General features: G+C 41.8%; 3 protein-coding genes and 5 non-coding genes across 8 annotated transcripts; 6 read left to right on the top strand and 2 right to left on the bottom strand.

Annotated features, from left to right (window-relative positions):
* Positions 1–4,969: 4,969 nt before the first annotated feature.
* Positions 4,970–5,160, top strand: LOC140992355 (U2 spliceosomal RNA). Its single transcript, XR_012178028.1, has one exon. It is a non-coding gene; the product is annotated as a U2 spliceosomal RNA (small nuclear RNA).
* Positions 5,161–6,897: 1,737 nt separating this feature from the next.
* On the top strand, positions 6,898–7,061 carry LOC140992401 (U1 spliceosomal RNA). The gene has a single exon (XR_012178044.1). It is a non-coding gene; the product is annotated as a U1 spliceosomal RNA (small nuclear RNA).
* A 1,441-nt stretch (positions 7,062–8,502) lies between these two features.
* Positions 8,503–8,693, top strand: LOC140992346 (U2 spliceosomal RNA). Its single transcript, XR_012178024.1, has one exon. It is a non-coding gene; the product is annotated as a U2 spliceosomal RNA (small nuclear RNA).
* Positions 8,694–10,615: 1,922 nt separating this feature from the next.
* LOC140992331 (U1 spliceosomal RNA) lies at positions 10,616–10,779 on the top strand. The gene has a single exon (XR_012178020.1). It is a non-coding gene; the product is annotated as a U1 spliceosomal RNA (small nuclear RNA).
* A 2,691-nt stretch (positions 10,780–13,470) lies between these two features.
* On the top strand, positions 13,471–13,661 carry LOC140992339 (U2 spliceosomal RNA). The gene has a single exon (XR_012178023.1). It is a non-coding gene; the product is annotated as a U2 spliceosomal RNA (small nuclear RNA).
* A 9,478-nt stretch (positions 13,662–23,139) lies between these two features.
* On the top strand, positions 23,140–30,455 carry LOC141011797 (transient receptor potential cation channel subfamily V member 1-like). The gene is made up of 15 exons (XM_073485090.1): positions 23,140–23,276; positions 23,647–23,801; positions 24,216–24,368; positions 24,960–25,097; positions 25,191–25,492; positions 25,935–26,111; positions 26,915–27,070; positions 27,161–27,256; positions 27,338–27,408; positions 27,489–27,654; positions 28,082–28,148; positions 28,234–28,568; positions 29,571–29,695; positions 30,155–30,279; positions 30,376–30,455. The coding sequence occupies exons 1-15, from the start codon at positions 23,140–23,142 to the stop codon at positions 30,453–30,455; spliced, it is 2,283 nt and encodes a 760-aa protein (XP_073341191.1).
* A 4,627-nt stretch (positions 30,456–35,082) lies between these two features.
* On the bottom strand, positions 35,083–43,001 carry LOC141016112 (protein FAM222B-like). Its single transcript, XM_073490379.1, has 3 exons — positions 42,908–43,001; positions 40,326–40,453; positions 35,083–38,245 (listed from the first exon to the last, which is right to left on the bottom strand). The coding sequence occupies exons 2-3, from the start codon at positions 40,405–40,407 to the stop codon at positions 36,240–36,242; spliced, it is 2,088 nt and encodes a 695-aa protein (XP_073346480.1). The 5' UTR covers positions 40,408–40,453; positions 42,908–43,001; the 3' UTR covers positions 35,083–36,239.
* Positions 43,002–45,275: 2,274 nt separating this feature from the next.
* On the bottom strand, positions 45,276–57,934 carry LOC141014841 (flotillin-2). Its single transcript, XM_073488769.1, has 11 exons — positions 57,551–57,934; positions 55,865–55,946; positions 54,552–54,642; positions 54,222–54,345; positions 53,555–53,673; positions 49,251–49,364; positions 49,046–49,165; positions 48,752–48,966; positions 47,733–47,916; positions 47,062–47,211; positions 45,276–46,675 (listed from the first exon to the last, which is right to left on the bottom strand). Exons 1-11 carry the CDS (start codon positions 57,597–57,599, stop codon positions 46,637–46,639), a joined length of 1,287 nt encoding a protein of 428 aa, XP_073344870.1. The 5' UTR covers positions 57,600–57,934; the 3' UTR covers positions 45,276–46,636.
* Between the last annotated feature and the right edge of the window lie 6,351 nt (positions 57,935–64,285).

Below are 64,285 nucleotides of genomic sequence, written 5' to 3'. Positions count from 1 at the left end.
CTCCGGAGAGTTTCTTGCAAATCTGATGATGAAAACATGCTAACCATTTAGCAGCGGTATAACCATGTGTGTAAAAACTGTCAAATGTAACTTTCTCTGAGACATGTTTTATTGAGACATTAATTGTATATACTTCAAACTTTAAAAGGCATTAACAAGGTGACATCTATAGAAATATGTCTAAAATGTATCACCTGAAAATAATGTTGGGCAAAGCAATTGAGTGCTCACAGGACCAGAGTTTAGTTAAGAACATAAAGGGACATGTTATGATGCCATGTAGTGATGTCATGGGTCAGGAGCAATATGAGTCAAAACTAACATTGCTGCAGAGTAGGGGTGTGCGATATGACGATATTAGATCGTGAACGATTAGAATGTGTAGACGACCCCACCCCCCCGTCGGATAGTCCGACCACTGACGGACTTATTTGACCCTTTTCAATGAGCTATTTAGTGTTTGGATATACTTAAATCCTGTTAAAATGACTGTGTTGAATAAAACAAACAGTAATGTCTTCATTGATATTTTACTTTCATGTTTATTGAAAGCTACCTTTTATGTTGCAAAAGTGCACTTTATCAGAGTGTTGTTGTTTACCTTTTAGTATGTTTACATGTATATGTTGGCAAAACTGCAAATATTTAAATTAAAATCAGTTCAGAAAGGTTCTTTGGCCTAAATTGTCTGTTTTTCTTTTTTTGATTTAAGATCGTGATAAAATCGAAATCGTGATTTTATTTTTAAAAAATCGTGATATGATATTTTTGCCATATCGCCCACCCCTAGGCTAAAACACATCCTTGAACAAACTATGATTTTAATAAATTCTCCAGCCTCAGAAAGAAAAGACTCCTTACCTTCTGATCTGCAGCCACCGTTTGCCATCGAAGACGTCCCCCACTACTTCCACAGCCTTGGTGAGGCCATCAGCGTCTTTGGAGCAGTGTGGTTTTTCTACAAAGCAGTAAGAAAAGTGGAATTTACACAAAAGACTTGAATTAATTTCAAACATAACTCGTGTTTCTACGTCTGTTTAAATCCACAGATAATTAAGAGGAAAAGGCTCTGTACACAGATGGATTCAGTGACATTCTGTTGTAAGCGCTGCTCGGAGAAACTTTAATTCCCAAACATTTTTAATATCATCGTTTTCTTTACTACTTTGTTTGCAGCTTCCTGCAGGCCACGTTCCTTCTGCTCTGTGCCGTTCTGTACGGCTGTGGATGGAGAGAGTACCTCAGCTTCCTCGTCTTCTCGCCTGGATCAACGTCCTCTAATACTTGAGAGGCTATAAACAAATGGGGATGTGTTTGCCTAAAAATGAAAATTCAGTCATTATCTACTCGGCCCCATGCTGATGGACGGTTGGGTGAAGTTTTTTAGTCCACAAAACATGGAGACTTGCTGAGCTAAAAGCGTTCATGAGTCGATCACACATCGAGTGTGTAAATGTTTTTTTACATTTTAAAACAAGTCCCAGCTTCAGTTGTTTTTCTGGGAAGGTCCAGAAATGTTGGGTGAGTAGATAATGAGTGAATTTTATATTTTTTTGGGTGAACGGTTCCTTTTAAGGTGTCTCTCTCTTTTTAAATGATCCTCGGTGACCTGCTTCACTTTTTATGTGTCTATTCCGTCCTGCTTTTTGGATTTTCTGCTGGTAAGACTTCCATTCTGCAGAATAAAGACTTCAGATGTTTTCCAAGGTGAAGACTTCTGACTTAACTCTTCCTCCTCCTCCACAGCCATCGTCGCCCTCATAGACGACTCCTTTCCAGATCCTGAAAATACGACCAATGACACACAGGCACAAGGAAGGATGTTTAAAGCCGAGCCGTTCGAGTGCAAGAAGCCGAGTTTCAATGACATCGGTTATACAATCCTGGAGCTGTTCAAGTTCACGTTCAGTACAAGGGGGTCTTCTACATCCTGCTCATCTTGTACATCGTCCTCACTTACATCCTGCTGCTCAACATGCTGATCTCCTTAATGGGCCACACAGTCGAGAGGATCTCTGAAGAAAGTGAAAACATCTGGAACCTACAGGTAGGAAGCTGTTCTGGTCTGTAAACTTGTTTTCACAGTAGAAGAAAATCTAACGTTCGCAGGATTAAGTTGAATTCTCAAATCCAGTTTTAACGGTGCAGTTACATTTTTCTTTCAACTAACCACTGCTCCCTTCTCTCTCTTTTGCGGTTCCCTCAACAGACTACGGGATCTGTCCTGGATGGTGGCTCATCAGGTCCTCCCGGTCAGGTCCGTTATGCACTCCCGGGGCATGTCATCATCAGCCACCTGCCCCCGACCGGGTTGTGGCGAGCCCGAGTCGTTGAGGAACTTGCTCTGGGAGTGCAGCGCTGCCACTGACCTGTGGGCTCCGCATGGATGTCCAGAAACCTGCTGGCAAGAAAGCACATGCAGTTGGGTTATTTTGCTTCCGAAACATGTTGATCTGGTGTTTTATATCGTCTGTATTTGTCTTAAACATATTTATTGTAGAGTTGTGTGTTTGTGTTGTCCCTTGTGTATTTAAGAGGTCCATGCTGTGGGTGTGTGGCACTAGTTAATCTTAAATACTTGTCCCTACATGAAGAAACATATAATAAAATATAAATTAATGCATATTTAATTGGTCTTGAACACAAAATATAAGAACATGAAATACAAAAAGTAATTGTCTCATTGTAATTTATCAACTGAGGAATCAACTTCTTTTTATTAGATTGTGTTTTTATTGCTTTTTGCACAGGTACAGTTCAGAACAGGTACATTAGATCCACGTTATTCACCTGTAGTGTCAGTCAGGATTTTACCTACTTGCCTACCTACTTTTTTCTTTAAAAAAAACAACAAGGGTATAAGCTGTATTGTACATGATTACAGTGTCAAAGCATCTAAATAAAACTTTATTCTTTTGTTTTAAATGTACCTTCTGTTTGTTAACACAAGATACCTGCAGGGTGATTAACTGAACTCTTAAGTGCTGACAAAGAAACAAGGCAGTGTGGGAAACTTGTGCCAGACGTCACAATTAAAATTACAATAAAAAAGGCTCCTCATTCTGTGTATTTGGTCCTGATAAAGGCATGATGTCAAACAGATATATGAGGTGTTTGGTGAAGAATCATAAACGTGTATGAAGGCTTACCGTCGGTGGCCATAGCCTTTAGCTGCACCTTAGCTAGCTCGTAGGTAGCGGGCTATATCGGTCGCTTTGTCTAGCGTTAGACAACACTATGCATTTTTCTTCTTCTTTTTTATATTACAATTCAAGTGGGTTCGTAGTCTAACTGCTTACGATTACTCTGACACCATGTTGTAACTCTATTTGTTAATAAACCCAGGTAACACAGATTTTTCGGGCGCTTCACTTTTCAGCTTCTTTGTTTTATTTCCCGCTGCTACACAAAACGTTTCCGTTTCAGGTATTTCAAAATAAAGGTCCTGCGTACAGCAATATCATTAAATATTACACATTTTATCGTTTGCATTTGTGTTTTGTATGTCATATAAGCTACTGGATGTCTAAATTTCCCTCAGGATCAATACAGTATCTATCTATCTTAATTTTTTTTATAACTTTGGCATATTACACAGAATTGGATTTGTATGCTAAATATTAGACAATAAAGATTTGGAGAAAAAAAAGGTGCGCGCGGCCTGTATCTGCACACGGCTCCTTCCTCGCGGGGTCAAGCGCAAGTTCGAGACGCCATCTTACATCATCGGGTAGCTGCGGCCGTCAACTGTCACCGGATTACTTCACTAAAGGACGCCAGAGAAGTGGAAGAAAACTTCGGTGAGTTAATTTTTACCGTCTAACATTAAATTTATTGAAGACAGAATATCGTGTCAACTCTTGGAAATTGCTGTCCGCTATTTTTGAGCGTCTGACCGCTGGACGTGCTGTGATTAGCCGAGTGACCGTTAACTACCATGTTAGCAAGCGGGCTAAAGGTAATTATCGTGTTGTTGCTATATTTGTCACTTTCATACAGCAGAAACTGACTTGTACAAATTGTCAAAGGTTATTGTCAGGGGGAGTTGTCATACAAGCTTTAATGGGAGCTTAATCCAGACTGACTTCGAGTCTCCCTCGTTAACAGCGGGTTACATCACCTCCATGGCCGCCATGTCAGTGAAGTTGCAGCGAATTTCTTCAAAATTCAAGTCTATGTTTGTCACAGGAGACATGTTCTGTATATGTAATTAACAAAGCAGTACACTGCCATTTAACTTGTGTTATTATTGTTGACCAAGAATGTCAGTTGCATCTGCGTGTAGCCGTTTGAGGACTCCGCAAAAGTTGTCCGCCATTTTGAAACTGATAGTTTGTAAGTGGCGTGACCGTAATGGACGAATGGCATCATTTTCATTATACCGCCGCTTTTACGGAGTGGTTATTGAATAATTATCTGTTTTGAATGAGCAGCAGAGCATGGTGTCTCCGGTAAACTTTAACCGAAGAAGGATTGCATTGCCAGGTGTTCATGCTTGAGACTACAGGCCGTGAAGCGCAACGTGCAGTGACTCTCCTCTGCTGGAGGAGGAGCTGAACCTGTTGCTGTGAACTGAGTAACGTTATTAAAGCGTAAAAACATTATTCTCCTCAAACGCTGAAGTTCAGTGTGCGTCATCGAGTTACACTGAAGGAGTGTTAACACACAGTTGCATATATTAATATGTTAAATGCGTCTGTAAAAGGAAATGTGATGTTTTAATCTTTAACTTCCTATTGGCCGAGAGCGTACCACGTGCCCTGAACGCAACGAGAAGGTGCGTTTGCGAACGCTAGTTTTTAATGATTTAATGGTAATATCGCTGCAAATCGGCACCAGTGGTACATTATCTGAAATGCACATTTTCCTGTCTTGTATGGTGATGCAAAAAGTTTTAGCTCAAGTCTCAAACCATGAAGTAGACTGACGTTGTCGAGAGTCACTACCTCTCCTCTGTCAGTTGTTTAGTATCGCTTCTCGGCCTTTTGGCTAAGATCAAGTGTAGTATCTGTTCTTATCAGTTTAATATCTGATACGTCCCCTACCCGGGGACCATATATTAAATTGATTTTTGGAGCAGGGAGATGGAATAGGGGCTTGCTCCGTCCACTCCACGCATCGACCTGGTATTGCAGTACTTCCAGGACCGGTGCACCCCCCTCTCAATGTCTAAAAATAATACACTTTCGTTATATTACAGTGATTAGCTGTTGTTATTTACCTTATTGTGAATGCTGCTGTGTTAATATTCCTCCAGCAGTCTAGTGATATTGCAGCTGCAGTGGGGCTTTGCCTTCAAGCTCAGTGCACCATCTAGTGGCCAAAAATGTAGATTGCAATCAGACCCGTCCTCTGCAGAGTGGTGTCATGTTATATGAATGCAACTGCCCCTTCCACATTTGACGACAATGTGAAATATCCATTTATTAAGTCCTTGTAGTGATTGATTGGATTCTATCAGCGTTGAAATGCGGGGTTCTCTACAATATTAAATGGCAGGTCGGCCAGCATGATAAACTCCATAAGTTTCCTTGTGTCACCCCTTGCCCTCTCACTGTCACGGCTATACGGACGGGTAGCTACTGTCTAAAGTAGTTTGCTTTTCTTTTTCCACGCTCTGTGTCTTGAATCCAGGTGCCTGATGACGTTTGTCGTGTTGGGGCATTTTGCAGATGCTCCCCCGTGAGGTACTCTAGTGTTGACGGATTGCGGGTGGTTTGGGTTGTGTCTGTCTCATTCGCTTTGGGGAGGGTCCCGCACCGCTGGCGTGTTTGTTTGAATCCGACAGCTAATGATTCAAGATTCAAAAAACTTTATTGTCCGTCGCATCGTGACAGGGCTCAAAACTAGCTGTCGGGTTCGGGCAGGCATGTCGGTGGTGTGGAGCTTCTTCGGAGTGGGTGGGATGGGTGGGACACAGGCCGTCTGCAATCTATGCAACGGGAGCATCTGCGGGGAGTTTCAGCACGACAATGACGTCATTGATTGGATCGGCGAATTAAGACATTACAGCCGATCTCACAAATTGCATAAAATGCAAAATATCGGCCGATCTGATATAGCCGATTAGATCGGTGGAAAGCCTAATAGATATAGACAATCATTTAAGTGTATACTAGTTCATCTAGCTTAAACTAATGCAATCTAATGCAACAGTCCTGAAATGAAACCTCCCTTCATGAAGGTTATAATGTTTGTGTATTATACTAATACATCAGGCACGTCCAAACTATTCCATAAAAGGCCATTTGGCTGCAGGTATTCCTTCCAACCAATCAGGAGCACACCAGGCTAAACTTACTTAATCGATTGAACTTAGTCTTGAAATGGTTTATTAATCAGATTTGCTCTTGATTTGTTTGAATAAAGACCTGCAGCCACACACCCCTGCTGTCGTTCACCCTCCAGACAAATAGGTGGCAGTATCAGGAGGGTCAGTTGACACTAGCAGTGAACAAAGAAACAGGAAGTGGTTGTAATGTGACGGGGGTGGGGGAACATGTGATTTGTGTCTTTTATTATTTTCTCTGAATTTTAAATGTAAATCAAACATCTCATAGCAGTATTATTTAAACTAAGGCTCTTTTGTAAGGCTCAAATGTGCTGTTGCTCATTTGTTGGAGGAAAAATAGATACAATGTGAGGTTTTAGGTTAATGTGTGGTGTGGGAAAACAGCATTGCATGATGGGAAGTACAACCATTAGTTATCAAGTAAAATGTAAATAATCATTGTCAGCCTCAGTACAAAACTGTATTTTCTGTATGAAGGTCCTGCAGATATACACACCCTTTTTTTATGACCTCTGGTTCTGGTAATTTCTAGATAGTATAGATTGCACCATCCATCAACATGGTATGTGTGTGAAAGAGGTCCCTGCCTCTGAGCTGTACAACTCATACTTACCTGGCAGGGGAGATACCATGATCAAGAAGGTGGTTCACCCAGGGCGAGGCTCAGCCATTGCACTCCGGTTGTGCTGACCCCTGCGAATTCCCCAAATGTGGGAATCTCGACTGCATAATTTCTGGTAGTGGGGGACTGCGTTCGCGCTCTCCCCTGATAACGTGTCAAAAGAAAATTCAAGTATAACTGACAGCTGTATTAAGAAATGTCACTACATCAAAGTCTCATATGCTCATTGTAAAGCTCATCATCTTAAACAGCAAAGTCTATATTATATAAATAGCGTACCACTGCATAAATTATAGCCTCTCACATATTAAATAAATCATACTCTGAATGTGAAATCAGTCAATAGCTCTGTTAGAACAATTATATTATAAAGTGTAGCAACAGTGAAAATTAAGCAAATAAAAAAACAAATTGCCATCATAATAGCAAATGTACATAGTAAATGCAGTTAATAAAATATTTTATTGATCACAACGGACCAATTACTGTCTGATTAAAATCAAACATTCTTCTGCAACCTCTACCGCAACAATATTTTAATGTAACAAAAGTGAAAATGAAGTCTTTTGCTGCATCAAAATAAATAAAAATGGACATTGTATTTTACTGTGCTCTGCTTTGACACAGTGCTTCACAGATGTATAGCACTTATTGTAAACAGCACTTACTGTAAACTCTTCATTGTAAACTTTTTTAACTTATTGTAAACTTTCCTACACAAATAAGGCTACAAACAGATGCAGAACATGTTGAATTCCTAAATCAGCAAACACTGTACAAAATAAAGGCAGTATTTTTTGCTAGGAAGACGAGTTTATCAACCATTGCTGGCTTCAGACAGGACCGCTGACAAGTTACGATGTTGCCACCTGTGCTGAAAAGTCGCATGTTCACATCTAGATATAGATACAATAACAATATATCGTCGATTCCTACTCTGAAGCCTCTGATGCTCCAGCGTCAGTCCTCCTCCATTCCAGCCCTCCCTCACTCAGTCAACTGATCCCCATCTTCAAACAGTTGATTATCAGGTGTGCTGTTTGGTTGTTGGAACACAAACCTGCAGTCACACAACCCTCTGTGGAGCCCTGCTGCTGTTCACAGTCCAGACCAATAGGTGGCAGTAGCAGGAAAGTCAGTTGCCACAAGCAGGGAACAAGAAACGGGAACAAAGAAACAGGAAGTGGTTTTAATGTGAGGGGGTAAAACGTGTAACTTTGGTGTTTTCATTCTCTCCTCTGATTTTTAAATGTAGATAAACAACATGTCAGTGCAGTGTGATTTAGCTTTGGCTCATTTGAGCATGCTGTTAGGCTGTTGCTCATTTGTTGGTGGTTAAACGGTTAAAACTGGTGGTTTAGGTCAGCATGTGGTGTGGGGATAGAGCATTGCATCATGGGAAATATGTTATTTATCAATTAAAAGTGTAAATAGTCTTTGTCAGCCTTAGTGTAAAACTGTAATTTCTTTATTAAGTTTCTGTAGATTCACACACTCTTCTACAGGCTCTTGTTCTGTTTAAGTCCCAACCCATGAAGTAGACTGACAGTGTAAAGAGTCACTACCTCTCCTCTGTCAGTTGTTCAGTATCGCTTCTCGGCCTTTTGGCTAAGATCAAGTGTAGTATCTGTTCTTATCAGTTTAATATCTGATACGTCCCCTACCCGGGGACCATATATTAAATTGATTTTTGGAATAGGGAGATGGAATAGGGGCTTGCTCCGTCCACTCCACGCATCGACCTGGTATTGCAGTACTTCCAGGACCGGTGCACCCCCCTCTCAATGTTGAAAGCAAATCTATCATGGTAGAATGTAGGCACTTCAGGTGCCATGTCATATCACAATTATTTGCTGTACAGGCTTGACACTATGATGTTGTTCTAAGCTGCATTGTCTAGACTCATCTTCTTGAAAACAAAAGGTTGCAAAGCAGAAAAATGCAGCAGCGGGGCTTTCCTGCTGAGCCCAGGCCACCATTTGGTGGCCAAAAAATCTGACTGCAGTCAGACCCGTCCAATGCAACGTAGTAACATGTGAAATGCATGCAATTGTTAAATGAATTTGAGTAACTGTTGAGTTATTTGCCAAAAATGTGAAGATATCCATTTATATATTCCTCATAGTGACTGACTATATTGAATCTGTGTTAGGTTTCATTGCTCTGTGGTTCACATTCATCAAAAGTGAAACTCCTGACTGCATGGTTTTCTAGTGCTGTTTCATAGCCTGAGAAACACTGTATATGTGTGAACAAAGGGATGTACAATATTTTGAGTTTATTAGGTTAACCTAGCTGAAGCTAATGCAATCTAATACAACAGTCCTGCAATAAAATCCCTTACAGAATAAAACATAAATAATATTTGCCAGCTTAAGTACAAAACTGTATTTTAGTTCTTGCAGATTCACACAGCCTTCTAAAACCTCTTGTTCTGGTAATTTATAGATTATCAGCACCATTAAATCTGCATGATATGTGTGTGAGAGACACTTAGCCACCTGACTTCTGCTTTGAGGAGCCCATTAGGACCAGACTCCCACAATTTTTAAGCCACCCCTCACATGTCACCTGGTAGTATAACAAAAACAAGACCTTTATCTACCAACCAGTAAGTGCTCTGACTGTAAAGCTTTTCCTTCATTAAGCCGCATGTATTACCTCAGGTGGAGCAGCTACTGCTGCCTCAGTCACAATGCTTTCGCTTGCAGGCAGCGCTGCACCAGTCACATCAGATGTCGTCCCTTGTTGACCAACGGGAGCTGACGGAGGAGCCTTTAAAAAGATTAGTGTGTTAGTATTACCCCTAATGTTGATATGGTCAGTGTAATCAATAAACTGTGAGCATCCAGGTGACAGTGAAAGAGGTTGTCTGTGACAGCTGTGGAGGGTCTGATTGGGAGGCTGCATCTGTAGGGGGTCAGGTCAGTGCCCCCTGAAAGGAAATCAGGAGAAAAGCTTATGCAGCCACGAGGACAATAATCTGTGTCAAAGCAGCTAAAAGACAGAACTGTGGAACGAACCATCCTCAGTGTTAGTCTGCAGCTTGTTGTATTAGATACAGATCTGCATTTATTAGCATACGTCATCGAGACATGCTAATATTCTTGAAAAACAACATGACCATATCTTAGGCTTGGCAGTGTAGTTGTAGCCAGCTCTCAGCTCTGTGTCATGCTTGAAGAGAAATTTGGTCAGTACAATAGGTGGCAGTACCAGGAGGGTCAGTTGCCCACCAGCAGTGAACAAGAAACGGGAACAAAGAAACAGGAAGTGGTTCGAATGTGAGGGGGGTGGGGGAACATGTGTTTTGTGTCTTTTTATCCTTTTCTCTGTATTTTACATTTAAATCAAACATCTCATTGCAGTATGATTTTAGTTTGGGCTCATTTGAATGTGCTGTTTTGCTGTTGCTCATTTGTTGGAGGTAAAATAGATACAATTTGAGATTTTAGGTTAGCATGTGGTGTGGGAAAACAGCATTGCATGATGGGAAATACAACCATTATTTATCAAGTAAAATGTAAATAATCATTGTCAGCCTCAGTACAAAACTGTATTTTCTGTACGAAGGTCCTGCAGATATACACACCCTTTTTTTATGACCTCTGGTTCTGGTAATTTCTAGATAGTATAGATTGCACCATCCATCAACATGGTATGTGTGTGAAAGAGGTCCCTGCCTCTGAGCTGTACAACTCATACTTACCTGGCAGGGGAGATACCATGATCAAGAAGGTGGTTCACCCAGGGCGAGGCTCAGCCATTGCACTCCGGTTGTGCTGACCCCTGCGAATTCCCCAAATGTGGGAATCTCGACTGCATAATTTCTGGTAGTGGGGGACTGCGTTCGCGCTCTCCCCTGATAACATGTCAAAAGAAAATGCAAGTATAAATGACAGCTGCATTAAGAAATGTCACTACATTAAAGTCTCACATGCTCATTGTAAAGCTCATCATCTTAAACAGCAAAGTCTATATTATATAAATAGCGTACCACTGCATAAATTACAGCAGAAGTTCCTGTGATAATGTTAATATAGCCTCTCAGATATTTAGTCAGTCATACTCAATGTGAAATCAGTCAACAGCTCTGGTATGAATAGAAAAGTTGTTATTATTATTATTATTATTATTATAAAGTGTAGCAACAGTGGAAATTAAGCAAATAAAAAAAACAAAAATTGCTATCATAATACCAAATGTACATAGTAAATGCAGTTAACAAAATATTTTATTGATTACAACAGACCAATTACTGTCTGATTAAAATCAAACATTTTTCTGCAACCTCTACCGCAACAATGCTTCAACAATATTTTAAATGTAACAAAAGTGAAAATGAAGTCTTTAGCTGCATCAAAATCAATAAAAAATGAACAAATTGTATTTTGCTGTGCTCTGCTTTGACACAGTGCTTCACAGATGTATAGGACTTATTGTAAACTCTTCATTGTAAACTCTTTTTTAACTTATTGTAAACTTTCCTACACAAATAAGGGTACAAACAGATGCAGAACATGTTGAATTCCAAAATCAGCATACACTGTACAAAATAAATGCAGTATTTTTTGCTAGGAAGACGAGTTTATCAACCATTGCTGGCTTCAGACAGGAGCGCTGACAAGTTACGATGTTGCCACCTGTGCTGAAAAGTCACATGTTCATATCTAGATATAGATACAATAATAGGCCTGTCACCATAATCAATAAATCAATTAATCGTACGATAAATTAAAATGAGCTTGATAATTTTGCCGGCCTCGATAATTTCCATTTGCATGCTTGTTTGTTTTCCTGATGTCAGTCACTAGCCCCATTCACACTGCCGTTTGCATGCGGGGATCCTGCGCCAATTCTCCGCATCCGCCTTTGTGTGAAAGTTTCAGATGTGGCGAGGGGTGAAATTTCGCTGCGCCTCCGGATGTATCAGAGGCGCAGTATTGGCGAACAGAGCTGGCGGCACGGAGCGAGGGTGTGTCGATCTGATGGTGTTGGTGTCTGATAACTGTACAGATCCTTCACTCAACAAAATAAAGATAAATGTCCCACAAAGCAACGTTCAAGACCAAACAACAGTAACGTAGTAACTGGTCGTGTCTTTGGCAACTTATGAGGAAAAAAATACCGCAGTTATTCGTGGATAAGTGTCTGTCAGCCTGCCGGTCCAACCGACTCTTCGTCACAGTTCTGGCCGAAAAACAGCGTCTGTCCCCGGCAAAAAACTTTAACTCACCAAGTGTTACCCGCGACGGTCAGCCCTCCCGACCAAGACTTAGTGAACTTCGTGAACCCCGCGAGTGAAATAGTCAGACAGCGTCCAGTTTACTGATGGCGATTATGTTATTATGTAAATTATAGAAAAACGTAACTTTGTCACTTTCCAGGATGTTTGGTGAGTCAGGATCTCAATCACAACACATTATAACTGCATCCATATGATTATAAACAGACAGCTGGTACATGTTTAGATTAACAGGTAAACACCGGGGAAACACCTTGAAAAAAAACATATACGTCATCATCATGACGTGTACCGTCACGCCTCCAATTCACTACAGACAATGGTGCTAACATTGTTGCTGCAATAAGGAATCTTGGCTGGCCATGGCTCAATTTCTTTGGCCACAACCTCCATCTTTATTTATTTTGGATATTTAAAATGTCTTCTTCACATTCCAATGTTAAATATTCTTTAGAAATAAAGGTTTATTGATCTTTGAAAGTGTACTTGCATTATTTTGCCATTATCATTATATTAGTTGAAAAATGGTCTCAAAGCGACAAAATTATCGTTTATCGCAATAATTTCTAGGACAATTTATCGTCCAGCAAAATTTGTTATCGTGACAGGCCTATACAATAACAATATATCGTCGAGTCCTACTCTGAAGCCTCTGATGCTCCAGCATCAGTCCTCCTCCATTCCAGCCCTCACTCACTCAATCAACTGATCCCCATCTTCAAACAGTTGATTATCAGGTGTGTTGTTTGGTTGTTGGAACACAAACCTGCAGTCACACAACCCTCTGTGGAGCCCTGCTGCTGTTCACAGTCCAGACCAATAGGTGGCAGTAGCAGGAAAGTCAGTTGCCCACAAGCAGGGAACAAGAAACGGGAACAAAGAAACAGGAAGTGGTTGTAATGTGAGGGGGTAAAACATGTAACTTTGGTGTTTTCATTCTCTCCTCTGATTTTTAAATGTAGATAAACAACATCTCAGTGCAGTGTGATTTAGCTTTGGCTCATTTGAGCGTGCTGTTAGGCTGTTGCTCATTTGTTGGTGGTTAAATGGTTAAAACTGGTGGTTTAGGTCAGCATGTGGTGTGAGGATACAGCACTGCATCATGGGAAATATGTTATTTATCAATTAAAAAATGCAAAAAATTCAAATGTAAATGGTCTTTGTCAGCCTACGTATAAAACTGTAATTTCTGTATTAAGTTCCTGTAGATTCACACACTCTTCTACAGGCTCTTGTTCTGTTTAAGTCCCAACCCATGAAGTAGACTGACAGTGTAAAGAGTCACTACCTCTCCTCTGTCAGTTGTTCAGTATCGCTTCTCGGCCTTTTGGCTAAGATCAAGTGTAGTATCTGTTCTTATCAGTTTAATATCTGATACGTCCCCTACCCGGGGACCATATATTAAATTGATTTTTGGAATAGGGAGATGGAATAGGGGCTTGCTCCGTCCACTCCACGCATCGACCTGGTATTGCAGTACTTCCAGGACCGGTGCACCCCCCTCTCAATGTTGAAAGCAAATCTGTCACTGATCCTTTTTTTATATATTGTCTGTGGGAGTCCATACGCCACAGCCCCATCCAGAGATCACAAGACATCCACCACGGCACAATTCTGGACAGGGTCGTGCCTCAGAACACTTACGTTTTACCTATTGATCTTAGAGCACCTGTGTCTATTAAACTGCCCACAGCCCATGATTTTATATGCAAGTTTTTAATAGATTGTAACTTGGAACAGGAGGAGCTGGCACTTTTAACTAACCACCGCTCTCTTCTCTCTCTTCTGCAGAAGGCAGTAAATCCAACATTTTGGCGCAACGTGAACCATCCCGTTCACCCCAACAGACTACGAGATCTGTCCTGGATTGTGGCTCATGAGGTCCTCCCGGTCAGGTCCGTTATGCACTCCCAGGGCATCTCACCATCTGCCACCTGCCCCCGGTTGTGGCGCGCCTGAGCCTGTGCTTGAGTTTTCTCGTCCCTACCAAAGATGGAGTGATCTGATACTGCACTTTCGGTCGAGTGGTATGAGGTCTGTCATCTGGAAGCTCTGCTGCTGGGGGTTGGTTAGTGCTGGCAACACTCTGATGACAATGGAGGACAGACGAACCTTGATCCGTCACATTCTTGGCTTCCTGTCTCCTGATAAACTCAGCAACACACCTGGGAGTTTATTTTCAGGATGGGAATCCCGAGTTTGCTGACTTCGGGGTCGTCGACCATCACTCTCTGCTGCTCACGCTGATACATTTTAGTCACCTGATGCTTCTGTGGCGACCCTCGAGCCTTTGCACCCCAGTCAGGATGAAGTTTCTTTGACTCGGTTTAAGTCTTCTAAGAAAGCTCCCTCATTCCTATTACAGTGTGCGCTCCTGTTGTATTATGTTTTCCTTATTAGGGCTGGCAGATGGAAATGATCCATTTGCTACATCTGACAGAGCATTCATATTTTTACACAATGAAACAAAAAGACAACTCAAATCTGACTTACTTGTGATCCCGCCTGGTTTGTTGAGCTGGCTTAGGAGGGTGGTGTAGAGGTCTTTGTGGTGGTGTGGAGGGTCTGGTTGGGAGGCAGCATCAGTAGTCAGGTCAGTGTCCCCTGAAAGGAAATCAGGACAAAACCTTATGCAGCCATGAGGACAAAAATCTGTCAAAGCAGCTAAAGGACAGAACTGTGGAACAATCCTCAGTGTTAGTCTGCAGCTGGTTTATTAGATACAGATTCTGCATTAATGAGGTCCATGCAGTAATATTAATCCAAGGAGATAAATGATATACCTTGACTTTCAAAAGCGGCGAGTGCATCAGCCAGCAGAGCATCATCTGCCCGGCTGTCGTCACCACGGGACCCCGAGGAGCTGGATGTGGCAGTTGCTGCTGGAGGGGCCACTTTTTGGGGAGACTTCTGTAAAGTGCAGTTTGATTACAGGCTTGAGGTTTGTCTTATGAACTGCAGCCTGCTTTTTACTTAAGGAGCCTTGACCTACCTCTTTTTCTTTGTTTAGTATATACTGCCTGAAGCGCTTCAGTGACTTGGAAGAGATGTCATCCTCTTTCATGACGAGCCACTGTCTAATGGAGCAGAAAGCCTCCTGAGACATCTTCCTTTCGTGGTCACTTCGAGCTTGAGGATCAGCTTGAAGGCACTTGTGCAGGCTGTACCACTGCCACATCTCCTGGAACGTGAAGGACCTGAAGCGGCCCTACCCATAAATGGCCCTGTCAACATTTAGTTCCAGGTGGCAGGAGACTGCAGGGAACATCTGGATGTACTTCAGGAGGTAATCCTTCACCCACACATCCTGCATTCCACCTTTCCTGTCTGGGTGGCGGCTCTCCTTGACGTGGCGATCGAGGAGACTAAAATACAGAACATGTTATTTAAGAAAAACAACTTAAAGCTAACTTAAAACAACAATGTTTGATTCTGTTTAGTGATGCAAACTCACAATTTGAGATACCCAACGTCATTTTCGATCAGCCACTTGAAACTTTTGCCACCATATTTCCCAAATGGAACAGTTAGCTGACCGAGATACTGCTTCTCTGTGGGCTTTGCAGTGATCAGGAGGCATCTCTTCTTAGCTGAAGAGTTACACATTGGAAAGGTTATTACAAATATTAAGCGTATAGTGCACTGTGCAGTAGCTTGGCGTGCTTGCAGCACAGCACAGGATGGCTCAGGTGCAAACACATCTACATGGATCATATGTTGGTTGTGATATTACCTTCTTCACAAGCCGTCTCTGGATCCCCCAGTCTGCTGTCATCATACATCTGGGATGTTCTTTTGAATGACTGGCATACCTTGGCCTCCTTTGACGCTTTTAAAACACATTGTTGCCTGTCATGTGGCACACTTGTGTCCAGAACACACAAGACAGGCAACAATGGATCTGCTCCAGGTCTCTTAGCTGAAAAACATTGAACTGTTAAAGTGATTTGGGACTTCACCCTTGATAAAAGTACTAAAGCTGTACGTTTGTAGGTTCAACAAAACACATATGTATGAAAGGGTCTTTTAGTGACGATGTAAAGAAACGAACCAACTATTAAATCACACTGGAAACAAACTATTAAATACTAGATTTAGTGTGAAGGACACAGGAGGTAATGATGAAGGCAGCACAAATATCCCTGCCTTCACCTGTGACTCACCTGCTGAATGAGAAGCTGCCTTGAACTCCATTTTCTTTGACCTACTTCACTCTGTAGAAGAAAATATGAGGCCAGTTAAAAGGGGCTTTCTTAAATGTGCAAAGTTTGTCACACTAACTAACCAGCACATCCAGCCAGTGGGGTCTTGAAACAATGTGTGAGAAAGACATTAAAACTACTTCATATTTGCAGATGCCAGGTAAGAATACCAGTGTTATTCACAGCGGTGATACTCAAGTTACTTACTTAACTTACTTACTTAACAACTTACTCAACTGTGCACAGAATTTCTGACATGCAGAGGAAAAACATGAAGTGACTAGTAATAAGGATAATTCTGATCCCATGAATGGTTATTTTTCTCCCTTTTTGAACTCTTTCCCATGTACTGAAATGCAGCAGCAGCTATTTAGTGCAGTCAAATATCCCATTTATCTGTCATATAAGCCTAAAGTCACACCATATAACTAGTTATTAGCTACTAAGTTACTTGTATTCTTTCTTCTTATATGATAAATGTTCTTGTTTTAAATCACTGGCCTGTAAAACAACATTTAACAAATTAAAAAAAGGCTTTAAGATTTCTAAATAAATATTCATGCTCCAGCAACTAGGTTAAAAAAGAAACAATTCAAGTGTAAAACGGTGTAGCTGCATCAAATTAGAACAAAATGTAAACACAGGAAGCAGTACAAACAAGCAAGTTGATTAGAAGCATTCATGGTGTAGATAGGACTTTACATTCTGATATATAATAATATAGCAGCTGACAATGAGAAATATAAGAATCAAAAATCTGTGTAAAATTATTGTCAGCACATGAGTTAGAAAAACATCTAGTGGATATTTTCTAACAGCTCCTTTGTCACAGAAACAGAAGCAGTCATTGATGTGTTCTTGTTTTTCACCTCTAGAGGGGGCTAAGTCCCTTCTTTAAAATCTTTGATGGGGAAGTCTAAGAGCCTCTGATGTGAGACTGACTCATCAGTAGAGGACAGTAATGTCTTCATCTTTAGGCATTCAGACTGAGAGGAACTGGTCTCACCTTGGAGTTGTCTGGTCTGCGCCAAAGATGGAGTGACGTCATACTGCACTTAAGTTTGACTGGTGGGCAGTCCCTCGTCTGGAAGCTCTGCTGCTGAAGTTCACTGGTGCCAGATGTTTCTGTGTTGGACCCTCGAGTCTTTGCACCACAGTCGGGATGAAGCCACATCAGGCAGGTCTTTCAAAAGGTCAAGTAACCCCTGAAAAAGCCCTTTGGAGGAGCTGGATGTGGTGTTTTTGTGTTCGAGGGTCACTGTCTGCAGAGATTTCTGTACCGTTGAAGTACATTCTCAATGTTTGCCTTAGTTTTCTCCAACCTAACTCTTTCTGTGAGGTGTGAATATATTCTCTAAAGCATTTCAGCATCTTTGAAGTGATGTCATCCTCCTTCATTATGAACCACTGTTAATTGGAGCAAAACACCACCAGAGCCATCTTCCTCTCGCGGTCGCTCCCAGCTCGAGGGTCAGCTTGAAGGCACTTATGAAGGCTGTACTACTGCCACATTTTATCTTGGATTCAACCTTTCCTGTGTGGTTGCCGTCTTTCATTGGTGTGGTGATCAAGGATACTAAAATACAGAACATGATATTTACTACAAAAAAAACAAACAATACAGACGTTTGGCCTCATCCTGGCTTCTGGCCCTTCGACAGCACAGCGGGGACCTCTGGTGAGGGCAGCTTAATGTGGATGTGCCTCTTACAATAATATGAATAAAACAAAAAAGGAACAGGACAAAGGCGCTCACTTCTCATCGGGCAGACTCCCTCCTAAATGGTCTGAGATTGGTCCAATATGGAGAGAACAAAATTGGGCCAGCACCCTCCTTAGGGCCTAGGAGCGGTCCAAAGCTCCAAAATAAACAAACCTTGAAGGGGGGATATCTGATATTAATCTGCTGTCCCACCCTGCCTGTCTCCACTTGGGCCCCTGGTGGTGCTGCTGGGGGTTTTGGGGGTGGCAGCTCCTCTTACTTGACTCTCCAGCGGCCCTGTGTAGCCCTACTATGAATCACTTTACCATCATTATAGCTGTTATACTACATTATTTTGCTCTTGTTGTTCTGTCTGCACTGCTTTGTTGTGTAAACTTTATTACCAATAAAAAACACAAAACAAACAATACAGACTTTGTTTCTGGTGAGTGAACCATACTCACAGTGTTGTATATCCTCATTTTCCACCAGCCACGTGAAACTTCTGCTGTTGTACTTTCCAAACATGACCAACATGCTGCTTCTCCGTCATAGCTGCAGTGATCAGCTGGCGTTTCTTCTGAGCTGAAACCAGGAGGGTCGTCAGCTGATTGAGCTCACCTGGGCGTGATGTGTTCACTCTCTGCCTTCATACAGCTGCCATCCACCCTGCACCATTGTCTTTTCTATGAGTTGTGTTGACCTTAGTTGATAAATTACCCTACTTTTATGTAAAATCTCTTGCATGGTCGCCTTCCTTTTCTAAACGGGGGGTTGACTCAGATCCAAACCTGTTGGGTAAATGTTTGTTTGGTGGATGTTAAACTTTTGTAACAGCATTTGTGCCCAATTTGCGGAGTTTGCTAACCCAATTGTTTTTAGTTGAAGGACCGGTACAGGTAATTGATGACCACGGCCACACCTCGGTTAGTTATGTTCCCTTTGTAGGCTGAAGTGGTTGAATCAGCTTGAGGCCAACCAGTTTGTTGTTTTCACTTGTGTGGTGGAGAAACGTGGGAAAATACATTATGGGAGCTTTTTCCTGGTTGCCTTTTTGGTTCTGGTGGAATCGGTACCACCACAAGTATCAGTCCGGAGACTAGGGCTCAGATTAGTCAGTTAATGGAAGAAGGTAGAGCTTGGACTGTGTTGTAGCCACCTTAGTTTCAGCATCGTACATATCCAGTACATTTATGTCATGTCATGGTTTTGTAATAAACATTGAATGACATGTATCTTAAAATAAATGGTGTTCTTTGTCCCTTGTCATCTAAAATACGTGTTGTTGAGTTCACTGAAGATGCCTCCAGTCATCAGATGTCAGAACAAAAGTGCAACCTTGGAATGTGGTCGAACAGGAGAATCGAATCATCGATCGCTGACAGAAACTGCAAAAACCTGTGATGCTACCAGGTCAGTGTGGACCAAATCCTCTGAGGGATGTTTGCAGCAGCTTGTTGAATCAAAAAAGGGGTTCAACCTCAGGAAAACCTAATGTTAAGTGGCCTGTGAGTAAATGTTATCCACTATGCAGTGGGGCCAAATGTATTTAAGTCTGTGTATTCAGGTGTAGAAATCTGTGGACACAAAACAGGAAACATGCACACGCAGTCTTTTCGGCAGATTTATAAAACCTTTGCGTACGTCTGTTCCCACGTGTCTTTTCCTCACACATCTCAAGTGACAAAGTACATTTTGGCCCCAGATGGACTCGAGAACACAGAATTAATTTGAGAGGCAAACATACGACTGATATAACTGTTGAGATCTTTTCTCCCAAAATCACTTTACAATACTAAGTATAAACCACAATTTTTACCTAAATTTAAAGCGGCCAGACAAAAAACAGACATCTAAGTTTTTTTTTTTTTTTTTTTTTTTTTAACAGAGTTCTCTGAATTTTTATCTACCGCTCTGATTAAATATGACAAAATAGTTCTGCTCGGTGACCTGAATTTTCACATTAATGATGTTTTGGATCCCAAAGCAACGGAATTTCTGGATCTTCTTTCGAGTCTCAACTTCATCCAACATGTCACTGGCCCCACTCATAATCTCGGTAATACTTTGGATCTAGTCTGTACAAAGGATATTACCGCTGGCCCCCCTTCTATTTTTCAGGTCCCGGTCTCGGATCACTCTTGTGTCTTTTTTAACCTTCTCACGCATACAAAGCCTACTCGCTCTGAATCTAACCCTCATTCTTTTCGTTTCATTAACAACCATATTAAGTCCCTTCTAGCTGATCATTTGCCCGATAAACTGGAGTCACTTTCCAACACGTCCATGTCTGTCAACAACCTCACAGATGGCCTAAACAGTGCACTGTCAGAAACGCTTGAGTCCTTTGCTCCTCTCAGAACTAGTAGAGGCACTCGAACTAAATCTGCACCTTGGTTCTCCGACCTCACTCGCTCTTTAAAACGGGCTTGTCGTAAACTTGAAGACAGATGGCGCACCTGTAAATCAGAGTCCTCTCGCCTCGCCTGGACTCTTAGCTTTAAACATTATAAACATGCACTTTCTGCTGCCAGATCTTCTTATTTCTCCAATTTGATCGAAACTAATAAGAACAATCATCGGGTCCTGTTTAATACTGTGGCCAGGCTTACACACTCTTCACCGGTTCTGAGCTCTCCTTTCACAGCTAATGATTTTCTAGTTTTTTTCACTGACAAAATCTCCCAATTAAGGAACAATATCATTAGCCAGCAGCTCTCTAGCACCGTGTCCAGCCAGTGCTCTGTGTCCTGGTCCACGAGCTCACTCTCTCAGTTCAAACCCATTTCTGCTGAGACCTTGGCCTCAATGGTTGCCGCCTCAAAGCCAACAACGTGTTCACTAGATCCCATCCCTTCTGACCTCCTTAAGGAACTCCTTCCTATTCTGAATGCCCCTATACGTGCCATCTTGAACACTTCCCTCTCTGAGGGGTGTGTCCCCTTAACCTATAAATCTGCTATCATTAAACCACTCCTCAAGAAACCCAATAGCGATCCACTGGTTCTTGCCAATTATCGACCTGTCTCCACTCTCCCTTTCTTATCTAAAATACTTGAGAGAATTGTTGCTGATCAACTGACTGTCCACCTTTCTACCAATAATCTCTTTGACAATTTTCAGTCTGGTTTCCGCTCCTGCCACTCTACTGAGACTGCCCTAACTAGAGTAGTCAATGACCTACTTGTCACTGCTGACTCTGGATCAGCCTCCATACTTTTAATTCTTGATTTAAGTTCGGCCTTCGATACCGTAGATCATTGTGTGCTTCTACACCGACTGGAGCATTACGTTGGTATTCACGGGCTGGCGCTCTCATGGTTCCAGTCCTACTTATCTAGTAGAACCCAATGTGTTAGTTTCAATAACTCTTTGTCAGAATGTTCTACAGTTACCGCTGGTGTGCCCCAGGGGTCTGTCCTGGGGCCTCTGCTGTTTTGCATTTACATGCTCCCTCTGGGTAGGATAATTGCCGAATATGGTATACAGTTCCATTTCTATGCTGATGACACACAGCTATACATCCCACTACACCCTAATGACCCCTCTCAAATACAAAATCTGGAAACATGTGTAAGCCAAATCAAGATCTGGATGAGTCAAAACTTTCTCATGCTTAATACTGCTAAGACTGATTTGCTGGTGATTAAGCCTAATAACTGCAAGTACTTCTCTGACAGTCTTTGTCTTAATATTGATGGTTGTTCAATCTCTGAAAGCACGCACATTAGAAACCTAGGTGTTATTTTTGATCCGACCCTGACTTTCCAGACTCATATCAAGGAAATCACCAGGACGGCTTTCTTTCACCTGCGCAACATTGCCAAAATCCGCCCTGCTCTATCCCGGCGTAGCGCCGAGGTGGTTCTCCATGCCCTTGTGTCTTCCCGTTTAGATTACTGTAATGTCCTTTTTTCTGGCCTCCCCATCTGTACTACTAGGAGCCTTCAGCTTGTGCAAAATTCAGCCGCCAGACTTTTAACAAAAACAAGTAGGTTCTGTCACATAACTCCTGTCCTGGCATCACTACATTGGCTGCCCATTCAGGCTAGAGCCGATTTTAAAGTTCTTCTTTTAACTTATAAGGCTTTAAATGGACTTGCACCATCTTATTTAACTGAACTACTTTCTCCCTACATTCCGCCACGTCCTCTTCGTTCTCTTAGTTCAAATCTCCTTGTCATCCCACCAATCAATAAAAAGTCAGCTGGTGGCAGGGCCTTTGCCTACCGTGCTCCTTTTCTATGGAATGGCCTCCCACTAGGTATCAAAGAAGCTACATCCACTGCAATTTTTAAGTCCCGTCTTAAAACACACCTTTTTACTCAATATTTTGGTTTAAACTAATTTTTAACTGTTTTATCATTTTCCTTTGGTGTTTTAATATTGTTTTATTGTCTGTTATTATTGTACTTGATTTTATTGTAAAGTGTATTGAGACCATGTACCATGGTGATTTTGCACTCTAAACAATAAATTGATTGATTGATTGATAAGTGTTGTTTAACATCAGTCGGGCTACAACTTAATTTTTTTGTTTGTTTTTCTCAATTAATTGGTCATCTGTTGATCAGCGTTTCTCAAATGTATTGTTTTGTCCACAACCCCAAAATTATTTAGTTTACTGCCACAGAGGAGGAAAGAAAGCAGAACTTTTGCCTTTCATTTCTTTTTTTACTCAAATTCCATAATAGATTATCAAAATAGTTGATTAATTTGATAGTTGACAGCTAATCTTTTAATCTCTAATCAGCAGTACTGAGCATCAAACAGCCTCAAAAAGTGAAAACATAATAAAACAAGTGGTTAAAAAATAGAAACCTGTGAGAAGTAAAATAAACATCCAGCAGGTGAACTCTCATTTTCTGCAGGTGGAACAGAGTTGTTAGGCAAACAATAGACTTCCCCTCTGGGCAAAGGGAGGAGCGTGACCAAGGTAACATTCGCACCTCAGTGCCGCCCATGACCTTTTTGCAATTCTACACCTGTGCTGTTCATCACAGCTGACGAGCTGCTTACGGAAGCAAAGACAGTTTGTCATACTCGATTAAGACTCGACTATTATCAACAAAAACCATGGACGATGGACAGCCACCAGACAATGTGGAGCCAAAGGAAGAGCAGGACAAGGAGGGGGATGGTCTGGACTGGCTCCTTGAAGACGGCCAGGAGATAGTTCATGTACCTATGGATACCAACGTCTTACTATCCAGGTGACTGATCCTAACAGGGAAGAACTGGTGTTTGATTTCTTTCTCACAGGTTGTGCACGTGACCTTTTTATTATTACACAGACAGATTTTGAGATGAACTAGTTTGGTTCTATAGCTGCCACAAAAATGTGTGTTTTTTAGCCTGTGGGGACTGAAAAGTGTCAGGTGACGGGGTGGATTCCAGGTAAACATGCTTTAGCTTGTTTGAAGCCTTCATTTGTTCAAAAGCTGGTTAGAATCGTTGAACAAATATTCTGTGTTAACAGTTGGTCATGTGTGCAGTAGTGTTTAAATATTGTGTAGTTGGAAATGTTGAGCTGCATGATTCATCTTCTGACTTGACTTATAACTATACTTTTCTACATTTCAGACCATGCAGCGACGGTGTTGACAACATTTGCAGTAAAGCATTCAGCAGAGAGAGAGTCTTCGAAGCAGCATCTCAGGGAGACGCAGATCAACTCAGTGGCCTCCTCGACTACCTGCATGTGAATAAAAAGCAACTTACAAGCCCAGAATACACAGGTGAGTAGGACAGAGACAGCTTAATGTCTTATTTTCTATGACTAGACAGATGTGAGGCCTTACGGGTCTTTTATCACTTCATCTGTTTGCTTTTTCACCATCAATGAGTGTCCTTTATAGACACTGTTTTTTACAGTTATGGTAACTGACTGGTTGTAATTTATTTGCCAAAAAATGAAACAGTTAAATAAATTAAGGATGGCAAATAAATAACCGTGCAGTGAAAATCTGATCTGATGACAGTCCTGTCTGTGAGCAAAAAAGCTGCTGTCTAGATGGAGAATAATTTTTGTGTGGCGTGACTTAAAGTCTAAAGTAAATTTAAGAGGTTATTCTAGTTCTTATTTATAAAGTTGGTATGAATCATCAGAAACTCTCCAGATACTGATGTACTAACTTGTACACAACTTTCAGATCAAACAAACGGGAAAACTGCGCTCCTGAAAGCTCTGCTGAATCTAAAGGATGGAAAAAACGACACCATCGAAGTCCTCCTCAATATAGCCGAGAAAACTGGAGATTTAGAAAATCTGATCAACGCATCCTACACAGATCCTTGTTACAAAGGTAGGTGAAACAAAAGGACAGAGGACGTATGTTGTACAGACTATAAGATGTGAGGCAGAATTGTGATTATAGACTATATAATTACAAACTGACTTGAAAGTGAGTTTACACAATGAGAAGGTGTTGTCCTCTATAATGAACATCACAAAATACGTGTGAGTAGAGTGCAGTTTCAAGTTATTTATGGTTATTTGATTATTGTAACCATTTTGCAACAACATAAAACATTTTAAAAATAAATTAAATACATGTTGCAAATTATTCTGAGGGTTTCTTAGATGTTTTACCACAAATTTCAACCCAGTTCATAGAAAAATAAGGGATTGTAGGTTGAAGTTTTTACATATTTTTTTTCAAGACAATCCATCACATAAACTAGAAGGTCCTTGGTGAGATGCTATGAAATGACTTAAATCCATTTAAAGATCGAGATAAATTAAATAAATGCTGCAGAATCATATTTCTGAATCATGAGTTCAATCACAGTATTTTCTTAAATAGATCAGGAGCTTAAATCTTAAACTTGAGAGAGTAACAATGTGTGGAAAACATTAACAGCTAGTTTCCTGTAACAACAAACCCTCGTCGCAGGTCAGACAGCCCTGCACATCGCCATCGAGAGGAGAAGCTTTGACCTCGTGAAGCTGCTCGTCCAGAAAGGAGCAGATGTGCAAGCCAAAGCCAACGGGAATTTCTTCCAGCGTAAAGCAGGACTGGGCTTTTATTTTGGTGGGTAATTAAATCCCTCCCAATAAATATACCCATAAGCTACATTTGCAAAGCTCATCACTAAAAAACCTCCCCTCTGTGTCTTCTCAACAGGAGAGCTTCCTTTATCTCTGGCTGCCTGCACCAACCAGCCCGACATGGTGTCCTTCCTCATGGACAACCCTTACACCAGAGCTGACCCGACTGACAAAGACTCGCAGGGAAACACCGTCTTGCACGCTTTGGTGGTCATAGCAGACAACACCACAGAAAACACAGACATGATTGAAAGGATGTACGACGAGATCCTCATTCAGCACAACAAACTTCAGGGGAGAGAAGTCCAGTTGGAAGCAATCGAGAACAATCGGGGGTTCACTCCTCTGAAGTTAGCTGCCAAGCTGGGCAAGATCGGGGTAAATCTGTTTCCTCTTGAGGGTTTTGAAAAAGATGTTACATTACTCGTTCATCATTACATGTTTTCTTTAAATATAGTTCATTTTTCAAACTTTTCACTGACTAATATTATATTTAGAGGTTTTATTTTAGAGGTAGACATGTTGTACTGTTGTATATAAGAAGTCCTCTTGTTCCCTGTGTCTGGACAACATATGTTAATTAGCTCAATACATATAAATTATCTCACAATATCAATCTTTTTAAAACCAATTTGATACAAACTGAACTAAATATATATATATTTAGTTCTTTAAAGTGTAACAATTAACTAAATATGAATTTAACATAAAAATGGGACGTGATCATTATTTCCCGGCCTTGTCTCATGCGCAGTGTTTGGGAGGATTCATTGTGTTGACACTCAAAATAATCATCTCCTCTGATCTGTTCCTTGGTCAGCTGTTCAGGCACATACTGCACCGGGAGTTCACTGACGAGGCGATGAGGCCGCTGTCCAGGAAGTTCACAGAGTGGGTGTATGGACCGGTCCACTCCTCACTTTATGACCTGAGCTCCATTGACACCAACGAAGAGACTTCTGTGTTGGAGATCGTCGTCTTCGGGAGTGACATTCCGGTTAGGAAGATCTATTTTTGTTCTCATGAAGGCTGGAGGTGGAATCGGCATTAGACACGATGTATTTATATTCAATTGTCTAACACCAGCGTGTGATACACGAGCTACACCCTTTTCTGACAATGAAATAAGTTAATTTAAAAACAAAGAGTATAATACTGACAAAAAGCTGAATTTCCAATTAAAATACTTAAAATAAAAGATCCACAGCCCTAAAAACATGGCTCCAAATGGGAATTATGGGGAAGAGAGGGGGAACATTTCCAGCAGCCCTGTTGAAACTGAAGCTGAAAGCAGTGAACAGTGAGTACAAGTGCTAGTGGCTACTTAAGCAGTGCCGCTGAAGCATCTACAGTTCCTGCAGCAAACTGCACAAAACATGAAGCTAAATAAAGAAAGGCCTACACTATGGTGGTCACATATTTTCCAAGGCAATACAGGGTGCAAAAAGCTGGTGAAACATTCATCTAAACACAACATCCTCCCACCTCAGATAACATGGTACAAGACTACCAGATCGCTTTCAGTTTTCCTCCAACAACACAGAAGAAAACATGACTCTACTCATTTATTTAGTCTATAATGGAGACGTGAAAGCAGATGGAAAGGTGCCTGAATCAGTGAGCTTTAATTTTCCTGGGAGGTGAAAGCAAGGTTTATAGGGAACCCATCTAAACACAAGATGCCACCAACAATTACTTCATGATGGTTAAAGTTGGAAGCAAAAACTTCTCTGTTATCACTTTGAGTCAGTGTGCCTCCATGACGGTTTTGAGTGTTTTAACTGACCAATGCTTCCTCAGAATCGTCCTGAGATGCTCAAGATCGAACCTCTACGCAGTCTTCTCGAGGATAAGTGGGACCGGTTTGCTGCCAAATTATTCTTGATGAACTTCTTGGTTTACCTGGTGTACCTGATCATCTTCACTGTCGTGGCCACCTACAGAAAGGAAGGACAGGTAGGGCTAAAACACATCCTTGAACAAACTATGATTTTAATAAATTCTCCAGCCTCAGAAAGAAAAGACTCCTGACCTTCTGATCTGCAGCCACCGTTTGCCATCGAAGACGTCCCGCTGGACTACTTCCGCAGCCTTGGTGAGGCCATCAGCGTCTTTGGAGCAGTGTGGTTTTTCTACAAAGCGGTAAGAAAAGTGGAATTTACACAAAAGACTTGAATTAATTTCAAACATAACTCGTGTTTCTACGTCTGTTTAAATTCACAGATAACTATTTTCAAGAGGAACCCCCCAAACTTCAAGGCTCTGTACACAGATGGATTCAGTGACATTCTGTTGTAAGCACTGCTCGGAGAAACTTTAATTCCCAAACATTTTTAATGTCATCGTTTTCTTTACTACTTCACTTTGTTTGCAGCTTCCTGCAGGCCACGTTCCTTCTGATCTGTGCCGTTCTGTACGGCTGTGGATGGAGAGAGTACCTCAGCTTCCTCGTCTTCTCGCTGGCTCTCGCCTGGATCAACGTCCTCTACTACTCGAGAGGCTATAAACAGATGGGGATGTACAGTGTCATGATGCAAAAAGTAAGTTTTAGGGAATAAAGTCCGAGAAATGTTTGCCTGGTCAGAAATGGTCATTATCTACTCACCCCCGTGCCGATGGACAGTTTCATAGTCCACAAAACATTGACTTGTTTTAGATGTAAAAAGACTTCCAAGTCTCCGGACGCCCTTTAAAGATCCCTTCTTCATTTTAAAAGACGCTTTTACGCCTGTTTTTAAGTCAGATCTTCACTGTAGCTGCTGAGCTAAAAGCGTTCATGAGTCGATCACGCATCGAGTGTGTTTTTGTTTTTTAATGTTTTTAAAACAAGTCCCAGCTTCTTCAGTTGTTTAGGAAACTGTTTTGCTGGGAAGGTCCAGAAATGTTGGCTGAGTAGATAATGAGTGAATTTAAATTTCTTGGGTGAACTGTTCCTTTAAGGTGTCTCCCTCTCTCTTTTTGTTTTAGATGATCCTCGGTGACCTGCTTCACTTTTTATGTGTCTATTCCGTCCTGCTTTTTGGATTTTCTGCTGGTAAGACTTCCATTCTGCAGAATAAAGACTTCAGATGTTTTCCAAGGTGAAGACTTCTGACTTAACTCTTCCTCCTCCTCCACAGCCATCGTCGCCCTCATAGACGACTCCTTTCCAGATCCTGAAAATACGACCAACGACACACCGGCACAAGGAAGGATGTTTAATGCAGGACCGTTCGAGTGCAAGAAGCCGAGTTTCAATGACATCGGTTATACAATCCTGGAGCTGTTCAAGTTCACAATAGGAATGGGAGATCTGCAGTTCACCGATCACGTCCAGTACAAGGAGGTCTTCTACATCCTGCTCATCTTGTACATCGTCCTCACTTACATCCTGCTGCTCAACATGCTGATCGCCTTAATGGGCCACACAGTCGAGAGGATCTCTGAAGAAAGTGAAAACATCTGGAACCTGCAGGTAGGAAGCTGTTCTGGTCTGTAAACTTGTTTTCACAGTAGAAGAAAGTCTAACGTTCGCAGGATGAAGTTCCCAAATCCAGTGTGAGTTTTAACGGCAGTTACATTTTTCTTTTCTCTTACCTGCAGAGCTCTTTATCCACCTTTATTTTTTAGATATCTATTATAGAGATATCTGCCTTCTCTAGAATATAATGGAGCTGGATGACAAAAAATATATTTGAAACACTTCAAAACAATCTAGAAGGATTAAAAACACAACAGGTAAAAGGAAAAATATGAATTTTGGGTGAACTGTCCCAAGAGTTTCATTCAGGTTGCATTTGGCCAGAACAAAACTAATCCACCTCAGAAACAGAGTGAAAATCTCAAGTGTGTTCTGTCTTTTTTGTTGTTTTTAAGTAGATGTCCATACCAATTATGAAAAGTGTCTATATTGTGTGACAAACACTTGAGATCTAAAGTAAATATGAACAAAACTCCAGCACTCACAGAGAACGAGCCGTCATGCACTTTGTTTTTTTCAAATCAAATCAAATCAATTTTAGGCCCAAAATCACAGACTCAGTGCCTCAGTGAACAACATCATCTGTCCTCAGACCCTCGATTCAAGTGAGGGAAAACTTGACATGTTGAGAAAAAGGGAAAAATAAGAAATGGAAGAAACCTGAGGAGGAGTCATGGAGGAGGGATCCCTCTTCCAGGACGGACCGACAGGAAATAGATGTAGAACAGAACAACAAAATCACAGTTTACAAGTTGCATTGACAGAATATCTGATACAAATTATAATATATGTAAAGTGTGTGGATCGAGGAGACGACTGAGCAGCCCGAGGCCCATAGTTTGCCTATAATCAGAAGAACTGTTCCTGTTGGTGCTGGAGTTGTGTTTATTTCTATTCTTAACTCTCCTGTGAACCAGTTATATTGTTTACGTTGTGGAGAAGTGCGAGCTGCTATTTTATCATCGTCTTTAAACAACAACAATCTGACATCTTCAGAGGGCGTTCACAATTTTGGACATGGAGAGGACGCTGCCCAGGTGCCTGACGAGTAAACTGTACGCTGGGATGTCAAAGATGGTGTGTGTGAAGAACAAGCAGGACGAGGAGCGTAGATTTTTCAGGTGAACAATTATTGGATGTAATAATATTCGACTTCACAGGTGTCAGAAAAGGCATCACATGTACCCTTTGTTGATTAACAACCCAGCAACCCTGACCTCTGTAAAGGTTTAGTCCCCCCAAATTACAAAGAAATATATTTTCTTACTTGATTTCAGTTGTGCTCAAAGATTTTCCTGTTGATGGAGAAAATCCAGAGGTCTCACAGTGACTCATATTACACACGGGGAGCATTTATTAGGTAGAAACAAGTTACCGTTAACAACAGAGTGAGTTTATTTTTCAGAGTGAGCAGAAAGAAACTCCACTGCTTGATTTTTAAAACATTTCTCCATGATTAAAAATACACCTACCTCGTATTGTTGATCTTTTAACCCTGTAATGTCAGATTAGTTTATGAAGAAGCAGTCAAGTCAGATGTTTCTAGTGTTCCCTGTGATGAGGGACTCTTCTGACTTCAGGGTGGAGGAGATGAACTGGAGACAGTGGAGGTCCGATCTTGGTTATATCCAGGAGGAAGATCCTGGAGATCGCATGATGAGGCCGCAACCACAACCACAACCACAACCCGAAGACCTGACTGCTGGTAGACACACACACACAGACACACACACACATATACACACAGTTCCTGTTGTCTTTTACGGCTCAGTCACTAATGTGTTTCCATTTAATCTTTCAGGGAATCGGTGGAGCCTGAGTCCACTCTTGGAGAGGATTCGTGCCAGACGTCGCCAACCACAGTTTTCCAGCAATCTGTAGCTTCATCAGAAGATCAAAGTCCAAAACTGTTGAGTTTAATTTTAAAGTTTAAAGAGACTACAGGGAAAACACTGTTGTTGAGATTTTGGGCTTTTTGCTTCCAAAACATGTTGATCTGGTGTTTTCTTGTGTTACAGTTTGTGTTTTATATCATCTGTATGTTCTTAAACGTATTTATTGTAGAGGTGTGTGTTTGTGTTGTCTCTTGTGTATTTAAAAAGGTCCATGTTGTGGATGTGTGGCACTAGTTCATCCTAAATACTTGTTCCTATATGAAGAAACATTAAAATATAAATTAGTGCAGATTTAATTGGCCTTGAACACAAAATATAAGAACTTGAAATACAAAAAGTAATTGTCTCATTGGAAATAATCAACTGGGGAAGTTTCATTGTGATATGTATTAGTTAATTTTTTTGTTTTTTATCAGATTGTGTTTTTATTGCTATTTGCACAGGTACGGGTCAGAACAGGTACGTTAGATTCATGTGTGTTACTCACCTGAAGTGTCAGATTCATGTTGCATTTATTTGAAGCCAGTGATTGATTGATATTTTGGATCAAGTACAGCAACTTTTTATATTTAACCTACTCACATTTCTTAAAAAAAAACCTGGTATAACGTGTACTGTACATGATTAGTGTCAGAACATCTAAATTAAACCTTAAGGTCACAGACTTCTATTCTTTTGTTTTAAATGTACCTGCTGTTTGATAACATGAATAACTGAATCCTAATTTAATTGAGGTTTGATGTAAACGCTACCTATTGAAATCAGTTAGCATCTTTTAAATCCTCTTATAAAAGGTGTTGATGAGATTTTATAATCCACGTGGTATTTTTTTCTCCTCCCTTCCTATAAGCCACTTCTGACTTTGTTTAGAAAAGTTTTATTTGTATTATTACTATGAACTGGATATGCACTGAAGAAAGACAACCACTCGGTCAGCGATTTGTGTTTGCAAACTTTATTTTGGTTAGGGGGAATGTTTGTGCAAGACATTTTATTCCTGAAGGTTAGGCAAAACTGGAATATCACATTTTCACAAAGTAGAGAAAGTAAGCCCCCTCCACCACCGTTCACAACATGATTGACCTTTGATCAAAGACAATCATATTAATGGAGTATAAATAAATCTAGAGAGAGTCGTTTCGTACTGAGCCCCGATAAATATTGCCATCTGAGTCGACTGACATCTGAGCTACATGTGCTTTAGTAGATTCTTGCGGTGCAGGTTGACACGAACTGTTTCTGCGTGATAATAACATCTGAATCTTTCTTGGCGAAACAAACTGGGGCGTCCTGTGCAGACAGGAACCTCTCGCTCTAGATTTCTTTATGCTCCGTTCACATCTTTACACGTTTACTTCACGAGATTTTTCTTAAACCGTCCAAATGAGGGCAGCAGCTCTCCTTTATGTCACCAGGTTGTTGCTTATTACTGTCAGAACACGAGTTCCCAAAACAAGCTCGCCAAGGCTTTTGTTGGCCGGGGTGGTTACAGAGAGGGACGCTTGGTCACTTTGGTCAGTGAGTCAGCAGCAAACAGTTCACACATCCCGACAGTGTCTAGGAATCGTGGCACACTTCAGGACTTCAGTCCATGACACAGTATCAGTAGTTACACTAAAGTAGCTTGGTCCCCCGTCAGAGATTAACTTCGTGCACCTTTTGTCAGCGTGCACACCTGTGTGCAAGTACCCAAGCTTTAACATACACACACGCAAGCACCCACTCACACATTTCTCCATACTAAGCCCAGTGGAGGCACTTCATATGAAACTGTAGAACCTGACTGTGTCGGGCTGTAACGAGGCAGTTCAAAATAAACAGGGCGGGTCTGTCAAACTGTTTAGTGTTGGTTTAAAGTTAAAGGTTCACATAAAAATGTAAAATCCAGTCATCTACTCACCCCTGTGCTGATAAGATTTCTGATGTCCACGAAACATTTCTAGAGCTTCGCAGCAAAACATCATCGCAGCATTCTTCCTCTGAACTGAAGCAGCTGGGGACTTGTTTTAAAACGTAAAGAACAGCCAAAAAAATAAACATGATATGGCTCCATACAGCTGGCTCGGTGTAATCCACGTCTCTGGAAGCCCCAAGATCCCAAATTGATTTGAAAAGATGATATTTAAACATAAAAAATAAATTCAAATAAACACAAAATGGCTCCAAACGGCTAATCTGACGTAAACCTGGGCTGCAGCCAGATGTCCAGACTTCACCCGTCCTACAGACTTGTGGTCCAGTCTCTCAAGAAGCTGACTTCACCAGACTTCAGTGATTTAATTACCCACGAATCATTGCAACACAGGTGTGACGATGTAGTTTTTCTCAATTGCCGACTGAATAAACGAATAACTTTTTAAGCACACGTAAAACAATTACTTTATTAAAATGTTACTTGAATAATGTCGGCCAGAAATAATATTCTCCCACATCAGGATACAGAAATCACGTTCATTTATAATAGTGTTTAGGCGCGCCATCACAGTACGTACCACTGAAGTCTGAGAGGGATCTGGCTGCAGGGTGGACATTTGGATCCAGCCCGAGTCACTGGAAGCACGAAGATCCCAAATTGATTTGAAAAGTCGTTAATCACACCCTCAGTGTGTGTTGACACTGTTAGCTCAGAAGCTACAGCGAAGATTTAGGTTTTAAAAAGGGTGAACATATAACCTTTCAAATCAATTTGGGATCTCAGGGCTTCCAGAGACTTCCATTACACCAGACGAGCTGCATGAAGCCATTTTGTTTTTAACGTTTTAAAACAAGTCTCCAGCTACTTCGGTTGTTTTGATGTGAAGCTCCAGAAATGTTTCGTGGACTACGAAACTTCACCTGACTTTCTATTTGGCAAGGGGGCTCGTAGAGAAGTGAATTTTCATTTTGGGTGAACTGTTCCTTTAAGCTGAAGTGGGTCAGACTCCTGAAGAATCACTCTGCCACTCTGAATACTGGTCAGTTTCTATATATTTAGAATAATCTCCAAATATAGCCGATAGAATAGACTTTACCAAATTTCACCAGCATGTCAGCGGTGGCATTTTCTTTCGCCCTGCGCCCGTCTCATAAATAGGAACTTGTTTTCATTGATACAGCCCATACATCATTACTATTCATACACACGCACACACAAATCATACTAGTGTGTGTTAAGATTAAAGTCAATAGCAGCTTTAAGGGGCAGGCACATCAAAAATGAGAGCCAGAAAACAAAAGAAACTGCCATCAAGTATGAAGACCAAAATAATCCAGAAAAGCTACGGCTTGCATCTCAGCTGTCTTCCTCTGAAGATGACGCATCATCTCACCTCTCTCTCTCTCTGTCTCTCTCTCCCTTTTGACCTGTACTGTAATCTGAGAAGAAGAAATGCTCAGCGCTGTGAAAGACATCAGATTAAAGCATGGATGCAAACCTCTTATTTTGCCAGTTCAGTTCACGCCGTCTGCGTCAATGTGTGTCACCTATGGCACCTAATGTGAAAAACACCTATGGCTTCAGGATGCAGTGGTCCAAAACAAATAAATTAAACTATAATAAGGATATTTATTAAGAATACCAACTAAAACACAGTCCAAATACTTTAAAATAATAACTGCTACAGCCCTGTTCTACATACCTATTAATTCTGCTAAATACTATTCATATTTTACTCTTAAAATCATCTTGATAGGCAACATTTAAGACAGTGGGACAGGTACGAGTAGCATCGTCACCTTAATGTTTCAACTTAAGGCAACATCACCTGTTCCCACTGCGCATACATATTAACTCTGCCCCATGATCTGACAGTACACTTTAAACAGATTTCAAATGAACCAAAGAAAAAAAATGACTTACTCTTTCTCTCAATGCAGCCACACCTAAAGGAACAGTTCACCCCAAAAAGAAAGAGAATCGAGTTACCTCCTCCTGCGCATGCTGATGGAAAGTCGGGTGACGTTTCATTAGTCGACAGAACATTTCTGGAGCTTCACAGCAAAACGGCGTTGCAGCATTCTCCTTAAAACGTAATAAAAAACAACAGAAAGAAAACAAAATGGCTCCGTACAGCTCACACAGCTTAATCCAAGTCTTTGGAAGCCACGAGATAACAAACTGATTTTAAAAGATGTTACTTGCACCGTTTTTTAAAACTGAAATCTGTTAAAAAAAACAAAACATCTCAGGGCTTCTGGAAACACGGGTTACACCTGACGAGCTGTAAGGAAGCCATTTTGGGTTTGATCTGGTTGTTTTTTAGCATTTTAAAACAAGTCATCGTGCACCTCAGTTTGTGAGGAGAACGCTGCAACGCTGTTTTGTTATGAAGCTCCAGAAATGTTTTGTGGACTACGAAACTTCAATCGACTTTCCATCGGCACGAGGGTGAGTGGATGACGACTGAAGTTTCATTTTGTGGGGTGAACTTTTCCTTTAAGTTTGGATCCTGGCAGAGAAAGTATGAAGTCGAGGATTAACTACTGTGACATTTAAGGCTTTTTCCAGAAGGCTTGAGGCCAGCAGAGCAAAAATATGCCCGGACAACATCAACCCGAAAAAAGGACTAGAGGAGGAAATGGGTCCAGAGCTTCATCGTGCTAGAAACATCTAGCAAAACATAACCTGCATTAAATGTTCTTATTTTTCTTTATAGGTAGCAGAAATACAACACAGGGTGAGGCCAGTGATCAGCAGATGAACAGCCCACCACGAGCCACACAGATTCAGTCCACACCACATCAGTTCACTTGTATTACAGTAGTAAAGTGGTGAGGAAATGTGTTAATGAAGCATTTTCCCAGCTTGCATTATCTGAAGTACTTGCACGCTTGCAAGTGATCAATTTGCTTTTCACATACCGACATACGCACGCCATTTCAGTATTAATGGATGGGATGCCTTTCTGTTTCACATTAGCTACGAACAAATAGGGGGCTAATGGAGTTTCTGCTCCTCTTGCCAAATGTTACAGCATAACATTTAAAAAGTAATTTCTACAGTTCAAGTAGGACCATCTACAGAAATACCACAAATAAAAGAATAACTACTTCAAAAGCAACTCTTGAAATATTACACACGAGGGCACTTTCCAAACAAAAGAAAACTACACGGATCAAAGAAAATGTTACGGTTTTTGCTAGTGCTGGCTTTGTCTTATTTTATATCAAATTCTGCTTAACAGTGATCGTTAGCCGTTTTTTGCGCGCACACTCACGGTGCAGTTCAGAAGCCATTTTGTTTTCCTGATAGAGGAGTTTTGGCTACTAACAACGGGGACAAAAACCTTTTCAACAGTCTTATTAATTGCATATACATGTAACCTTCTTATTCAAATGGATCAGAAACCTGTTAAGAGGATAAATAATTTCAAATAAAAACATTACACAAGACATCCTAAATCTTGCCTTTGGGCAGTTGTAAGGCCACAAATGCTGAAAAAAGTTGTTCCATGTCAACCGAGGAGAAGCACTGTGACAATCATGGCAAGCAATGAGTATTTCAGAACACCGTATATACATGAACAAAGAGAAGCGCGTCCATGCCAGTGATGAAAAGAGGATTTTCTACTCAACGGTGGACAACAATCTCAAAAACCCTTCATCTGCAACGACATGGCTTAAGACCTGAGGAATACTTTGAAACATCACAACCTGGTGGGTCTACAAATCGAGCTCTGGAGCAATAAAATGTAATTGATCACTTGCAAGATCTTAAAGAATAAACCACAGAAGCTGAAAGTAGCTGTTGAGGAAACTCAAAACACACCGAGGAGGGGGGTGAACGCACACGTTAGCGGTAGCCTGGGTGATGAGTGTGGACTCCTCCGCCGTTGTTGGGCTCCTGAACCTGACCCATGGCTGACCTGTGCATCTTCCCCATCACATCCATGTTCTGCTCCTGATAGCCGGGCAGCTGGAATTCCCCTCCCAAGAAATCCACATTCTGCATCAGCTTGGGCTGGCCAGGAGGACACTCCTTCCCCGGCCGGTACTTTGCCCCTGGGATGCGGTCTGTGGAGGCTGCAGCCTGCCCCCCCTGGAAAGCCACCGGGAGGTCCTGAGGGCCGGATACGTTGTTACCTGCTGTGGCTGGGATGCTGCCCCACGGTGGCTGCATGTAGTGGCCATTAATGTAAGGCATAGAACCTACCGGGCAGTTAACGGGGGATGAAGGTCGTGGTTTTTCTGCAGGGTGTTTGAGAGGAAAGGACTGTGCAGCGTTAGGTAGCTTGTGGGGGTAGTTGAGGTTTCGAGAGGGGAAAGCACACTCAGCTGGAGGCTCCATCCGGGGGTTCTTGCAGGGATGGGCCCCCTCAGGAGGCTGCTGCATGTGGGCCAGCTGGTGCTGAGCCCAGGAGCGCTGCTGCTGCAGCTGCTGTAGTTGTTGTAAATGTTGCTGCTGTAAATGCTGCTGCTGTTTCTGCTGATGTAAATGGTGCTGAAGCTGCTGCTGCTGCTGCTGCAGGTGAACCTTCTCTGGGTCTGTGTGAAAGGCAGGTAGACTGTTAGTAGCAGCTATGTTGGGCTGTGAAAGCAGAGCAGCACTGGTAGTCTGAGCTGTAGCTTTGTCTGGGGGTCCCACCATGAGGCAGCTGGGCACAGAGCCCAGAGCCCCGGGGTGAGAGGACACTCTCGAGCTGGCGTTGATCAGCAGGTTGCGGCTGATGGGGCTGGGGTTAGCGATCTGGCCCTCACAGACTGAGGTGGTGCCCATGCCGGCCCGAGCCTGGCACAACTGGTTGATTTGGTGCACAATGCTGCTCAGGTCGCCAGGCCGGTTCTGATGCAGGCTGGCTGCCATGGACAGTGGGATGGTGGAGGTAGATACAGTTACATTTGGTGGGGCGTCTGCGTCGGGGAGCTTCCGGGGCCCATACGCCCCCGGCGGAGGCTGCTGGAGGCTGTTAGGCATCGCAGGAGGTCCTGCACCCACAGCCTGGGGGAGGGGCTGTGAACCCACCAGCCCCTGGGTGTGCTGCAGGCTCGGAAGCGGAGCTCCGTCAGACATGTGGCGCAGATCCTGAGTCACTCCTGGTTGTGTGAGTAAAGCTTGCGGAGGAGCCGGCGGATGCTTTAGTGTCTGCAGGTGAGAAAGATGCTGCTGTGGTACGACTGGTGGACAGGACTGGCTCTGCTGCTGCTGCAGAGCCTGGGGGTGAGGCAGGCTCTGCTGCCTCTGGACGCCCTGTGGGTGAGCCAATCTCTGCTGCTGTGAAGTCTGAACCTGGGACAAGCTCTGCTGTCGCTGCAGAGCCTGTGAATGAGCCACGGTCCTCTGCTGTAAAGCCTGGGGGTGAGGCATAGTTTGAGGCTGCTGTAAAGTCATTGGATGAGCCATGCTTTGCTGTTGCTGTAGCGCCTGTGGGTGAACCATCCCCTGCTTCTGGACAGCCTGGGCTGCAGGCTGAGACGGGCCCTGTAGGTGAGGAGCCGGCTGAGGAAGATTTAAAGTGCTTTGAGTGGCGTACGGCCCACTGTGAGGGTTCATGACGGCTTTATGAAGGTGTCGGGCGCGGCTACCGTCCGACCCTTTGATGACGCCTTTGGCAGGCGCTCGGAGGACAGCCAGCAGGCCCCTACTGGAGCTGACCTGAGAGGGGTAGGGACTGTGGCGCTGGCTAGACGAGGAGGTGTCGAGCCCGTTGACTGTGCGACGAATGTGCTTCCTTTGAGGTACTTTGACACTGTTGGGGAAGATCTGGATGGTCAGAGGGTTGTTGGCAACTTTCTTAGCATAGGCATCCAACTCTGCTGGGGTTGGATAGCTGGCAGATCTCATCTTCTGTGTAGTTTCCCCTGCAAAGTAAATACAGTCAGTCAACCAGAAATAACAAGCAGAGCACACTGACATGTACTGTAACACCAGAGTTGCAAAGAAAATGAAGAGTTTTGGGTTTTTGGACCGAGGAAAAAACATTTGGAAAATCAATGAAAATGAACTTTCATTTCATTCTTTGAAATGAAAAGCAGGAATGTTTTTTTTTTGCTCTCTACCCTGGATGACAAAGCTAGCTTTGCATCAGATGTGTGAGATGTTCGGTCTATTTTCTTTTTCAAGTTCTTTATTGATTTGTTTGTGGAGAGGGAAACAGAAAACAGAATTTCTTTCTTTTATTGTTGAATCACTGAAGGCTGGTATTTTTGGTGAATATTATTTGAACTTGTGTGACACTAACAAGCAAAAAGCCACCAGGACAAAGTGACGCTGTTGTTGTGAAATAACCATCTTTTTAAAGAAGAATCTGAAAATGTAAACAACAGTTCTTGGTAGAGTCTGACCAATACCGGATATAAAAAGGTGTATTCTGAGAGATATCGACCGTTATGCACACAGTTTTTGTAACGATCCCTCAGATGTGGTTATCAAGCACTTTGTGGCAAAGATGTGTAACAAAGGCAGAATATTCTCAAGATTAAATCAACTTCACTGGAAATGTAATGATTAAAAATTACCCCAAGCACATTTTCTACATTAAGTAATGTAAAAACAAAAGTTTTCATATTGACCCATAATGAACAACATACGCCGACACCAATATATCTGTGATGGGCCAATATCAGGCGATAATATCACGCAACTGATATATTGGTCGTCTCTAGTTGTCAGGACGTAAAAACCAATGATCTGATATTTTTAACAAATCAATGAAATGACGATGAAATAGTCGTCAGCGCTGAAGTAAATGTTTAAATTTAAATTGAACCGTGACAACTCTAATCTGTTATGAAAATAAATGGAAGTAATTGTTCGTCGCGCCCTGAATACTGCTCCGTATGACAGTCGAGGTGGAGGAATAACATGTAGAACAGCGTGAGCTGTATTGTAGCTTCCTGCTACATCTCGCATGGTGCCTTTAAATGTGGGCTGAACATCAATCACTTCTTCTGTAACAAAATACAACAACTGTATTGAAGTGTTGAAAAGTCCGGGTCAGGTAGAGCCGGTTGATTCATCAGTAAAGAACCATTACGACATCACTCTCACCCTCGACAATGTTTGAGGTGTTAGTAATGACACTTTTCTGTAGAGCCTGACCGATGCTGGCGTATTACAGATGTAATGTATCGGCATGTGTGTTATTTGATATGCGACAATATGACAAACTGCTTTTGTAAGAGATTATAATGCAGTAAAAGATGCTTCGGGTAATTTATAATCATTACATTTTTAGTGAACGGTAAAATATCCCGACTCTGTTACAAATCTTTGTCACAAGTGTTTGTTAACCACATTTGTGGGATCATTGCAAAAAATGTGCGACTTTTTTACTCCCCAATATCGGTATCAGCCCCAAAAATCAAGTTTTGTTCGGGCTTTTGCTTTCTTGTCATGTCAGTTTCAGCAAATCATGGGTAAATTATAGTTTTCAAACCTCAAAATGCAAATAAAATTGCAGCATCAACACATCGTCTGACCCCTAATGCTGAGTGACGGTTCCAGCTTCTTAAATGTGCTGCTTGTCTTTGTCATTTCTGACAGGAAATGAAGAGTTTTGGGGTTTTTGGACTGTTGGTCGGACAGAAGAAGCAAAAGAAAATGTCACTTTGGGTTCTGGTAAATTGTGTGTAAGCATATTTTACATTTTATCTGACTTTTAACAGATTAAACTGTCAATAGTGAAAATAATCAGCAGATTAATTGATTATAGTGGTCACGACTTCAATTCTGAATCGAAAATCGATTGAAATGAGCTTTCGATATCGTTCGATTTTGTTGCTCTCTGCTCTGGATGACAAAGCTAGCTAGACTTTTTTTTACTCCCTCATGTAAATACACACACAAACACATAAAGTTGCTGCATCAACACATTGTCTGACGCCCTGACGCCGAGCAATGAGGAAATGGAACCACGACATGATGGAAGGAAGCACTCACATTTCTGAAGTCCAGTGTTCATCTGCGTACGGGAGAGAAGTCTGATGGTAGGGTCACCTGATGCCGGCAGACAGGCCAGCATGTCACTATTCCACTAATGCAGCATGGGACACCTTCTCCTCACCATACTGGGGACAGACAGAGCAGGCGTGAGTCAGCCGCTGACAGACACTTACGTTGGTGTGAAATGACTTCGCTATCGCCTATTTTCACATCCAGTACTGTTTGACCTTTTGCAAATGGCAGCTTGTAATAAACTGACATCATGGTTCTATAAAAGCTGGCGGTGTACACCCTGCAGCAAGCAGCGAGCCGAGCCGGAGATGGAAAAAGAAAAGATGTTCTTTTTCCCCCCGAACAGAACAGCACACAGATGCAGCGTGATGCAGGCTGCGAGCCAACCAGATATCCTCTTCAGACTCACTCACAGTGGGAAAAACCAGCACAATTTTCTCTGCTGAATGTGTTTCAGTAGGCCACATCGTGAAAAGATAGAATCAAATCAAAATGGAAGCTTTGGTCCTGAATCCAGATGCATTTTAACAGAAAACACAGTCATCTTGTTGAATATCTGCTTACACAAAGAAGACAGCACGAACACGCCTGCAGACGACTACATAAAGATTGTCCCACTATTACATCAATCGCTAACTATCTTTATAATCGATTAATCCGTTTGAGTTCTTTTTAACAAGAGATATTGATTCTAGTTTCTTTAATGTGAATATTTACTTGTGTCTTTCCTCCTCTGACAGAAAACTGAGTATCTTTGGGTTGTGGACAAAGCAAGACATCATGTGATTGACCTATTTCATCATTTTCTGATACTTAATAAATCAAACAACTAATCAGTTAGTCGAGAAAATAATAAACCGGCTAATCGACAATGAAAATAATTATTAGTTGAGTCAAGAGGGAGAAAACTAGTGATGAATCACACAGCGTCAGCAAATCAATGATGACAAATCTGCAAAATGATGCGATGAGTAACATGAGAAAATCTAATTACTGGTCAGACATGGAGCAGATTAACAAGGGGAATGCCACTGCCTACACTGGAATCTTTTATTTGTAATCCCACAGGCACTAAAGTTTTACAGATTTACATTTTACAAATCTTTACAAAAAAATCATTTATTCCCATGTAAATCTGAGAGCAAATAAACAATCTGTGCTTCCTTCTTCCTGAGCTGCAATAGAAGAGATGGCGGTCCACAGAAGGGCTGCAGCTAATGATCATTATCATTTTTACAATTAACTCATTAGCTGTGCAGTCAGTAAATGTCAGGAATTAGTGAAGAGCGCCTGAGCAAGAGTCAAAAACCGAAAGATATTAAATTTACCATCTCCAGAAAGCAACTTAGAGGCTAAAACCAGGAAATGTTCCTGAAAAAACAAAAATGAAACACTCCTGCGACAACACATACATGAAAGAGGAAATGCAAGAAAGAGAGCTTTGTTTGAAAATTGATTAAAATGATTCATCAGTTTGACAGTGAACAAACTGATCCGTCTCTGGATGTTCTTGCAGGAGCTTATATCAGATGTATTACACAAAGAATCAGTGTTCACAACAAGGACGTGAGGGAGAGTTTAAGCAAACAGCCTCGACTGCATTAGCCAAATACCCAGAGTGTTTCAGAAAATAATGGTTTCATTCCCAGTTTCTTCACTGGAAGACGGTTGTTGGGAGGGGATCTCTGAGGAAACTACATTTAGTCACCACAGTATTTTGCAGATTCATCACAGATTTGCAGACAGTTTATGATTCATCACTCGATCACTTCCAGCGTACAAATATTTTACTGACTTGTCACAGTGGGGCAATCTTAACGAACGCACTCTCTCGTGGATCATTGGTGAGATAAAGTGTTTGTGAAAGCATCGGTGGGACTCCTTTGCTTTTCTATTTCACCTAAATCCAAACACATTAAGCCACAGGACCACCGCCTCTCTGCTGACATGGGTTAATAACCTTTTCCTCCCTCTGTATCCCACAGGATGACGAGGTGGAGTGTGTGTGTGGTTAAAACGATGATCCTCATTAATGCAGACTGGATAATGTGACCTTTCCCCACACACACACACACACACACACACACACACAGGTCACACTAACCGTGTGGAGCTGTGGCAGCGACCTCAGTTAACGCCTAAAATCAACCTTTGTCATCTTGTGTGAGCGTGTCGAGTTACAGATTTAACACAATAACAGAGGGCCAGGTTAACTTGCAGCAGGCTGTGTGTAGCTAGGTAACGTTAGCCATCTGTCTGGCAATCCAGCCTTAATCTGCTGGAGTTTAAAAACAGCTAGCTAACGTCAGGAACGGTCTTTAAATGAAGCTGGATTATTTCAGCTGAGTGGACCGACTGTGGGATTAACATACTTTACCTCACGGACATTAGAAACAGTAAAAAAATTTAAATAAATCATCTTTCAGTAGGTTACTTCGAGTCAAGCACCACAATAAATAAGGAGCTTCTTTGTGCTTATTGTGACCAGGCCAGCTGGTTAGCAAACTTTAGCTCCTCGCTGACGGGAAAACAGCAACGCGGAGCGGATTAAACGGGATGATACTTACTCCTCACGAAGCTACGAGTAGGGAAACTTCATTTTGTGGAGATATAACGTTGATATTGGTTGTAAAAATGAAGCGACCATCCCCAGTGTGTTGATTTCTCCGGGCTGCTGCTGCTGTCCGGCTACGGCAGCAACATTTGTCGCGCATGCGCAAAGAGAATGGACCCCGGCTCTGCATTTAGGCATCGACGGCGAACGCCTGTCGAATAATACAGACGGATTTGAGGTTTTATTACTTAAAACGTGACGAGATCTAAATTTCCTTAATAAATACACGAAGCAATGGTGGAGTAAGTATTCAAATAAACAGGCAGCACTATAATATATTCCATTACATGAAAAAAGGCCTGCATTCCTATAAAAAGCGTTTTTGTCACCAAAAATCTACTTTAATTATTAAAAAATAATAATAATTATGTAGAATATCCTGTCAGTATTGTATTATATTACAGTATTTGAGTACATTTATTAAATTACTTTCGACAACCTGGCATATATTTGATTTTAAAAGTGGAAATGACATGATTTAAGTCTGATATTAACCCTGTAAATATCCATTGTAATGAAATTGTTCTTTGTGCCTCAACAAAAATCATAAAAGGGCCCAAATAACTGGTTGGAAACTGATACTAACCAAAACCCGACACAAAAAAATAAACAAAGCACGCAAAGAGATTATAACTCAAACCTAGTTTTATTTTCTTTTAAGAGTTTCAACTATGTGTGTGTCATAATAACGCCCTGCCTAGAAGCACATTCATGATTGAATATATGTTTTAAAAAAGGTGCAATATGTAAGAACTGGCCACCAGTGGATGTCATACTCCAAACCAATAGGGGGCAGCATATCAAAGTGTTGTCACTAGCTGCTGCTAACTGTAGCTGCCAGTTAGCTCAGTTAGCCGTGGAGCTAGCAGTCTGGACTGGGGGCTCAGAACAGCAGAGTTGGTGTTTAATCCGCTAGCACAGGAGCTTTAGACCGTGACGGACTGGGGCTAGCTGGTTAGCATATCTTCAGTACATATTTCTGCAACAATACATCAAAACATCAGAACAGTTATTTCTTCTCATTCTGTTCATAATTTTTTGAGTTATTTTTTAAGGCTACAGTATCGTAAATAGTATAGTAAATAGCAAAAAACAGATAAATGATGGCATTTGGATTTATTAGAAGGACAAGTAGCGAAGAGTGAACTGATTATTCTGATTACAGACGGATGACATGCAGCAAGAGCATACAGGAACTCAAGGCTGTTTGAGACACACAGTGTACGTGTTGTAAATAACAGTAGGACTATAACACAAACATGTCATATATACACTGGACATTTGAAGCTAAACGAATCAGTATGGTCACAGCATTTGTTAAGTTACTCTAAAACATAATTCAACTCAGGATGAGCACAAAAAACTTCATCAACATCAATAATCATAACAGTCCTCTGTGAATTCTGTGTCAGTATGCTCGTAGTGGCCGTTTCTTCAGCCATGAATAAAACTACCTCCGTATTTGTTGTTTTACCTGCTTGAGAAATGAGGTTCAAACTAAACATCACTGTCACACTAGTTCAGGTTTAATGTGGGTGAGTGCAGCTCTTTACAGCACTGAGAGGAGACCAGCAGGTTCTGGCTGCCAGAATCCACTCAGCTCACTTCTTCGGGAAGTGTCTACGTGGATGAGATACATTTCATAGGACGGATCTGCCGGATAATATTCTGTATCTGCAAATGTTTTCCAAAAACCTTTGACAGATAGTGTTGCATCAGAGTGAACTGCTGCACTGGAGCTTAAAATGTGGTGCATCAGACCCCAAAACAACAAAACATTGTGACTATTTACAAACAACAATATCACTGATTAAAGGATAACTTCACCCAAAAAAGAAAACTGAGTTATTATCTCCTCACCCAATGCTGATGGAAAGTGAGGTGAAGTTACGTAGTCCACAAAACATTTCTGGAGCTTCACAGCAAAACAGCGTTGCAGCGTTCTCCTAAACTGAAGTAGATGGTGACCAAAATGGCTCCACACAGTCTCTGGAAGCCCCGAGATCCCAAATTGATTCCTAAAGACGTTATTTACGCCAAATCTCCACTGTAGCTGCTAAACTAAAGGGGGTGCACGAGCTTGACTGCACGACAAGGATGTAAATAATATCTTTTCACATCAATTTCAGATCTTTGGGCTTCTGTAGACTTGGATTAGACTCCACCGCGTGTCTAGAGTGTAAATTATGTCATTTGGGACGAGCTGTATGGAGCCATTTTATGTTTTTTGGTTGATTTTTACATTTTAAAACAAGTCCCCAGCTGCTTCAGTTGTTTAGGAGAACGCTGCAACGCTGTTTTTCTGTGAAGCTCCAGAAATGTTTTGTGGACTACGAAGCTGCACCTGACTTTCCATCAGCATGGAGGGAGGAGATGATGACTAAATTTTTTTGGTGAACAGTTCCTTTAAAACAGGTCAAACATTTGATAAGTTAAAGATCTCTGCTAAGACATCACAGTTATGAAACCAAATCGACACGGACGTACACTGAACAGAAAGCGCGTTTCTCTGAAAAATGTGTAAAAGTTTGGTTTGTTGACACGCTGTCAAACATGGCTTAGCATCTAAAGATATTTGTAGTATGAAATTAAACCTCAGATAAACTATGCAGTATCCTTCTGATACAATACAAAATAAAAGACAATCTATTCTATTTGGCATCACTGTTTGGCTTTTCATTGTCAGAATCTATTCACATGAAGCTTTGCCCACAATATTAACATATTTCACACAAATCCAAGCCGGTCGTTTTTACATTTTGCCCATCAGATCCTTCTTCTCCTCTTTCCATCTTTTTTTTTTTTTTTAAACACCACCGGATTTTTTGAGACTCAATCGAGGCCAAAACTAGTACCATTTTACGTTACAACCACATTAAATATTAAATGACCATATTACAAGCTAACCATATTAGCACAAGATCAGAATTTGCTTCCTGTTTTCCTGCCAGAAAATAAATAATAATCATAAATTTCATGCCTGATATCAACAGTTTGTGTAGGATGAAACTTCTTTCAGAGGAGCAGATCAGATTTACACAATGAAAGGAGCTTGTTAACGATTGTGAGCACCTGTCACATTGTAAAAATCAACCAGTGAGACAAAATAACCTGAATAATATTTGATAGTTAAAAATTACAACATGTACAATACAAAGAAAGCTCTACAATTAAAACAAGAAAAGATTCAGATTATCTAGGGAATGCAGATGTGTCTAACCATAGAAAGAGGTATTTAAATCAACAAAAAGATCTGCAACACACAGACGGTAAAGAGACGCCCCCGTGTAGAAACACCAGAGAACAGCTGCTAACATCAGCTGTCAGGCCACGTGATAACATGACTCTAACCTGGGTGAGACTCGACCATCACACCCGTCTGATATCAGCTCTCCTCTTCTGTGGCGTTTCATACAAACGGGCCGATATATATAAATCATTTAAATACAAAATAAAAACACAAAAAGACACAAAATGTTCCCGTTTTCAAACTAAATAAAAAACATCTTTGAATGAGCAGCAGTGCATGCAGATATTCTGGTCCTGTATAAAGTAAGGCACCAGAGGTTTCCAAAATTCACTTGGTATACAGTATATACGTATAAAACAACAAAATTCTTCAAGTGTATTAAAGGCAGTCTATCAGAGTGCATACAACAGATACTGGAGTCGTGTGGAGATTTCAGGCTTGAGCACCGGCCATCTTCTGCAGCAGCGGTATCTGTCGAGAGAGGACAATGAAACTCTGAGGCGCTGAAACAAATCATGGTGAATTTTCCCATTCACAGGTTTTTAAGTTTTTCCTGAAGGCTCGACTGGCTGATTTCGAGTCCTTTTATTCCTGCGTTATAAATCAGAGGTATGTTTTAAAACATGTGGGCGTTTATAAGTCAGAGAGGGTGAAATCAGCCCTTCCAAAAATTAAAGTATAGACACAAACAAACACAGAAACATGAGCTGAATCATCACGACTTTCAGTGTCATCCTACAAAGCCAGGGTTGAACAGCCTTGATAGTCATATTATCAGAGCTGAGTCAAATATCTGAATCCCTCCTGCATTTAACAGTTCAGTAAAACTACACATGCAGTCAAAGTAGCCGGCCTACCTTTGACAGATCCACTCCTGTGAGAGCGTTGACAGACACAGGGAGTTCAGCCAGAAGGCGGTTCACCTCGCCCGTCACACGGCTGCCCTCCCCGCTGAGGATGACTATCTCGTTGGTCCTGGCTAATGGAGCTGCTACCTTGGAAGCAATCTGCAACGATACGGTTAAGTGTTTACTGTAAGCAGGAAATAATCATGTGATTCATTAACCGGTCATAGATTCATGACTGATGAATCATTAAGATGAAGCAGCTGTGGTCCCAGTGTAAGACAGAGAGCAGACGAAAAAATACTACCACTGTGTGTTCATTTTGAATTTGGATTCAAGAGATTCAAGTTTCTAAAAGGAAATAAAGCTTCATTATTTTTTCATTTATTGGGCCTGATACTGGCATAAAGGTGAGAAATACAGCATTTGTGATAAAAACACCTAAACATCGATTGACTTGACTTCATGGGAACTTGAGGTTTAGACACAGCCTGGCTACTTGTCCCCTTTTCATTCGTGTCTGCTTTCTAGGCTAAGCTAACTAGCTTCATATCTCAGGGACAGAAGCGAGCAGTGGCATCCGTCTTCTTGACTAACCCTTCACAAGAAAGTGAAAAACTGTATTTCCGACGCATTAAGAAGCCAATGAAACTGAAAGTTCTCTTGAAAAATCCATGTGTTACCTTCGGCAGGGCCTCGAGCACCAGCGCAGTCTTAGCTGCCTCTCCGTACTGCTGGTAGGCCTCCGCCTTCAGTCTCATCTTCTCAGCCTCCGCCTTTCCCACGGCTGAGATGGAGGAAGCCTGCGCCTCACCGATCTTCCTGATCTTCTCCGCCTCGGCCTGGGCGATCAGCACCGTCTTCATCCTGATGTGGGGAAACACACGTGTTAAAATAACTGATATCTGATTCACCCATCAACACAACGTCTCGCTGTTAAACTCTTCTCACAGATCATCTTTACAAACAATTGTTTGTCTGATTTTTGGTCCCAACAACAAATAAAATAATGTATGCGTGTTGCGCAAAATGGAGGTGGCCACAGCAGATGGAAATGTGGCATGCTGAGTTCTCAGGCGGGTTTCAAGCCTGTGTGACAGATAATCATCCACCCTGCAGGTACATCGTTAACTAAAATAAAGACAATAAATGTCGACCAGAAGAACAGAGATGTTGCTGCTCTGCAGCTGCCGACCTCTGGTCTTCCTGTTGAGCCATTGGAAAGTGGAAGGTTGACACTACAGGAGCCGCCAGATTTGCTTTTCAATACCATTTACTTTCAAAACTGACTCTCTGCCTCACACGAGGGGTAATTACTTATCAAATGACCGTTTTCATTATGGTGGGAGGACTACAGATGCAAATGAGCACAGCTGCAGCTCATCTGATTTGCCTAAAGTTCTGGTAAAACAGACTTAATGTCAGAATATTTAGAGAGAAATAAAGTGTTGTGCTGCTGAATCTGGAATTAAATTCAAGAGGCATGAAGGTTACAAGCTTGTTGTTATTCCAAAACACTGCTGCTGTGAAAGCTGCTGGAGTGTTTTGTACTTTGAAATTTCCTTTTTACCAGATGTTTTAGACTCTGGACTAAAACACGAGTGTTGGTTCTCGCAGTTCTCTCGCTCCTCATTTGTGATTCTGGTAGAAACAGCTGATAAAACTGTCTGAATGCCCCTTTAACCGACAGTTTCTCACTCACTTGTGCCCCTCAGCCAGCTGCTGCATCTTGTAGGCCTCGGCCTCAGCGGGCCTCTTCACAGTAGCAATGAGCTCCCTGTCTGTCCGGGCGATCTCCTTCTCCTCGATGGTGATCTCCTTCTTCCTCTGCACCACCTCGATCTCGATCTCCTCCAGACGGATCTTCTGCTGCTCCTTGGCCGCCTGCAGCTCGTACGCCAGCTGGGCCTCGGCTTTCTGAACACATCAGCACACAGACTGTCACGTTTCTGAAGCGCACACACCTGAGGTTGTTTTTAAACATCCAGGCGCTCACCTTAGTGTTGACTTCCTGGTTGAAAGAAGCTTTCTGCAGCTCCAGCTCTCGTTTGGAGTCGGCCATCTTGGTGTCGGCCTGGAATTTGACGTCCATCATCTCCTTCTTACACTCTGCTTCCTGTGAGACGATGAAGATGTAAAGTTTAGTTAAATGTTGAGCACAACAGAATCTGCTTCTCACCTGCTAGAGCCTCCTTACTCACCCGTATCCCAGCATCCCTCTCTGCCTCAGCCACGCCGATGTCTGCATCCCTCTGGACAGCAGCGGTCTGGGTCTTCCCGAGGGAGCTCAGGTAATCCAGTTTATCGTACACATCCTGTGAGCACAGACACACAGGTCAACATGTACAGAGATCAGCTTCAGAATCAAAACAGCAACAACACTCATGCCCGTCTTTGAAGGCAGCCAAGATGGTCGCCATGTTCATTTTCAATAAAATAAGTCAACTCTCCTGATTCTGAGATCTGACTGAAAGGAGGAAAGGTAGAGGCTGTCAACCATTTTAAGTATTCAAGCGTGATAATCTTAAAAAAACATACCAAGTATATCTCAGGTAAAATCAAACACGGTTTATCAAGTTTAGTGCATCTGTCTTATAGCGCCCCCTCCTGGTCACAGGCCTGAGGAACAACCATACAACCACTTTATAAACAGTTTAAATGAGCTCTTAAAACACTGGACAAAAAAAACAAACTCGTACCATTATTGCAATATTATTGAAAAATACAACTTTTGAGCCTTGAACTGTTTGTGTTTAGGACCAGTACTGCCTGGTTCAGCTCCCTCATCCCTTAATAAAATGTAATCTGACAGCTCGTGGTGAAATAAGACGAGATCTTCTGCGAGGGACCGTTATATAAAACATTGCTCAACAAAATCACAGCAACAAAACTGTGGAGTGCGATCCCAACAAATATTAGAGATTGAAGAAGGTTTAGTCAGTTTAAAATCTGTCCTGCAGATGTATTTATTACTCTTTTTTGTTGTTGTTGTTGTTGTTGTTATACGTGCTTTACACAACAGATGAATATTATCACTGTGCATTATCTGATACAATACATTTATTTTTCACTGTGGCTGTTTTAAATAAAACAATAAATGAACTGACAAGATTCTTTAAATGTAAAAACATCTGTGTAAGCCGACACGAAGTGAGTCTGTAACAGATGAGACTCAATTCATTTGCTCCATTTGGCAAAATCTAATTTTGGTGTGAGCTAAGAGCTCGACGTCTGCAGCGGCGTATCCAGGACATTTTTTTTTACAGGAGCCTCTGGTTATTTAACATGTCTGTTTTTAATCAGTAATTATGTTCAGGATAGGGTACAGATTTTCTAAGAGCCATTTCCTTGGAGTGGATTAAAGTCCTCATCTCTTCACAAGTTAGATTAGGGAGCACAATTCAACTGCTCTTAACTCATCCTGTAGAATAACATGAATCAGTCATCAGCTCATCATCTGTGTCACCTGCACTGTTTCCTGTGTTTGCTTTACTAATTGAGGCGCCATCTTGTGGTTACATAAAAACACAGCAATCCAGGCAACAGAACAAACCAAAAACTTCAAATCAAAGCTTAATACTTAAAGACAGGCCTCATTAAAAAGTTTATCTGTGAGCAAAAGATAAACTAAGCTTGTAAGGAAAAAACAGAAATAATTGTTCTTTACATGCTTAGTTTATGTTATTATTTAGCTTAGATATCATTTGTTGGAGATACTGGAACTGAATAATGTCATTCGATAGGATGCAGTATTCATGTCCAGACATCAATAGGCTGGAGGTTCTGCTACACACACACACACACACACACAAACACACACACACACATATATATATTTTTTACACTCACACAATCATACATACGTGTGTGTGTGTGTGTCTTTATGTATTATGCACATTTTATTATTATTTTATTATTGTACTTTTACAACTGTTTTAACTATTGTGTAGTATTGTGCAGTGATGTTTCAGACAGTTGTAATTGTATAACTGGTGTGACAAACAACTTGAATGTGAGCCTACATGGTAAATTCAAACTATCTAAGCATGACCTACCATCCTGTGCAGGGGGAGCTGACTGCTCTTCGTCACTACTGCTGTACCTAGGCTGCTGACTTGACTGGGCCTTTTCACTGCTGCTGGTAGAAGCTCTGACTCTTTTCTTTTTTGAAGAAGAAGCTCTGAATATCTCTGCTTCTCTTCATAGCTATTCTCTTAATATCCCTGGAGGGAAATGTAATTCAATCACTCAATCAATCAATCAGTCAGTCAATTCACTTTGAAGTAACAAACGTCATGCAGGATCATTGTCAAATTGGTCCAAATAACAATAAAAAAACCAAAACGCTAACGTTAAATGCTTAACTTGGTTTGCAGGCTGCTTACGAACTACGTATCAGATCTGGGGCGGCCAATGAGTTTTCAGGAGTGGCCTCAGAATCGCCATTGGTCGTCTGGAGTACGTCAGAATACAGAAAACCAATTTGATTTGTAGTGAACATGTTTTTTAAATATCCCATTTCTCTCAACACAGATTATTCCAGTTTCAAACTAGAGCTTAAACAGTTTTTAAACTGTTAACAGTCTTTGCTCCACCATTTCAACCCCAATGTCCCAGACTACTGTGTAAGATGTAATGTGGAAAAGGCAAACTGTGCCCGAGAATCAGATGTACTTGATATACTATCACAGATTGTGTCTGAAAGGTTACCAACATGTCCACAGATGTGCATCCTTCGACTGTTCCCCGTGGGATTGAATATCAGTAAGACCAAGAAGAAAATGATGACATACTGTGTTCTCCGAGCTAAACATACAGTGGCTCTCTTTTGGAAAAACCCAGACGAACCGAATGTTAGTCAGTGGTTCAGGGATCTAACTTATTACCTTGCTTTGGAGAAACTGCCTTGTGCTATCAAAGGAAAACTGGAGGTCATCAAAGAAATATGGGGACATTTCTTATATTTTCTGGAAAATAATCCTCTGGGTGCTGCACTGAGTAACTGAGTAACTAAACAAATCTTCAGCTCTTATACATTGTTGGAACATAATACTTCTGTCAGCTGCTGCCACAAAGGCCTCATTTACTCAAGCTGTTGACATCTCAGCTACATTCGACAAAAACATAAAGAACATCAGGACTCCAACAGGATATATTTGCAAGTAATATCTACACTACAAGATGTAAAGAAACACACGTAAAAGTCAACCCATGAATGTCTGAGGCCTTTACTAATTAGCTTACTGGTCCTCTTGCATCAGAAACCATCTGATCCCGTCTAACTGACGTGATAGAAATGTACTCTGGGCTTCCAGCAGAGCAGTGTGGTCAGCCGCTGCATCGGCACCACACTTCAATTTGCTCTAATCAACAACAATAAACTCTCCCACCAGTCACTTATCAGACCCATGAAGCTGCAGAGACGACTTCTCTAATGAGCAGATATGACTCCTGCAGTACTGCTCAGCGTATAAACACACACTCTGTTTCCCGCATGCTGGCCTCTTAATGGTCGTTCATACAGAAATGGATACAACGCAGCGCTCACAGTCACAACGATGCACAGAGAGCTGAAAGTGTGTGCGCATTAGATTCAGGCAGTGCCCAACAAACAGAAACATGAACCTCTGACACTGAAGATTTTAGAGAAGTGACCAGTTTATGAAGCTCATGACTTTTATAGTGCATCACATGTTCATGCTACGATCATTGAGGCCAGTAAACAACATTATCTAGATATTCAAAAAGCTTTCTGAAATACTGCTGGAAGAGCTGGAGCAGTAAAACTACTTCAATGTCTGATAAATCAAAATCAAACTATTTTCTACAGCTTTGCTGGAGTCAAAACTACAAACGCGAGCTAGTTGTAGTTGTTGATGTTTGTTAAAATTTTAGGACAGTTAACTACAAAATACATCGAATGGAGCTCATTGTGTCTTTAAGATCTTATGTGTATATTCATGTTTTCATAGAGAAATGTGCACAAGCTGCCTCTTCGTCAGTCATGTAAAATAACTTAACGTTACGAGTCAGCAGCATCCATAAACTATTTTTTTTTTAAATTTAAATTGTTCCTAAATTATTTCTACATATCTGACAGCTTAGACTCTGGAATGAGCGAGGACGTCCTGTCAGAGAAGAGCTAAGATGTGAGGAAGACTGATCACTGGTCCTGCTCTGTGTGCGCCGCTCATGCTGGACCAGGAACTTTACGCCCCCTTGTGGCTGAACACAATATGCTGTACTGTACTCAGCGAGCAGATTACATTAGTTCTGAGGGTTTTCAGGTGTTCAGAAAACACAATCCAACACGGAAACCTTCTATCTTTATTCACACGTGCTGAACAGACACATACCGTTTCTCTTCATGTCTAAATCTATACTGAACTGTATTATTTTTACTCGTATTGCTCGATAGCTTCATTAATATCTCAATCGGGTATTATAATCACTGCATGTACTGGTGGCTGACAGACCACCGGCCAGTGTTTCACCTTTAACCCACCTTGATGGTAAAGCTGAGGATCTCGATGCCCATCCTGCCCACGTCTGGAGCTGCTACCTCCCTCACCAGTTTAGCAAACTGGTCCCTGTCCTGATAGATCTGCTCCACAGTCAAAGTACCTGCAGCACAGAGACACAGTCGATATCTGTATGTCACATGAACACGTCTACCATGCAAGTCAAACAACAGTACGACAGAAACTAGCAGCCACACTGTTTTCATCATGAGTGTTGAGCCATTTTAATTCTTTGGCCAAATTTTCTTAAGTTCATAATAAAACTGTGACTAAACTGACATGAAATCAAAGAGTCTTTGGGTTTTCTTGTGATAACAATATGCATGACAGATACTGCACTGCTGCCATGACAAATCAATCTCGAGTTAAGAGGATTAGGATTAAAGATTTGCTTCTTTACTCTGTTTAATAAATGTGTCAATTGACGATCTTCTGCATCGGACTGTTGGTTAAAAAGACAAAAGACAACATCTGAAGACGACACCTTCCACTCTCAGAAACTGTTTAAACTATACCCTCGAAAATAACGAATCAAGAACATAATCAGCAGTTTGAAAATGTTAGTTATTATAAATACAGGCTTGTCAGACAAGGAATTCAGGTGTCCTAATTTTGACAAACACACAGTTCAAATAAAATCAATGTCCGTACCGAGGATGGAGCGCAGATGTCCCTCCAAAGTCTGCAGAACCACAGCTTTGATCTCCATGACTGATTTACCCAGAAACTGCTCGCAAGCCACAGCCAGCAGGTCCTGCTCCGTCATGACCTTCACCTGAAGACGACACAGTGACAGAGTGACGTCACAACATCAACCAAACTTTATTTATATCGCACACGTTAAACATCGAATGCAACTCCAAGTGCTGAAGAACAACAAGAAGTATGAAGTATGAAGTATAAAAGATTAATGTGGTTAAACACTACTGATAACAGATTAAGTCCCTTGTAGCTGAGAAACACACTGGGATGTGGTCTTACCTGAGCCACACCTGTGACAGTGATGGCTACGCCCTCTGCTGTCTCCACATCCTCACAGCGAGGCTGCAGAGTCATGATCTCCAGAGTTATCCTGCAGCAAGCAGCACAAACACATTTATTAGTCCACAAAGAGACTTTAAACATAAGCTATATATGTTAAATGATATATATTATCAACACACTGAGAGTCTTATTATTTCACCTTATTGAGTTAATGTGGATTAAAAACAGTCATTATCTAATGTCTGCTGTGAGGGGTGACACTGAGAGCAACATCAGAGCAACATAAAAATATCTCTACATTAATTTAGAAAGCCAGAGGATAGTGAAGATTTTTTTACAGGCAATCTGTCGTTGATTGAGTAAATGTATATTATTCCACTTTAAGACACTCACGATATGAATGTCAAAACAAAATGTTGATATAAAGTTATAACAATTAACGAAGATGTAATTTATCTGTGAAATGAAATACATATTTCTTTTTCGTATAATGTCTCGTCTGACAACATCTTGGGCGAGACAAATGGATATGATGCAATGGATCTCAAATGCATCCTAAATGCGTCTTAGGGGTGTTCACACCGGCACTTAGAGCTGTCCACCTGTGATTGGATCACTCAGGGCGGAGGATAATATCAAGATTAACTCTGCATCTATCTGCGACTATAAGAGGAAACGTCTCATCCTCTTTAAATTAATAGAGAGTAAAATCGGATGTGGCCGCACCTTAATGCAGTGTGTTTCCACTCAGCTGTCTTTTGTTTTACTGCCACGACTCCTACATAAATTAAATGGACGTTACAACAAAGCATTACTCAGGAGATGAGATAATGGAAAATTTCACAATCTGACATGTGGTCAGTCTGACACTGATGAAGAGTAACAGACGGAGCGTAACAACAATCAATGTGAGGAAAATATTAACCAGAGGACTTTCGCTGTCTTGTGACGCAGCTTTGAAAAGTGTGAATGTGTCGGCCGAAAAGGAAAAAGACCTTTGAACCTGTAGAAACCTCTCCCACACACTTTGTGTAATACTAGTCAGGCTGTAGTAGAACAGCTTCCTTCTTCAGCCTGCAGATAATCTCTCTGACTTCCCCGTGGAAATTCAACGCGGCAGAAGTCCATTTCAGCTGCGGTCTGTTTAAAAACCTCGGCCACTTTCGCCAGAAGGCTTCTAATAGTATAATCCACTTATCTGTGGTGAGTCGTGCTTGATGGAAAAAGAAAAAAATTTCAAGGAGCTACTTAAAGGCCAACTCCATTTCAGGAAAACATAAACAGCCCTTATGTTTATACTGCGTTGTCACCTTTGAGTGTCCGAGATGAGCCACCACGCCCAGGACCAGCCTCCCACCACGTAGGTCTTTATATCAGAGCCACAACAGCCACCTGAGGGGAGAGGAACACGTCCATTAAGACAACAGGATAAATTATCCACAAGTAGCATGTTGATATCAACCTGTAGGAACAGCAGGAGGAAGCACAGAAATGTTGATGGATTTAACACTGAGCAGTCAGCGGATTCATTTAACATTTATTTTACTTTGTTCACTTCAGAGCCTCGACAAACACAACATGTAAGGAAACAGTGGAATAAACTGAGAATGTGCCTCAGAGATGTACGACTACGTTATACAGCAGCGATGAGCGGCAGAGAGTCATTTCTTTAGATATTCCACTAGTCTTGAACAATTTCTTAATTTTAAGCCTCGAAAAATGTTTTAAATAATAACAGGGCTTCAACTAGCGATTAGTTTCATTGTTGATTGTTTTCTCAATTGATCGATTCGTCGTTTGGTTTATAAAATGTCAGGAAAAAAAAGTGTCACAACCCGAAGATATTCAGAAAATATTCATATTTAAGAAGCTGGAATCACAAGATTTAGACTTTTTTCTATCAATATTCAACTGGTGACGATGGGTCACAAAAAGACATTGTTATGTTTTGGGGGGGAATTTTGGTTTGACGAATCATTGCAAAAACTGTGTTTATGAAACGCTTCTGTATTTATGTACACACTTTATATACACAACAGAAACAACACGTCACAGAGAGAAACTAAAGCCAATATGTTTTTAAACTAGTTCTTCCAGTTTGGTTCCTCTCTAAACAATAACAGACATGTTGTCATCCTCTGAAACTGTAAAAAACAAAAAAACATGTTTATCTCTCTTCTTCTTCTTCTTCTTCTTCTGTGTTTATTTGTGGATCAAGTTGTGTTGTTGTGGTTTATTTTATGTTGTTCTTTTAAATCAGACTCGTGGTCTTAAAGGTGCACTCTGTAGTTTAAGAGACAAACTGAGCTGAGAGGACAACAACATTTTACACTGCTTTACTTTGTTTATATGTGGCGGACCCTGCCACCTTTCTAGCTTCTAAACAGTGTTCAGCTCGTTTATTCAGTCGTGGGGAAAAAAAACACGTATATCTGAGTTTGTATTGTTACCTCATTAATATTGTAAATATTAATATTGCTCTTAAACGTGTAAAACCTTCCAGTGTGCTCGTGTTGTTTGTCTTTATTTACATTATTCACAGCTACATTCAGTAGAGTCGATGGAGGACGAGCTAACCCGCCCCCCTTTCAGGAGGCACATCGATGTGAGGCCTAAATTAAACGACAAGCTGCTTAAAACACACCAGACTTTGCAGTTTCTACTTTCACATGTTTGTAATTTTTACACTTCACTTGAATCCACAATAACTGCACCCGTGTGTGTGCTAATAACCGCTAACACTGCTAACACACCGCCGCTGCATTACTTGCTAACGAGCTTAGCGTTAAACTCAGATTCACGTCATCTAAACCTGATTTATGAACTTTACACAGATATGTGAGTGTCAGCGGGGATTTGTTAGCTGTCTGACTTCACGAGAGAGCGATGATTTGATTAGGTTTGACACCAGCTAGCTCGCTGTTAGCCGTGTCAACACGACAGTTAGCTTAGCTGTCTTCGTTAGCTCGTTAAGGAGGAGGACGTAGAGCGCCTACCGGAGACCACCAGAGCCTCGTTCGGCCCCACAGTCAGACAGTTCCCCATGTTGACGCGAGACAGCGGAAGAAAGAACCAGTCGGATCCCTTGACGGAGCTGAAGACACGGTTCCGATCCGGTAATTAATCCGAGACGACAGCAGCAGCAACAACACAGCGGCCGCCCCACCTAACGACACCGCGCTGACTGCCGGTGACGTAACGCGTGTGAGCACGAGAGACCCGGAATCCGGCTCGAGCTCCGCGCGGCAGCTCTGCTAACTTTGCTAACGCGACTAACAGCTCTGCGGGAAGCTGAGCGGTGCTAGCGGAGAAGCTAGCTGTAGAGCTAGCTCAACGATACCCCCCCCATTAAACATATCTCCGAGAGGTTGACCTAAATTGACGCTTAACTACTCTTACTTTGAAAGTCACACCGGATGTAGAAGTTATTTTATGTCTGCAGTTCTCCCGTGTGACCACTAGAGGGCAGTGGAAATACAGTAGCAATGCATTACAGGGTGTTCTGCGCCCTCTGGTGGTCACACTGAGGAACTGCAACACATTTAATTACATTTCCGGTGAATACTTCAAAATAAAGGGAGAGAAACTCATCTACGGTATTCATTTACACTTTTTCCAACCAATTAAAGGTGCACTATGTAGTTTTTAAGTGGAAATTTTAAGGATTAATATTTGTTTATTTATTTTGAATCTTGCATTTAATTTATTTTTTTTGTTCTTTTGCAGATTGAGATTTTGCAAATAAAACACAAAACAGTTGTATGAAATGATGCATCATTGCTGAGGATCAGATCACACTTTAATATCTTGACGTCAACTTGACGTCGTAATTATTTCACTGTTAACAAATAATGAACTGTTTTATGAACAGTTTATTTACAAATTGTTTATAATAGTTTGTAAATGATTAATAAAGACTGTGTAGTTCATCTGTAAACATTATTTAGATGATATTATAAAGCTGCCTGATGAACCTCTACAGTTGTTTGATAAATGATGCATAAAGCATCTCATTGTTTATCAGCAGGGAAATAATTATTAACTAAGTTTTAATTAATTATACATTTACCATTCATTAATGATGGTTATTATAAAGTGTTACCTGTTGATCAAACAATCATTTATATGAAATAACTGATTAGAAATGACAAATATAATCAGGTTAAAAACAGCTGTTATCATTTTAAATATACTTGGAACATTTTACTGTTTTTATTGTTTTTATTATATTTGATAAATTAAATTAAAAAAATTTAAAAAACGGATTTGCTGCATTTTATTACTCAGTATTCGTCCTTTTAATGTCCACAATAAATATTGTTTTCTAAATGCACAAAATAAAAGTGACAGAAGTTGTGTGAACAGGCCGGATAGCAGCTTCAGTCGAGGAAAAAGCTGAAAAAAAGGAATTGTCTGAGTCACAATGTGAGGTCAGAGGTCAGCCTGATTCAGTGTGTTGCTGTTTGGCACTTCAGTGGGTCTCTGATCAAATGCAGCAGAATAGAGTGGTGTAGCCATGACGTGTGTTTGTAGGCTAAGGCTGAAGTTAGCATCGCTCTGGTTCCCTCCACAAAAAGCCTACGGGATCTTTCAACTGGATTTTGGATTATTGCAGAAAATAATCTCTGTGACTCTGACAGGTTTTGTTCATCAAGATAATCTTCACAGATTAACACCACTTTTGTGATTTTTAAAGAGCGTAAATTAAATCTCTAGCAGTAAAAAGCTAATGTTAGGCTACAAACAGACGACATCATGGTCACATAACCAAAGTCAGATCGGGGGGAAACCAGGAAGTCGGGATGAGGGGCAGTGGCCTATCAGGAGGCCTGCGGTGAAGGCGGAAACCCTCTGGGACTGCAGAAGCCCTCTGGAGTCTGTTGGCAACGGTGGCGATGGCTGGAACCCTCTGGAGGCTGGCGGTGAAAGCTGGAACCCTCTGGAGGCTGATGGCGGAGGCGTAGGATGGGACCCACTGGAGGCTGGTAGCGAAGGCTGGGACCCTCCAGAAGATGAGCAGGATGCAGGGAAACACCGGTGGGTGTTGGCTGGACCGCCAACGGAGAAACACAGGGGTTGGTCGGCCGAAACGCAGACGGAGAAACACTGGCTGGAGAACCACTGGCAGGATCAGGACTCGGCCGGACCTACGACCGAGGGGCAGGAACTGGACTCGACCGGACCGCTGACGGAGGAGCAGGAACAGGTGCCGGCCAGGCTGCCGACGGAGGAGCACAGGGGCTGGTCAGCCGGACCACTGCCATTTGTTGGCCAGATAGTCGAAAGTTAGTTCCGCAGCACTCGGAGCCTCCCGCAACCAGGGCCTAAAGAACAGCTTTCCCTTGAAAGCAAATACAGCCTCTAGCATATCCACCACACCCGTCCTGCCATTGAAAACAACTGCCAATTCAAGTCCAAAAACTGTGCGTACTTGTCTGCTGGGTCCATACTTTTGGTCAGTTCGTTCTGTTATGAGTTAGGTTTAACAAGAGATGAGGACCCAAATGCAGACACACAGGTGAGGCTGGATTGGGGGAAACAAAAGGCGAGTTTTAATTGAATAAAGCTGAAGATAAATGAAATGAGGAATACAGATAAACCAAAACCAGTCACGAGGACAAAAACAAAGTAGCAACAAAAAGCTAACACACAGTGCAAAGAAGAGCAAAGTACAAATCAAAAGAGAAACAAGAAACCAAAACCAGGACCATACCAAACGGGAGACATGAGGAGACACTGGAGAAGAGAGCAGGGTGGCAACACGGGGGAGGACAGACAGACACAGAGGATGACGGACCAAGACGGACATGGGAGAAGTCGGGCGAAGTCGGAACAACATGGAAGGGCACCGAAACGGGAACGGGACATCACAGAACGATCTGACAAAGACACGAGGGAGAACAAAGACTATATAGATGGACACACTAACAAGGGGATCAGGAAGAGGTGGAGTGAGGCGGGAAAAGGACAGGTGAGGGAACAAACAGAAAAACACTGGGAGGGAAAAACACACAGGAGGAACTGTAAAGCTAGAGGCGACACATGAGGGCAACATTTTCAAAATAAAACAGGCAACCAGTGAACATAAACTGGGATCATAACAGTCCTGACATTGGTCGGGAGTTCGTTCCACCACCGAGGCGCCAGAACTGAGAAGAGTCGTGACTTCCCTGAGCGATCTTTGTTTGCTCTCAGCGATGGCGGTACCAGCCAGCTGATGTAGTGGGGCGTGTGGTCTGACCAGTGTTTGGAGGTAGATGGGTGCAGTTCTGTGGATGGTCTTGAAGGCCAGTACCATCGTCTTGAATCGGATCCGGGCTGCAACAGGAAGCCAGAAGAGGTCACAGTGGAGGGGGGTCACATGGGAGTGTTTGGGCAGATTGAAAACAAGGTGCGCTGCAGGGTTCTGGATATGCTGTACCGGTTAAGTCGCAGAGGCTGGGAGTCCAGCCAAGAGCTAGTTGTAGTAGTCCAGGTGGGAGATGACCAGCACTTGGACCAGGAGTTGCATTGTGTCCTTTGTAAGGAAAGACCAGATCCTGCGGATGTTGTAGAGGGCATATCTGCAGGATTGGGCCACAGCAGTGATGTTGGGAGTGCGGGATAGTCTGTCCGTCATTCCTCCCAGTCGATGAAGGCGATACTGTGACGTCCTCGACAGTGACTGACAGGTTCATGCAAGGGCAGTCTTTCCCCGGGATGAAGAGGAGTTCAGTTTTATGAAGGTTGAGCTTGAGGTGGAGATGTCTACCAGGCATTCCAAGATGTATGTTGGGGGAAAAGAGAAGAACAGTTGGGTGTCATCTGCATAACAGTGGTAGGAGAATCCATGTGATGTGATTGCAGAGCCTAGTGATCTGGTGTAGAGTGAGAACAGAAGTGGTCTTAGGACTGAGCCGTGAGGGACACCAGATTACAGAAAGCAGGGTTTGGACAAGGAGCCATTCCTTATGACCTGAAAGGTGCGATTTGTCAGGTATGATGTGAACCAGGTTAGAGCAGCGTCAGCGATGCCAAGTTCAGCCAGAGTGGAGAGGAGGATTTGGTGGCTGACTGTGTCAAACGCAGAAGATGGGTCGAGGAGAATGAGGACGGACGAGTGGGACGAGGCTCTGGTGGCACGGAGGGACTCAGTCACTGTGAGGAGGGCCGTCTCAGTGGAGTGAGCAGTCCTGAAGCCTGACTGATTGGGGTCAAGGAGGTTGTTTTGTGAAAGATACCAATTAAAAAAAAAACACATATCTTTATAAAGGACTCATACTAAGGTTGAACAATGTTAAAGAACGGAATATGGATGTGGACTGGACTGTGGAAGTATGACGTATTAAGTACGAGTCTCTTTAGGTTCGTATAGCCTACATAACAAAACACAAAACAAAGGAACAAATGTTTTCTGTTTGTGATGCAGACTAAGTGAAATAACTACAGCTCATTTATGGAAATGAAATGTGACACTGCTGCCCTGAGGAATGACAGCAAGCTGACTTTCTGCAACAGCCATCTGACACTCAGTATACAAACTGGGTAGAAACAGTGTTTGTGATGTGCGGCAGTGTTGCAACATCGTCCTTCTCAGAACTCACTATCTGAAGACTTGTAACTGATGACAGAAGATTTCCTGAAAACATAGCATGGCTGTACTTATCTCCAAAATCTGAACGTTTCATGAGCTAAGAAAGTTCATCAGTGACAAATAAAAAAACATCCTTCTCTCATGTTTTTCCTCACCCCTGGCCCTAATACTCCTCCGTATAAAACAGCCATGTTTTCAGCTTTGTGGCGATGCATTTTTCAGGTGATTCAATGACTTTGTTAAAGGTTTGTTTGGCTTCAGAAATACGAGAACCGTCTCAGCTCATAACGGAGCACTTGTTACACTATGTTAGACGAGGTGAGGACCCAAACGCAGACAACACACAGGAGGCAGGAAATAGGGGAACCAAAAGTGAGCTTTGATAAAATAAAGCTGAAAATACAAAACACAAGAAATCTATACAAACCAAAGATGAGTCACTAGGACCAAAAAACAAAGTAGCAACTAAAAAGCTTAAACAAAGTGCAACAGAAAAGCAAAGTTCAAATCAAACGAGAAACAAGAAACCAAACTCAGAAACCAAAACGGGAGGCAACACTGGGAAGAAATGCTGGGAGGCAACACAGGGGAAGACGGACCAAGACAGAGTAACATTTAACAACACGGAAGTCAAAGATTTTCACAGGACACAGAACACGGATATATTTCTTCTAACACGTGTCATACATGTCTGATTACATGTTACAAGAAATAATGCAAATAATGAAACCTCTCAGGAGCCATGGTGTAACAGCATGTCACTAGTTTGGGGACTTCTGTTTAGATGAATCTTGCAGTAAACTCAAGTTAACACCTTTAATGTGTCTAAAAGTCATTTCACAACATGTGTCTAATCTGTTGAGGTTGGATTTCTTGGTACAGAGCCTAATGCGTCAACATTTCCTATGATGATGAGATAAACAAGTCACGTTCCTCCAATCACAAACGACAAGCTGCTGATGAGGGTTGATGTAATGTAGAGATAATCAAGTGAGAGGTGTCAGTGTTTGCTCGTCCTCAGAGCAGAATGGCTGCAGTCACAGAGCTCTCCTTCCTGCTGTTTGCTCTCATCAACAACATTCATGCAGAAGAACGTATCGTCATCAAAAAGGAACGGGACTCTTACACCTTCAGCCTCCCCGAGGAGGCCAACTCCTGCCTGATCTCCAGATTTGTTGGTGAGGAGAAGCTCGTCCTGTGGAATACCTCTGCCCTCTCGTCCCAGAACTCCACAGTACCTGAAGACTTGAAACATCGACTGTCAGTTGTCAGCAGAGACAATACTTCTCCTTACAGGATCCAGAACCTGACCCACTCAGACTCCGGCCAGTACCAAAAGGAGTGTTGGGGCAACGTGACATATGAGAAAAACATCACTATCATTGTTTGTAGTGCAAAAAGATACAAAAGAATTCGTGTGACAGTTGGAGAAACAGTGGACCTGCCATGTGAGGGAGCGGCTGACAATCTGGACATCCAGTGGCTCAAGAGTGAGTCTGAATATTTGGACGACATTTGGACAAGAGTTTTTGGGGACAGTGTAACATCGGTGATGGACAATGTTAAAGGAAGATCCCAAGTGGTGAAAACCTCATCAGGACTTCGTATTTACAACCTCACGTTAACACGGTTCAGATTTTACACCTGTCTGGTGATGAACCAACAGCAGTGTGTCAGCAGTCACCCTGTAGTGTTAGACCTACCATTGGAGATTATCCTCCACACAGTGGGAGAGACAGCTGTGTTACAGTGCCCTGCCGCTGATTTCACTGACGACCAGCCCCCACTTTGGAAAACAAGTAATAGGATAACCTCCAACTCAGAGGTGGGCAGAAACTACTCACTTGTGCTTTCATCGCTTCAGTTAAATCACACAGGTTCATACAGGTGTGAAATCTACAGCCATGTTCAACGGTATGACCTGTTCGTGTGCCCCAAACCTGGCCCACCTGCTGTCGAGCTCTTCTCAGAAGGAGACAATGTCACTTTCAGATGCAGAGGTTGGGAAGAGGGTGAGGGGCACTTGTGGTTCATCAAGTCAAACCAAACAGAAGGCAGACACTTGAGTGAATTTAATTTAGCATCTGATTCTGATCTGAAGAGCAGACTGAACATATTTAAAGATGATGGCTTGTTGATTCTCTCTAATGTCTCACTG

The sequence above is a fragment of the Pagrus major genome, chromosome 2 (assembly GCF_040436345.1).
Source record: "Pagrus major chromosome 2, Pma_NU_1.0".
Lineage (NCBI taxonomy): Eukaryota > Metazoa > Chordata > Actinopteri > Spariformes > Sparidae > Pagrus > Pagrus major.
Note: the sequence above shows the minus strand (reverse complement) of the source record. Positions and strands in the feature narration are given on the sequence as shown.

Bases quoted from the DNA above. Each gene is read 5' to 3' on its own strand.
- LOC141011797 (XM_073485090.1), top strand. From the start codon at position 23,140: ATGGACGATGGACAGCCACCAGACAATGTGGAGCCAAAGGAAGAGCAG. The intron at 23,802-24,215 runs GTGAGTAGGACA...CACAACTTTCAG, and splicing joins TACAAGCCCAGAATACACAG to ATCAAACAAACGGGAAAACT. The intron at 27,409-27,488 runs GTAAGCACTGCT...CTTTGTTTGCAG, and splicing joins GGATTCAGTGACATTCTGTT to CTTCCTGCAGGCCACGTTCC.
- LOC141016112 (XM_073490379.1), bottom strand. From the start codon at position 40,407: ATGCTGGCCTGTCTGCCGGCATCAGGTGACCCTACCATCAGACTTCTC. The intron at 38,246-40,325 runs GTGAGTGCTTCC...TTTACTTTGCAG, and splicing joins GAACACTGGACTTCAGAAAT to GGGAAACTACACAGAAGATG.
- LOC141014841 (XM_073488769.1), bottom strand. From the start codon at position 57,599: ATGGGGAACTGTCTGACTGTGGGGCCGAACGAGGCTCTGGTGGTCTCC. The intron at 54,346-54,551 runs GTAAGACCACAT...TGTCGTCTTCAG, and splicing joins CTGTCACAGGTGTGGCTCAG to GTGAAGGTCATGACGGAGCA. The intron at 47,212-47,732 runs GTAACACATGGA...GTATCGTTGCAG, and splicing joins TGCTCGAGGCCCTGCCGAAG to ATTGCTTCCAAGGTAGCAGC.